General features: G+C 46.2%; 2 protein-coding genes across 10 annotated transcripts; one reads left to right on the top strand and one right to left on the bottom strand.

Moving 5' to 3' along the window:
- Nucleotides 1-5,269: 5,269 nt before the first annotated feature.
- On the bottom strand, nucleotides 5,270-22,639 carry C11H3orf18 (chromosome 11 C3orf18 homolog). 9 transcript variants are annotated; one of them, XR_010606818.1, is made up of 6 exons: nucleotides 22,552-22,639; nucleotides 18,513-18,907; nucleotides 17,118-17,143; nucleotides 15,400-15,529; nucleotides 6,059-9,234; nucleotides 5,270-5,423 (listed from the first exon to the last, which is right to left on the bottom strand). XR_010606818.1 is itself a non-coding variant. In XM_065642677.1 (6 exons), exons 3-6 carry the CDS (start codon nucleotides 18,693-18,695, stop codon nucleotides 13,237-13,239), a joined length of 516 nt encoding a protein of 171 aa, XP_065498749.1. In that variant the 5' UTR covers nucleotides 18,696-18,708; nucleotides 18,794-18,907; nucleotides 22,552-22,639; the 3' UTR covers nucleotides 11,741-13,236. The 9 variants fall into 9 exon arrangements, 8 of the variants coding, with proteins under 8 accessions (XP_065498750.1, XP_065498749.1, XP_065498745.1 ...); XM_065642677.1 differs by lacking the exons at nucleotides 5,270-5,423; nucleotides 6,059-9,234 and adding an exon at nucleotides 11,741-13,413 and having other exon boundaries at nucleotides 18,513-18,708; nucleotides 18,794-18,907; XM_065642679.1 differs by lacking the exons at nucleotides 5,270-5,423; nucleotides 6,059-9,234 and adding exons at nucleotides 13,386-14,307; nucleotides 14,408-14,447.
- Nucleotides 22,640-22,797: 158 nt separating this feature from the next.
- Nucleotides 22,798-54,048, top strand: HEMK1 (HemK methyltransferase family member 1). The gene is made up of 11 exons (XM_065642523.1): nucleotides 22,798-23,013; nucleotides 25,170-25,616; nucleotides 26,108-26,199; nucleotides 28,744-28,837; nucleotides 41,220-41,372; nucleotides 43,354-43,418; nucleotides 46,893-46,942; nucleotides 48,290-48,395; nucleotides 49,383-49,478; nucleotides 51,226-51,339; nucleotides 51,696-54,048. Exons 2-11 carry the CDS (start codon nucleotides 25,326-25,328, stop codon nucleotides 51,730-51,732), a joined length of 1,098 nt encoding a protein of 365 aa, XP_065498595.1. The 5' UTR covers nucleotides 22,798-23,013; nucleotides 25,170-25,325; the 3' UTR covers nucleotides 51,733-54,048.
- The last annotated feature ends 6,900 nt before the right edge of the window (nucleotides 54,049-60,948 follow it).

The following is a 60,948-nucleotide window of genomic DNA, read 5'->3' on the forward strand; positions in this document are numbered from 1 at the left end:
GCTGGAAAAGCAGAAACAACCAGGTATTTAGTGCTCTCGGTGCTATTATTGGTGTAAGACAGGTTAGAATGAGAAGCTGTAAGTTGTTCCAGGGATCATCCTGCTTAAATGATTTCCTCCTTTTGTCCCAGGAGGAGGCTGTGGGACCATTGCCAGTGAAGAAACCACGAGGAAGGCCAAAAGGAAGCAAGAAAGTGACTACTGTATCTGGGCAAATGGTAAGAGTAAATGGCTTATATTCTTTTATGGGGGAGAGAAGCTGGCTGTCATTTCTTGAAGCATTGCTAAAGGGACAAGCAGGGATGTTTCTCTTAGCTTGAAGACAGACCGTGAAAAACGCTTCTAATTCAGCTCAGCTTCAACTGCCACTGTTGAACAAACCAGTTATTGTGGTCCTGGTCCTCACATCCCAGCCTTCCTGTGTTGCCACTGCCTGTTCAGCAGCTTCCTTCTAGTGTTTCTCCTCCACCATTTCCAAAAAATCACAACTAGCATAGTCTGGCAGGCATTTCCTCCTCAACTGTCTTCTATCCTCAGCTTTCACCTTTTCTGCTACTTGTTTCTCAAGAACTTTGTATACAGAGGTCACCTTGGCCAGGTTCAGTGTATTAGTCACAGTCCCCAGCAAATACAAGAGCTGAAAATATTGTGAGTTTTTTTCTCTTTGTTTGCAATAAAGGTAGAAACTTCTGTTGGAAAAAGGCCAAGAGGGAGGCCCCGCAAGTGGGTGAGTACAGTGTTTAGTCCTTTTCCTCTTCTCCAGTCATGGATCCTGGGGAATTTTCAGTTGTGTTTGATCTTCTCAGGCTCTCTGGCTGCAGTGGCATTCTTTCAGCCTAGGTGGCCTGGAAATCCAACACGTTAGGGAAGCTCTGACTGCCTTTCCAGTCACCCCTAAGATTCAGCTCCTGAAGAATTCTAGGAGCCCAGGAGAACTGCTGTACTTCATTCAAGAGATATTAGTCTGCCACAGCACTTCCCAGGCTTGGAATGTCAGACCAGAGATTACATTCTTTCTCAGGCAGGGGGTTTGTCTTCCTAGGAGTCTTGTAATACTGAAATTATTGCTTAGTGTGTCAATTTGTCACAAAAGAAGAAACCTAAAATTAAGCACAAAGAGAAATTTAGTGAATGATGAAACTTTGTATCCTGCCAGCAGGAGGCTCTTCTATGCACTAGACATAGGATTAGTAGAATCAGTATTTAGAAGATAAAACATGTCAGGTGTGAAAAAAACAAAACAAAAACAAACTATGAAAGCTTTTAATCAATAAAAATATTCAGTCCTGTGAGCAATTAATGGCATGCTATCTATCATTAGGAGTGATTAAAAAAAAAAAGTCCACAAGCCATTATTTGATGTGTATTTGTTACCACAAAAAATTCTAGACCAAACTGAAGCTGTACACTTGCTGCAGGAATCCATAGGTTTGTTCTACAGCTGCGGTCCTGCAGGAGCACTTAGGATGGAAAGAGACTGTTTGGTGCAGCAGAAACTGAGGGATAGAGCAGTCTGTGAGGGTTTCACAGGAGGCTTGGAAGGAAATCTTCACCAGGGAGGAGGTACCAGGATGTGGGAGAGGAGGAGACTTGTCTGACATGACAGTGACCTTGGCATACAAGTATTTCTTGGATAGTGATGGATGGACACTGTCTACCAACACAGTGCACAACTGAATCTCCCAGACAAGAGATCTACTCCGTAAATCTGTCCAGTTGCTGTTCCTTCTTTGAAATCCAAATGAGGTGGTCAGAGTCTAGTTCAGCACATAGCTTTTGTTAAAAGCTCATTGCTTTTTTCTAAGCCCATTTATATTATGTTTTTACATACGCTGTGTAAGGAAATCTGGTATGTTACCAGAGCTTAAAGCAACCAGAGACCAAAAATCTTACCCAGTGAGTTCTGCTGCTGTCATCCATGGGCTGATAAATCTCAAAGAGAAGCAGGAGGACCTAGAAGGACATGAATAAAGAACAATGTTCTCCCTTTCAGTAGTGGTAGGGTGCTGTGGCCAGGTTGTTGTGAAAAGCCTGAAGTACATTTGGGGGAAAAGGAAATATCTCAGGACTGTAAAGCAGAAAAAAGAAAAAAATTTTTTGAGGTTGTTTGGTTTTTTGGAAAGAGGAAGAAATAGGATGAGGGAAACAAATACAAAGCAGCAGCAAATTAGGAAAGAAGATGCTCTTTTATGAATTAGATGTAATCGAGCAAGAAAAATTACTTGAACATGTATAGCTCAGAGATATATACTAGAGCTATGTGTGTTGGAGAGATATCAGAAAGGGTTAAGGAGCCACAGCCAGTCCTAGGTCTTGATTCCCTTTCAAGGACAGAGCGGGTCAGGAGGAGCTCAAATTCTGTGGAGAAGACGTTGTTTTCCTGCCTGAAGACTCTATAAATAGAGATACATGGGTTGCTCCCTGAACCAGATGAGGGGCACGGTCCTGTTTAAGCAGAGTGTCCAGGATGAAAGGGACTGTGAGAGGGGAGCATCATTATCTGCTGACAGAGAACAGAGCTCAGCGTTGCTGAGCTGGACTGAAAATGCCAGGGTGATATGGCTGAGTGTGAGATGCAGCATCAGCCTGAAACTAGGGCTGGGGACAGGGAGGGATCTGTACTTCCAGAAAACATACATCTGACTCCCCTGGTAACATGTATCAAAGATTACTGTATACAAACAAAGTGAGAGATAGTATAGGTGTTCCCTGAAGGGTCATGATTGCAGGTTTCTGCCTATTCTGAGGATTTGTCCTGGATGAGAGGGTTTCTCTCTCCTCCATGGAAGGGCTGGGTGCTGACAGCGTGCTCTGCAGATGTGGCTGAGGCTGTTTGAGCTCCGGGGAGTTACAAGTCGTATTGCAACAGAATTTCAGACAGACCCCAGAGGCAAACAGATGGAAGTTTCAAGGAGCTCAGAAGTTGGCTGTTCAAAGTTATTCTCAAGTTACAACCCCGCTGGCAAGCAGTAGCTGGGAGAGGAGTACTTGTGCTAGAAAGAAGCACTGAGATCAGAGCAACGGTTGCAGGAGGGCTGGCAGACCATCTGAGCAGTGCGACAGTCCTTCCTTGGGGGCAGAGAAAGGCAGGGCTTTGCAAGCAGCTTCGAAGCAGGCTGGATATTGCTGAATTTGAGATGGGGTAAGAGAGATGTTCATTAGCAGGTGCAATTAGACCTGGCCATGTGTGCGAGAGGTGTCAGAGATTAAGAAGGGGAAGGAGGCTCAGCCACCACCCTGTTCTGGACAGTGGTACAAACAGACGTGTCCTGTCTGCGCAGCCATGAGCTGCAGTGGGTAAATGCAAATGCAGAGGCCGAAGGACTCCAGAGGAGCTGGCAGGCAGTTTCTGGCACTAGTTTATATGTTCTTAATCTAATCTGAAATAGGCAGGTTTAACCCTCAGGAATGCTACAGTGCCCTTCTGCTCCCTGCCAGGTAAGGGAAGGAGCAGGTAAGAAAATTCTGTGGGAGGAATAGACTTGGTACCAGCCTCTGCTGTTGCTGTGATGCAGTCTGACTGCAACACAGAAGCCTTGGCTGTGAAATGCTGGTTTTGTAGGGTTCAGGAAAGCCAAGAAAAAGTGAAGTATGTACTATATCGAGCTGAGAAACCTATGCAGGAGAAGCCTGAGAGGGGGTTTCAGAGCAAGGGACAGTTCATAGAACACCTGCTGGTAGGGCTGTCTTGTGGTTAAACTGACAGTAACAGAGGAGATGGATTCAGCCTTGTTTTGTAGCTGCTCTGTGTGCCTGGCACAGCTGCAGAGAGAGAACCTCTCCCTACCCCTCGGGAATACCCGTGGAATACCACAGTATTTCTGTGGAAATACTTATTTTTCTGTAATGATAATCTAATTAAAACACTTCCTGATAAGTTCATTTGGCACTTCATTCTTCCTTGAGACCTTTATGCCACACACTAGAAGGGAGACAACAGTTTGGAGCATCCTGGTAACTCCCAGGATCTGCTAATAGTGGTATTGAATGCCTGATATCCCTCAGCTGTGTGTGTTCCTATGCTCCTTTTCATTTTTTTATAATCATAGAATAATTTAGGTTGGAAGGGCCCACTGGAGATTCTTTAGTTCAAACTACTGCTCAAAGCAGCTCTAATTGGATCAAGTTGCTCAGGGATTTGCCCAGTCTATAAACACCTATAGCATGCTAGAAATAATTTATAGCCATCTTTCATCTATAACAGGCTGCAAATGAGGTCGGAAAAGACTCTTCCAGCCATCCTCCTCTGTAACAGATTGTAGGAGATGCAGTTCTAGGATTAGGCTTGGGCTTTTGTGGTTAAATTAATTGAGTTGTATGCCAGAGCTGTATGGTAAGGTGTTCATTACTATAATCAATGAGCTACAGAGTAATTTGGGGGGGGGGGGGGGGGAAGACAAACTTTGCTACATGCCAATTTATTGAAGTTAAAACTTTTTTTGTATACTGTCTCCTTTTTTTTTTTTCCTTCCTTTTTAATGTTTCAAAACTTGTCAGTCTAACTTCTAGTTAGCGAAGCATTATGATGTTTTGGTTAAAAATCTGTTGTAACAGCTGAGGAGCTTTTGGGGTGCAAAACCAAAGCAGAAGACAAAGAACAGCCATTTGGTTTTTAATTTTCAATGGACAGAATGTTTAGTTGTTCAGGACAAGAAAATATCTTGAAATATAGAAAGTGTTCTCAAGGATGAAGAATATTCCCCACAGCTGCATAATGGGGAGATTTTTTTCAAAGTATGGGGCCGTGTCTCTCATAGGACTGGTAATACAGTGGTTTATTATTGATTCTGACAACCATGCAGAGCCGCTTGTGAATGTGTGTGGATGCCATGTGCATTTGCTCTTGAGTATGGTTAGATATAGGAAGTGCTGGCAAGTGGGCATGCTTTCAGGGCTTCGCAGTCTTATTTAAATAACATTGATAAAGGCTTTTTGCTTTGTGTATTCACAATGTTGGCTTTTGATACCTAATTTGGGGGGGGGGCGCGTTGTTTGGTTTTGGTGTTTCTCTTCATAGCCTCAACTAATGGTCCAAGAAGGAGCATCTCAGGAAGAAAATCCTCAGGGAAGCAGTGACTTGAATTTGAACTCGGCACCAGCCACACAAGGTTTGAAATTAGATAATCATAATTACACGAGACTAAACTGTGCAGTCATGCTCCTGGCAAAACATCCCCAAAGCTCTAGCACTGGCTGCAATCGTTCTAGTAAATCCTATAAACAGAGGAGAGTCTGGAAGGCTTCCAGGCACTTTACAACAGGAGGGGTAGCACATTCCTTCCGTCTAATTCGGTTGTGACTAGTTCAGCAGAAGTGGAGGCAGAAAAGACGGATGCAAAGGGAACCTGTACCTTTGTCTTTCCAGAAGTCGTATGTCTGAGGTTCTGGTCACTGTTACAGGTGTGGCTGGTGAAATTGTCTGCCTATGTTACATAGAAAGTGAAAATAATTTATCATGAATGTCTTGCTTGGAGAAGAAAAAAAAAAAGTCGAAGATCCCTTGGCGTTTGGGATCTCCTAGTATTCTGGATTAGCTCCAGCATGCCTCCATGACAGTCTTGCTCTCTCCATCCTGGCTCATGCTCTAAGGCAGTGCTCTCTGTTGGTGCCTGGCACACAAGCAGAGACGTTAGTGCATGAGCAGCGCACAGAGTGACGGCACTAGCAAGTTTCTGTATGGGGCTGCAAAGTTATCTAAGCTTCTCTAAGATGAGATGCCAGATAACTGTTATCACTGTTGTAGGAACATACAGATGCACCACCCAGAGCCCCAGCCTCACTACAACGCTGGGAAAGTGCAAATCCTAGTCCAGCCTATACCATTCAAGGCTGTTTCTCAGATGCCAGGAAAACTTGCGTGCAGCTGAGTCCTACCTTCATTGGTCATCTCAGGAAGCTATTCATTAAATGTTTTCCCTTGAGCGGGAGAGGAAGGGAGCCAGCAACCCAGGAGAAGGCAGATGTTGCCTTGTTTTGCTTCTCCCTCCTCCCACTGCCGTTAGTGCTGTTGAGCGTGGTGTTTGAAGTGAGCTAACTGACACCGGGCAGCCAAACTCACCCTCAGGTTCTTAGAAAGTCCCTGGAAACGCTGCATGATAAAGCACCGGAGTAGTTAACCTCAGTTGCTCGACTCAGTTTCCTCCCAGGCTCCTGCTCCCGTATCGCTTCCTGCCACTGAGCTGGGCGATGGCATCAGCAGAGCCGCAGGCTGGCGGGTGACGAGCTCACCTCCGGCCCCGTCACCGCCTTTTTGTAGGACTCTGAAGTATCACCCAAAACCACAGCCAACGTGGGTAGTTTCTTTTTCCTTTATGTCTGAGTGGGCCCGAGGGCAGCGACATGAGGAATGTTTCCCTCCTGTTGCAGCGACCAGAAGCAGATGCGAGGGGACGAGCGGATGCTGCGGTCAGTGGGAGGCAGCAGCGCAGCACCCCGGACTGCAGCACAAACCGCTCCGTGTCTGCACACTCTGCCAGGGGTGGAGAGAGGAGATTTACCATTGGGGAAGTTGTGCGTTTGTGTATGAAAAACAAGCAATGCCACCACAACAAACAAAAAACAGTCACTTGAAAAGCAGTGGGGATAGGCATGTACAGTATGAAACCTGGCAGTCCTCTGGAAAATTTCGTATCAGTTGTTATTTTCTCAGGAGCTTGAAAGTGGGTGGTATCCTGTCTTAGAAACTTCTGACTGAAAAGGGAAAGGGGAAACTTACTTTTCTGACTTACTGGAAACTAGAGACCCTGCAGCTTTTTAGCAAGATGCAGCTGTAGCAGCTTTTGGACAGCTAGTTACTGGATGAGCCCATTCTATGGGTCTGCGTTTAACTTAGATATTATATGCCTGCAAGCTTTTGTGCTGCTCTGAGATTCGTTAGCAGTAGTCTCCAATCACATAATAATCTTCTGCCGTAGGCATAGCCAGAGCTTTTTGTCATTGTGGGGTTCATAGGTTTGGGTTTTCCTTTCAGGTGAGGATTTTTGTGCTAGAGAGTGCGCATGGGAGGATACATGCGCTTGCTGATCCCGCCGTGCAGCTCTGAGTGGGAAAGAAATCTGCCCTGGGCTTCTTGTCTGCAAAATTAAGAAAGAATTGCTGAAGTAAACAATGACGGACTCCCTGCATTCCAGTCAGTCCATTATGGGGAAAATCAAGAAATAAGAACTGAACTAGGAATATGGAAGAGTTACAAGCCTGCCATGGGGCAGAGTGCTGCTTTGATGCTAGCTGATGTTTTCCCACAGCCTTTGTAGCCAGGGATCCACATCTGATTTTCCCAAGGCGTGGGTGACTGGGTTATCCAGGAGCAGGCAGGGGTTTGTTAATCGTTCAGGCTTTATTGTGCTGCTACCTGCAGATGCTGCCAATCACAACTGAATTGTTAAAGTTTTATGTTTTTTCTGGGCCAAGAAGTATTTGTCTTGTGACAAAATTTCCAAGATGCAGTCCAAAGCCAGAAGCAGTGTTGGGATCTCGTTCCTTCTCGTCCGTCTTTCCTCCCCTGCATTCTTCTCAGTATCGTGAGATGGAGAAGATGTGAACTCCTTTGTCTCCCTTTGTCCCCTCTGCTGCCCCAGCAGTCACCTGAGCTTTCCTGAAACCAAGGAGTTTGCTGCAGATCAGAGCAAGTCTGTGTAGCCAGAAACATTCCCCATTCTGAGATAATTTGCAGACCTTCTGTGCATCTGCTTTTCTGAAGTTTATGACATTGAGTAAAGCACTTCTGGTACTTTGTGTCTCATGAGGATCCAAGGTTGCAGTTGGTAATAGGTAACTGCTCACAGCAGAGGTTGATTGTGTGTGTGTGTGTAGCAGAAGCCAGAAAACATCACACAGGCTGTTACTTCTGGGCTCCCAACAGCCTCAGGCCAAGGCCTGCTGCCAGGGAAGCCATTCGTTCCAGGCTTTAGCCTGGAGCTGGTACACGAGCAATAGGAATGTTGTTCTGAAGACCTTTGGTTGTTTGGAAGTGGATCCTTGCTGCTTTTAACCTTGCACTGACCCTGCAACGGGGCATTTGGGCAGCTGTGCTCCTGGACTTCAAGCTCTAACCCTCTCTCTCATCATCTTTCCTTTTAGGCATCACTGGAAAAGATGGTTCCAGGTTCAGCAAAACTACCGGTCTTAGGAGATGTCTGAGTAACATCCCTGCTGCAGTGCAGTAGTATGCCACCTGTTCGTGTCTTGCTGAAGCCAGAGGACTGGATAGCAAACAGGATTTTTAATGTCATATTTCGAATTATTTTTTGTTGATAATTTTGGCCATGCTTTCTCTCCTGTTGTCTGCTGGCTTACCCCAAACATCCAAACAGGGACTTGGGAAGAAACGTCAAATGCCTTGTTGGGGAGATGCCTTTCACAGTTTGTAGTTTATCTTTTGTGAGTGTATTAATCTTTCTTAAAAATATTTGGATAACATGGTGCCTTGCACTGCCACAAACAGCAATAGTTCAACAGAAAAGTGTTGAGTCAATGCAGATACTGTAAAGGAAACCTATTTACACAGCTAATTGCTGAACTTGTATATCATACCTGCTCTGGTAGATTGATGAAGCAGTCCCAAGTGTCAAGTTTTGATCAGTTGCCCACAGGGATTGCATCTGAAATATGATCTTTGAGTCCTTTCTTTACTATGTCAGAAAGAAAGAGCTTCATGGCATTTCCAGCTGTCCTAATGCTGTTGGTCCAGTGGTCAGTAAACTTGGATACTCTAGAGGAAAGTTAGCAGCCTGATGTCTTGAGGATTAATTCTAAATTTTTTTTATCCCAACATTATTAGCTCAGGGATCATTTCTATAACTAGCTTTTGGCCTGGTCACAGGCACTCCCCTTGAATTCGATAGCAACTCTGAGTGCACAATGTTTACAAGCTTAGTCACAGCCACTGGATTTCAGCACTTCAAAGGAGTGTCTGCAAAGAACCAGTTACACAAAGGTTGCTTCCCTGCAGAGCCTCAGGATTCAATTTTGTATCTTCAGTCCATAATGTGTGCATGTGGGGTCCTCTAGTGTTGCAGCTATGCAAATAAAAGCTTGCTGATACAGTTCAGTTTTGGGAGACAGCAGGGCTGAGATTGTTGCTGGCTGCTCTCAGTTTCACATTGTATGTAGATTCGCGCTTTCAGTGTCAGAGCTGATCTTGCTAAATTCCTCAGAATTTAGGGTATTTCAGATATCCGGTTGCAAACAGTGAAATCCTGATGTTATTTTCCATCTCATCAATTCGCTGCCTGCCTATAAAGGGACAAAGTGGGTATTTCAATTATCTTTGACAAGATGTAAAATTGGCTAGCTTTACAGTGTTAAATATTTAAACAGAACATAAGTGGCTTTAAATTTATGGCAGTGCATAGCAGAAACCTATAAAATGGCAGTATATATTGAGCCTATTTATTATCCTTTCATCAGAGGCTTGTTCCCTTAGCAGGTATTTAACACGAGAAAATGTATGCAGAATTGTAGTTTGTGGGGTTTTTTTCCTTCTAGATAATTTTGTCCAGTCCACACAGTTGAGTAGTGATTGGAGTCCTAGTCCTGTTAATTGTGTGTTGTCTAGTTTGACCTAACAGTAGTTTCTTGTGTATGGATTTTGGCAGTCTCAGCACAAAACTGCATCATGGTAACCTTTGTGCCTCCGCTACCACACAGCAGAGAAACCAAGGATTAAATGGACTAGATCACAGGGACTGACCTTAATCTTACACTGTAGGATGAGTCGTGCTGCCGGGTATGGGAAGAGTCTGACCCCGTTCTCCTGCTGTGTGGATAAATTCAGGTGGGACAGGCATGCAAATCTGTAAATGTTGATGGTCACGTGAAGATCCAGTGGGATTTCCCCTGAATTCAGGTTAGGGAGCTGCTCTCCTTCAGTGGACATGCAAGTTCAGCTGCAGTTTACGTCTGCATTCAGTGACCACTCCAGGGGCAAACAAAGATATTTTACTAACTTCTTTACCTGATTTTTCAGGTGAATTGGCATGTTTCATACCCTGCTTGCAAGGCTGTACTACCTATTTAATTAACCCCTGTTACCTGAGAGCAACAGCTGTTACAATGTGAGACTGGTACTTCAGCTTCTCCTGAATGGCTTAGGGATTGCATCTGTAAGAGGCTCAAGCTTTTCTTCTGACATCAACCAGACCTTTCTCAGCTGCGGGCATGGAATAGGGATGGAAACTGCCTTAGCTAGATAGTGAATCCATTTGCTTTAGGTCAGCAGTATTCCTCTGGGATGTCTATACAAAGTACCCAAAAATCTAATCTTTGCTATCTCTTAATACTCCATTGGGAAGCCACAGTAGAAGACCTGTCTCCATACAAATGTAAGCGCTTGAGAAGAATAAGCGGAATTCCACACTGAGGAGCTACTCTGTGTGCAGTTGAAATCCCAGTCCATAACTTCAGCTCCATTTTTATGCAGAGACTTGGAATGGAAGTCAAAGCATATTAAAGACAGGCAGAATTCCAGATGTGTTCAGAGAGCTAGGATCTCATGCTGGATTACTTGGGTTTTTCTTTTTGAAATTATAAACACTCATTATTTCCCATATAGTTAGTTACCTTTTCTGTGTAGCCAAATCCTACCTCGAAGCAAATGCGTTTCAAGTGTTTTTAAGCTCAGACAGTTTTGGTCTGACTCAGTTGAAAATAAGAGGTCATTACAGTTGGATCAAAATACAGGAGATGAAGGAGGTTTGTTTATCTAGCAAAGTTTGGAAGATTCCTATAAATGGTTTTGGTGAAGGCATAAAGAGTGTGGGCACCTTGCAAATTATAGCCTTGGAGCTCGTTTTTAATAAAGGTATAAAATGTAGCACCTCAGGCTTCTGCTTTGTCTCCTCCATGTGCAACGACCTCAGCGCACATGCAGGTCACCAGAGAGGGTGAGTTTCTCTTCATCTGATTTAGAGTTTTGGGGATTATAAACCAAGATTTGGTCACTGAGGAGCACCCACAGATCTATGTGAAAACAATAAAGAGCATGAGGAATCGCACATGGAGGAAAACAGGCCCCTAAACCCAGAAGTTGGTACCTAATTCCATCCTCTTTTTATCTTGCAGTACCTCATAACTGGCTTGATTGGGACACAAGTATTCTGCTTTGTGTGTACATCCAGAAGTCTCCACAGCTGAGTCTGTTTATGCCACACATTGTTCTGTGTGCCATACAACTGTTTAGCTTTTCATACAATTAATTCTGTCCCTGTGCATAGTCTTTTCAGTTATCTGACAGCTTTCTTAAGTAATCCCAAGTTTTGGGTCTGTGGGCCAGAAGATGAGGCAAAAAGCAAATCTGAAATAACACCAATACCACTATGGAGCTACTGATGCTGCTGCTTGCAATGTTCACCCCAGTGTGGGCAGGCTATCATGTATGGAGCTGCCTCTGGGCTGATGAACCCCTAGTTTGTCCATGAATTCAGCTGGTTCAAGGATAATATGGCAAACAGACATGCTGGAATTCATCTTTCTGCACTCTGGATGCCCAGAATCTGCTTGGCTGGAAGCTCCTGACTTCTTCACCAAGCAGCTCCTGAAGAGGTCTGAGTTCCCGTGCTGTGCAGCACTAAACCTTGACCCTCGCAGAGCTTGTCCTTCCAAAATTTACATGCTTACTTCAGTCTTTTAAAGAGCAGGGAAATTCACTGCATACCAAATACCAACAGGTACTGAGGATACACTCCAGCAGTTTTCAGTGGAAAATGCAAATGATTGAGGTGGAAAAGACAATCACACTAGATTTCATGTAAACAGTTTAATTATATTTCAATGCTTAAAACACAGAAACACTTGAATTAAATTACATCATAATGCTTCTGCTAAATTGTACATATAGAACTGTGAGAGGAGGTGCTATTGAGCTAAAAGAATACTCCAGTACAAGCCCAGTGAATACCCGTAACATTCTTTTAGTCTTATTATCCACATTTCTTTAATCTAAGGGCAGTCATCACAGGACAAAGCCTACCAGTACAGGAAGAATGGTTAAAGAGTGTGTGTTATATAAAATACATCTCAGCATTAACGTGGAACAAGGTGCATGTTTTTGCACCTGAGCTGGCAGCTGCCCATGCAGCACGTGGAGTTTGGGAATAGAGCACAAAGTAGGCTGCTGGTTTGAGGAAACAGCTCAGCTTACACTTGCCTTTTATTGAGTTTAAAACAGCAAATGAAATTCCAGTCCTAAGAGCTCTAAGGGAAATGTGATTTCGGACAGCCAGGCACCCCTGCTGCCGCTTGCATCCCTGCCCTGCTGCAGAGTGTGGGAGTGCGACAGGCAGCAATGTGCCAGCTGCGGAGGGAGAAATCCAACACTTCTGTGGCTGCCCTCAGCACTTGGAGGAGGTGGTAAGTGTGCATGTGTGTGTAGGGGGGGGTGATGTATTTGCTTCTCGGTCATGTAGGCATAATCTCTGGGAAGACCAATGGATAATGTCCAAATCCTGAAGACCTCAGCCAGATTGCATTGAGCTTTTGTACCCACACACCTTCTTTCCAAAGTATCCCTGGAGTGCAAACACCAGCAGCCTGGGAGTGCCTCCTGCCCCACCTCCTGGGTATGGAGGTTGGGCAGTTTTGCACAGGTGATGACACTCCCAGCCCTAATACATTCCCAGAACTCCCTGATTTTAAAAAGAAAGGGGATACTGAAAAAGTAAATTAGCCCTGCAAAACTGCCACAAGGGAAACTGTATCGGTGAAGTAAATAAGGGCTGGTAAGAAACTCTGCACTGCACTTGCCCAGAAAAGAGTCTGCATTTAATAAATATGGGGTGGGGGGCGGGGGGAAATCACAGTGGGGAAGAAAAAAAAATAGGAGAAGAAAACCTAACTGGCAGGTCCAAACTTTCAACAAAACACATGGTACCCGAATTGCCACTCAGTGAAACATCTCCTTGCATAAAGCCAACCTTTAGATCTGCATTCAGATTTTGGCTCGCCCTGATCCCCTTTTAACTGGTGCTGTGGATGGAATACAATCTGACTGACAAATGCACATACTGCAAAAAAAATCAGGAGGTGATCAGTGCATGGCTGGGCACCGATGCTTGCATGCAGGCTCTGCTGCTGGCCCCTGGCCGCTGTGCTGGCCTGCGGCACTCGGGGCTGGTGGCCACCAGAAGGCTCTGCAGAGGACAGCCCCCCCGCTGCACTGCAGCACGCCAGGGTGGCCCGAGACCCCTTCACCCGCTCTCCCTCCTGCAGCCCTGAAGGACACACGGGCAGAGAGATGCTTCAGGGTTCAGTGCTTGTGCCCTTTTGTAACACAAACCAATGGGGCAACCAGCCAGGCTCAGTGGATCGGCCGCGCTTGTGGGAAGTCACTGGTTTGTTGGCTTCATCCTCCCCAGTCTCAGCACGATCCCAGAGCAGGGGCAGGTATTGTTCATGCATTGATGGCATTGGCAACGTCTGTGAACACAAGACAGCTGGGTCTCTGGAGGGCTCCTTGACTTGTCAGCAGAATCTGCATTGAAGCAGTGAAAGATGAGACCCAGCAAGGTTGCCGTTGCTCAGGTGTGTGTACATGGGCACAGACTGCACAGTAGTGTAACCAGGTTTTGCCCCTTATTGAGGGGAGGCTGACTGAGTAATGCTGCATTAACAAGGCCGTGACGGAAAAATGCAACAGGCCAGAGAGCAAGTCAGCACATCCATGCCAGTTTAAAATCCCCCCATCACTGGATTACTGGGCCTCACTATGAATGTATACAAGGCAGTATGAAAAGACTTGAAACCTCAAGAAGGCCTGGAAACATACCATAGACTGAACTTTGTTTGTCGTTTTAGACTCTCCCTCTTATTTCTTTAAACTTATGTACTTTCCAGGCAGAGGTATCTGTGAATTATTAATAGCAAGCTCTGCAGGGATCTGAGATATCCTGCTGGCCAGTCCCTATGAAGGAAGGATGTGCTTTTATTGTGATAAGTTTAACTCTGGCCTTGTCCTTTCCCCTTTTACTACCCAAAGGGCAATCCTCTGTGTGCATTAATAGAGAGATCTGATGTGTTCCTAGTATGTGCTGATCAGAGAACAAGATCCTTTGCTTTTATACAAGAGTATTTCTTGCTGTCCCAAACCAGTGTATGGAATATGTTGACTATCCTTCATATTCCAGCACGTGCATCTCCTGTGTGCTCTTCAGCAGGTAGGGAAGCATATCTCCAGGTAAGTATTTTATAATTACAGTTGTATCAATTATCTCCTCTTTCCCTTTCTGCCCACACCAAGTTTGCTAAAGATTATCCGAAGGTGTAAAGCATGTGGAAACTGAGGATTGCTTGGAAGAACAGCTGTTCCTGAAACTGGAAAACCAAGGGAAGACACAGAGCAGATGGAGAGGAATTCAAGAAAGGGAAGATGTCTGCTCTAAGAAGAGGCTGCATCATTGGCAAAGAGACGTACCTGTTCCAACCATGGCTGCTGGCTCTGTCTTTCAGAAAGGCTTTTTGTGTGTGATGGTGGTGGCAAAGGAAACAGAGAACACTGTGAAACTGCCTGCAAATGATGGTGAGAAGCCCTTTTTCCCTCTATCTCCCACCTCTTCGTACACTGAGGAAGGAGCTGATAGCCTCTTGTCAAAGACCCATCTAGACCATTAAACAAAAACAGCTGGCCAAGCTGTTTCCTAACTCACAGCTGTAGCCAGTCAGTGGTCTCCAAGGACCTGATCATTTCTCAGCATGCTTCATGCCTTTGAACACTCAGAAGTGGTCAAAGCAAAGCCTCTCCCGCTCTCCCAAAATTGAAACTGAGAAGTTGCCTCCCTGTTCCCTTTCTGAGCCACGCCTGCTCTGTGCCCAGCAAGGCAGGCCTGGAGGCGCTGACAAGATCAGATGTGCCATGCCACAACCATGTGCAGGATTTCTGCCTACATTCTTAAGGGCTTGCAGCATGGTTAACTGGTATGATTAGAGGCTTTTTTCCCTCGGTAAGGCCTTGTTCCCCACTTGTATCCTTGGGCAAAGCAGGAATACCTTAAAACTGGGTGGAAATTATTTGCCTTTCAGGGCCAGGGCAAGGGAGCGTCAGTGCCCCATGGCCATTGAAGGCCTCTCTCCCAGAAAATGGTATTCATCCTACTGCTCCCTTGTGGCGCTCTGGGTGGTAAACTCTAGTAAACTCACCCTTAATTACTGAAATTTCCCTTTTTTCTTTACTTGTTGAGTAGAGCCAGGTGCCTCCCCAGGCTCTTCATGCCGGCTGCCTGATTCTTCAATCCATCCTAAGCACTCTAAAATGCTCGAGCCCCCTACCTCCAAGGCTAGCAGAGATAAGGAAAGTCCTCCTGAGGTCTTACATGGTTTCCTTCCCCTACAAAACCTCTTTGACTCTGTACAAGAGCAGTGCAAGTGCCAGTGGTTGTGATAACAGACTGGCTGGCCCCTGCTGCCTACCTTGCTCTGTGATGCCTGGGAAGATGCTGCATCTCGCCCATGTTCCAGCAGCTCCTGCTCTAGTTCATCCTGTTCCTCGGTGGGATCAAAGTTGTACATGGGCATGAGCTGGTGCCGTAGCTTCTCCAACCTGCCCATGGGAGGGAAGGGAAAGGGTTGGTTGAAAAAATAAATAGAAGGAAAGGTGCTCAGGCTGCCTTCCCCACCCCACTGCTAAGGCCTTCTGCAGGCTGTTTCTCCTGCTGCATAGGGATTCAGCCTTTGTTGGTACTTGTTGGAGGGTCGTGTCATGTCCTGCAGGGATGAGGATAAGAACCTACTATCCACAGCTGGCAGGAGTGGAAGATACCCAGAGTGCATGTGCAGGGATTAATTGCCATCACTAATCCGTGTTGGCAGGTATTACGCACAGAGGAATCAGACAGGGATTTAAGTTCCTGCGGACCTTAAAAGATCAAGTTTTATGTGGTGAGACAAAAGAGAGGGTGGAACATACGGGCCAGGCATTTTGCAACTTCTCCCTCGTCCCTCTGCCCACAACAACCAGTCTTGCCATGTCGCACTATGCCTGCCAGCAGAAATCCACTTTTAGCTCCAGCAGCCTAAGAGTAGCACCTTAACTCTGGAGCTGAAGTACATAAGAATAAATAGAAAATAATAATAAATAGCAAAGGGATTGATTCTCATAGGAGGCTGATGCCTGTGGACAGACTGTTCTTATTCTTGTATCATTGTTCCAAGTGACAGAGCTATAAAGTATTACCCTAAGGAGTCTCCCTGAATGCTGGGCAGTTCAGTGATGGAGGATGGATGGGCATGCTCTTGTGAGAACAATGAGTCCTGCTTTAGGCTGTAGCTGAGTTTTGGGGGGTATGAAAGGGAAACACTGGCAGTGTCACCACAAATACCTATTCTGGGAAGTGTTAGGATGACACACTCTCTCTCTGCTTCTGTATGGGTTTGCCAACACAACCATTATCTTCAGCAGTGCCACATTCACAGGCCAATCATTAGCTGCTCCTGTGGCAGTATCATATCTGGGCTTCAGGATCTGGCTTGGAAATTTTACAGTGGGCAGCAGCACTTCTTGTAAGTCCGTGGCCACGCCTGCCACAAGGAATCAGGCAGGGAGGAGGTACCACCTCTAATGGATCTTCAGCAGTGTCTCTGCTGTCAGAGGTGGAAGGATCAAGAAGTCTGTCTCCCTGCATGCTGCTCTCCTCTCTATTTTCAGCCAGGAGCTTAACAAGGAAATTAAGACACTAAGTCTCTGGGTAGAAAGCTGCATCTCTGCACTATGACTGCAGCTTTAGCTTGCGAGGCCAGTGTTATTGGCCTGAGCTGTTGGAAAACACAGGGATCTGCGACTGGCTGAAACATGAGATCCACATCTTTCATGAGAGAGCTCCCAGCTTCTTTATACATTCATAACCCTTTCTTCTGTTTTAGTGCATCTCATAGCCTGAAGAGTTTGCAGGATACCAAGCCTCCTCCTGCTCAACCATGTTTTCCTTTCCAAAGCTGCAGAAGAGCCTTTGAAGCTCTGGTGTTAGGTGGGCCAGTACCCGGAGTACAGTGTCCCTTGCCTCACACACAGCTGATTCCCCATAGGCTTGTCCTCAGGTAAGCCCTCCCTTACACTCTCCCCATCTCCTTCCTAGCTCTGTCTAGATTTTGAAGCACTAAATTCCCTTCAGCAAACAACAGACATTACTTACCTCTTCTTCTTTCTGATATACAGAACCTGAAGGAGAAAGAAAACCATCATTACAACAGTCCCAGTAAGATAGGGAACAGCTGGGAAGACAAATTTTGGGCCCAGGGTGCACGGAAAGGAGGGGTGCGTCAAGTCTGGTGTCACCACACACTAAAGCAGGGGTAAGGGAGCAGTGACAACTGAAAATCAAATTTCATATGCATCAGCGTGAGCTCGGTAGCACTAAGTGCTTGAGTGGCCTGTTATTAGGTGTGTTAGTAGTAGTCAGAATATTGAGAGTATTATTATCAGGTGTAGCTTGGCACACTTCTGGTGGCTGCAGGACATACGTTGCAATTTAAGAGTGGATGAAGAACCTTTCATTTGTGGTTTTCATCTGTAGACTTCCTACAGCACAGAAGTGCTGTTACCCCCTCCCCGGTCTAAAGGGAAGAAACGAAGGAGCATGCTCAGTGATCTGCTCGTGTCAGTAAGAGCAGCTGCGCTGGGAGGAAAGTGAGGCTTTTGGCCTCCAGAGCCTTGTTCTGAGAACTACGGACACTGGATGTTGTTCTCGGGAACTTAAGACTGTTTCCAGGTTAATGTTTCCAGGTTCTTAGGGGCTTTTGGAAAAACACTTCCTTGGGCTGGCAATAAAATTTCACGGTGGTCCCTTTCTGTAGGCTCCTTTGATGGTTCTATTAGTGAAGCTCTTCCCCAAACAAGGAATGGGAGCTTGCTGTTACCTTCTGTTCTCTGTTGGTAGGTAAATGATCTGGTTATAGATCAAAAGAAGAACTGTAGCACTTGCACTGCCCATGTCAGGCCCAGAACTGTGGTTTCTGAAAGCTTCTGCCTACGGCGTTAATGGGAATGTTAGTTATGCAGCAAATCCTCAAGGACCTTGCTGATACTCAGCAAGTAGAGCCTCAGAAATGCAGTCCAGAATGAGTCTAGCTAAAATGGATTCAGGCTGCTTTAATTCAAAAAGGCATGTCCACAGGGGAGATTAATATGTTTTCAACAGTCTGCTTTAAAAGTTAATGTGGACAAACTTTCTTGTAGGTCCCTGTGTTGACAAGGTCTAAATCAATGCAGCTGTTTCAGTTACCAAGTCAGAACAGAATCTGCTTTGTGTTGTTTTAACTGAACTTCCTATATCTGTTAAATACTGATACTATGTATGGCTTTCTCTGGGCCTGCTAAGCATGGCACTCCGACCAGACCTCAGGGAGACTGCAGAAATATTGGAGCACTGGATAAAAGAAAGGGATCTCAGCAACTGTCAGTTCCCAGCAGTTCTGGGTGAGCCTTTAGTAGAATGTAAATAAATTATTAAACCCAAATTAGTCCTAGAGCCCCTACGCCACCCACTAACCCTCAACAGACAGAGAAATATTTAGCAGGGCTCTCTTACCATAGCCACAGCTAACCCAATCACAGTGATGATCCCAAAGGACAGCAGCATCGTGCTCATGCTGGGTCCGGTGCTGGCCACATCTGGGATTTTGGTGCTGTTGAAACTGGTAGTCTCAGGACTTACGGTAGCTGTTTCTGGTACAGTTATATCCAGAGTTGTCCCTAGGTCTGACTTAGCCATGGGGGAGGTGGTGCTGTGATAAAAGTCATGCACAGAGGGTGAGCTGTAACTCATCCTGCCGCTCTTGGTAGCTCCTTTTACCGAGCTATTGTCCTCACCCATCAGCTACAGAAGCAGAGAGCTGCCATTCGTATCGAGGACCCTCATGTGAGACTTATCCTGTAGCATCATCTCTGGTGGTTTTTCTTCATAGGAACCACGCTGGTTTCTGCCTAGGAAAGAATGAGAACAAATGAACAGTGCAGAGCTCTTGGAGACAGGCACAACCTTTTCCAAAGCTTCCCGATTCACTAGTACAATTTTTGAGAGCAGTTCACAGATGCTCACTCAAAATAAGAAAAAGATTTTTCAGAGGTACTGAAGCCTCAAAGTCATGCCCGTTTCACTTCAAGTCAGTGATAGACCCTCCCCTTGCTGCCTCAGCTCTGCCTCCTTGCAGGCACTTGGCAGATCTCTGTGGGGACAACCTCAGAAGCCCTGTCTTCAGTCTGCCCCAGGCTGAGCCAGGTGGTCTTCATCTGCCCTGGGAGAGACAGCATTTTCCTGCTTCTATCTCTTGCATTTAATTTTCAGAAAGTTACATGGATCCCCTTAAGCTTGTCTGTGGGAACACATCCAATAAAATGGCACCCAGCTGTGAGGCATCTATATCTCACGATGCTTTTTGTTGAACCCAAAGTAGCACTTCCCTGTTGTGATAGTCACTGGTGACTGGTCACCGCAGTCTCCATCGCCCCACGTGCTCTGGAAAGGCACCTTCCTTAAAACAGTGGGTTGCATCACTCCCCCATCTGCTACTAAAGACTGAGTATTTCTCAAGTCCCCCATGAAAGCACCCACTCGAGCTTAGTCATGCACTGCTAATTATCAATCTTAATTTTAAAATGAGTCCAATTTTGGATTGGAGTTGTGAAATTTGATAGATCTATTCATGCTGAAAACATGAAAGGCTTTGCTTCATGATTGCTTCATGCTTCTATTGTGCAAATGATCAGGAGTTGCAAAACACCATGGGATGATCCCAAGGGAAGTATTTGCACAGCTTTGTTTAAAAAATAACCATATATAACGTTAGTTCAGCAATTGCTTCCTGAAAATGCATCTATCTCTGGACCAGAGCAGTGCCAACCCCAAGAACTACTGCAGCAGTCCTCTGATAATTTCTCTGCAGTTTAGCAGACATTACATCTCTGGACTGGAATGTAGTCAGGACATAGGGGTTAATGAGCTCTGAATAGAAAAAGATGTGCCTGCAAAGAGAAATGAGCCATTGTTCTGCTCCACTCTGTTCTATTCTAGGCAAGATTATTGCACAGTCATTAAGCAGTGTGATTAACATCTGTCACTAACAACTGAAGCAGAGGAATCACACCAGGCAAACAGCACCAGGCAGTCCTATGGTCGGTCAGCAGCTCGAGCAGACACCTCGACCTGCACAGCACTTGTCCTGCGTCTCCCTGAACAGGTAAATCTCTCACCACACACGCAGGATCTGTCTCACAGCTCCCTGTGAACAGTCCAGTGAGGCAGGAGTTGCTGGGGGATTTTCAAGTGCCTGGGAGGCTGTGGGAGCTGTCAAACTCCTACAAGTTTCTAGAGAACTGTGAAGATATCAGTTGTGGTCTGGTCCCACCTAACACCATGCTGGGACACAGGTTCATTGCAGCTGAAAGGGGCCATGTCCTTCAGTGACCACCAAACCACACACGCCTGGTTTAAACCACATGGCACCTGGATTTCCCCAGCCATTACCGACCACAGTGCAGCTGAGGCATAGTGGACAGTCGGGCACAAAGATGGCAAATTTGAAATCCAAGTGCCACAGCAGCAGCTGTGGCCCAGCAGGGAAAGGGAAGGAATTGGTGAGCAGGTATTGGGCAGACTGAGCAGCTTCTCAGAGAGAATCATTGATCTGTGCTATTCAGGGAAATTCTCCGTGATGGTAATTCACATTTTAAAGAAAGCCACCACCGAGGAAACAAAAAGTGGAAAAAGAACCTAAGTGAAAGGAGCGAAGCAGGCCCAAAGGCTTTGCAAAGTATGGCGTATGGCTCTAGATCCCAAACAGCTCTGTAATTTTGGAAACAAAATGGGTTAGGCCTTCATCTCAATGTGGTGTCAGTTTTGGAAAACAACTGGAACTTAGATGTACAAGCTGATACCAAGCCTTTGGGTAAGACCCCTTTCGTATGGACCACATAGTGCTGCCGTGCATTCCTCCTCTGAATAAAGCTAGGCTAGGTCAAAATTAGCCAGCTGAAAATCTGGTCCAGTGCGAAATGAGGCTCTTGCTCATGCTGTCAGGGTCCTGTCCACGCTGAAGGATTCCCAAGCCCAGAGACCTAGCTCTAACAGTGGGCCTGGCTGCAAGGTTTCTGATGTGGCTTAGACAACCAGTTGCAGGTGCAGATAAGAGTGTTTCTGGTCCAGGTTGCAAGGGGCCAGATGGAGAGGTAGGGGCAAGTATGGCCCAGGGCCTATGGCTAATGGTTGAGTTGGGGGTAGATGATCTTTCCTATCACCTTCCTTTCCCAGTTGTCATTCTGGTGCTGGAAGTTTGATCTGCAGGCTGGGCACACTCCAGGTCTCTGATGGCTGCTCTAGGGCCAAGAACAGCTACTACCTATCGCTGGCAAGTTTCAGCATAGTCCATGCACAAATAGAACAGAAGAGGAACAAGATCCTCAGCTGCTGCAAGCTGGCATTCTTCCATTGCCTGCACCAACAGAGCTTCTCACAGAGCCAGGACCACTCTGCTGGGTCTGCCAATAAGGAGAACATGTTTTTTTCTCTCCTAAACCAGCGTTTCCAAACTGGTCTCTGATAGGCATTGTGGTGGTCAACACCTCTGAGATGCAGAACATCATGTCAGGCACTAGCTTGAGGCTGCTGGGTTTTCCGAGTCTTGGTTTTAATCCCTCTGTGCTGCAGTCTCCTCTCGGGTAAGACAGCAATAGAGGTTTGTGTCACAGGGATGAAGATGGGTCACAGGGTCTCTGGATGAAGAAGGCAAATAATAACTAGTATTTTTTCTGCATTACTTCATCAAGATGAAGCATCTCTAATAATTCAGCAAAGCGGCACTGAGTTGCTGTTGGCTACAGGATGTTGCTTCCCAGTGTGTGAACTTGTGGCCTCCTCTCCCCCTGCTACAGGGCTGAGCAGGCTCCGGGGGGGAAGAAGCCCCGGCCGCCTGTGCCCACTGTCCCGCAGCACCTCGCTTGTCTCCCTCCCGCTGTCGGAGAGGGGCCAGGGATCCATCCCACCCTGGCACAGGCGCGGGGACGCTCCCCAGCAATGTCCCCGCTCCTCCGACTACAGACCGATACAAAACTAAAATCCAAGCAGTCGCCCTGGCCCCCAACCCATTGCGGGCTGTGCCACCCCAGGGGCCCTGTCCCTGCGGGAAGTCACTCGTTCCCCGTCCCGCGGCGAAGTTTCCAAACGGGTAACGGGTTATACGGCCCTTGCCGCTCCGAAGCGCTCCCCAGGCGGGGCGGGACGAGCCCCGGGACTCGCAGCCGCCTCCCCGCCGCAGCGCCGCCTGCGCTCCGCGCCCGCCGCGCCGGCACCCGCGGCGCTGCGCCTGGCCCGGCCGCGGCTGGGCGGGCCTGGCCGGGGCAGGGATGGGGTCGGGCACCGAGCGGGGTCACCGCGCCCGCCCTTCCCCACCCCCGAGAGGCCGCGGCGGCTCCGCCTGCGGCCCGACGGGGCGGCGCGGACGCTCCCGCGGCCCAGCCCGCCGCCGCCGCGCCCCTCCCCGGAGGCAGCCGCGTTCCAGCGCCGCGCCCCCCCCCCCCGCGCCGGGACGGCCGCTGCCCGCCGGCGCCTCCGGCCTGCTGGGGCCGGCACTTACTGAGCGCTCCCCGCTGAGGCGTCCGGTCCCCGGTGGCGCTGGGGCCGCCCGGGGCCCGCGCTCTCGGCCGCGGGGCCGCGCTGCCCGCGGGGGGCGGGCCGGGCCAGGCCGGGCCGAGCCGCTCCGCGCGCACCACAGCACGGCCGGCGGCCCCGCCCCGCTGCTCCGCGCCCCAGGCGATTGGTCGGCGCCCGCAAGGCTCGGCTCGCGGTTGGTCAATGCTCCTGTCGCTCATGCGCGCGGCGGAGTCCGTCAGGTGATGCGGCGACTGTGGCGGCGCGCGGTGGGAGCGCTTCGTCCGTCTGGTCGTTCCTCCACGCCCGTTCCCCAAACCCCTCACCCAGACTGCGGTGCGAGGCGGCTGCGCCTCCAGCCCCTCCAGGGCGGCCTCCCTGAGGTGAGGCGTCGCTGTGCGGGCGCGCTCCCTCGCCCCCGAGGCCGCCGGGGCCCGCGGCCGCCCAGGTAAAGGATCCCCCGTCAGCGCCGCGGTGCAGGCCAGGCCGGGTGCCTGGCGTCGGTCAGGGCGTTCTGTGTGCAGGGGAGGCCTGGTGGCTGGAAGGAAAGCCGGGCTGCGGTCCCGGGGGTGATCCGTGGGGCTCGTTTACTGCCGGAGAGCCGCCCGGTCACGGAAGTGGGGCGTGAGTGGGCAGCTCCCTGGCTGGCAAATGGGGACTTGTGCCCCTTGCCCGGTCCGGCCAGCGGGGCTGTGTGAGGGGCCGGTTCCGCTGGCCGGTAACCCACAAGCAGAAAGGTATTGCCTTGTACGGCGCAAGCCCCAGTGCCTGGCCCAGGCTGTGAGTGACACAGGGAGTGTTGGGCAGGGGCCGAGAGTGGGACAGGCTGGGCCTTTCCATGGCCACCAGTGCAGGTGTTGGACTACAGTGAGTGGGTAACTGGGGGTTGAATGGACCGAACCACAGAACTGCAGGTAAAAAAAAGTCAGTTGTGGGTTGGTGATTTTTTTGTGCAAACAGGTATTTGTACCAAGAAGTAACATACAGGGACTGTTCTTGGCAGGGACCTCACATCAGTAGCTGGTTTTCTTTATTAATAATGACAGTAGTGGCAGTGTTGTTTCAGCCATGGCCAACTAAAGTTTTATCTGCCTCACTAGCAACACTAATGGTTAATGTTTTATTCCTTTAGTGTTCTTCTTGTGGCAGTATCCCTAAAACAGGGCCTTGGAGTGGGGATGTTCTCCAATAAAGTCTGGTTGTCAGACTGCTTATGCATAACACAAAGGCAAGTTTTCATAGAGCCTGCTTATCACTGCTGGCGGTAATAACGAAAGGGATCCTTGGGTGCTTAGAGCACCCACCCCTTTGCCAGGAGGTAGCAGGTAACCCAGTCTTGAGACCTTCACTGCAGGGTTATTCCCTCTGCTGTCTCCTTGGGCTCTGTTTGCTTTGATTTTGCAAAGAGGGGCAATGGAGGCCTGACTCATCCCACAGTTTCCCCGTGCGGCGGGCTCCAGGGCTGTGGCAGGAGTGCAGTGCCAGCATCTGCCCAGGAGGGAGCTGACCCAGCCCCCCCAGGTCCCCCTGCAGCAGCACTGCTACAGAGCAGAGAGCCATGCACCATGGATGCTGCTGGCTGCTTTGGAGAGGTATTTAGCTGTTTGTGTGGTGGTTTTCTGGAGGAGAGGAGGTTGTGGCCTCCCCAAGACAGTGATGAAAAGCAGCCATCAATAGAGGAATGGAAATGGGCACTCAGGGAAACACAGTGGCTCCAGGGACTGTGAGTCAGAAGGGAGTGAGACACTTATTTCTGATGGATCACAGCAGGAAAGCAGGGTTGTTGTTCTGTTTGTCTCCATTAAAATACAGTTCCAAGTGTGATATGCAGCAGCTGTTTTGTAAAGTTTCATCTCCTTCGTCTCCTGCAGTCATTTTGTTTGTTTTTCTTCCCATTCCGTTTGACTCTGCCTGTTCTATCTGTTCTGTTCTAAGAGACTGACTTCCCTTGGGCAGGGTTTGCCTTTTCTGGCCTTTGCATCTTTGGAGTGTTCTTCTTCCCTCTGGTTGTACCTTGTGAACTTTTCCCCTTCCCCTACTCAGCCCTGGCTCTGCAGCCCTTTGTCTGCTCTCTGGTGGTGGTGACAAGTGTGGAAGACCTTTGACTCATAGAGTCGAGGTTCTTCTGTGAGCAAACCTGCTAACCTAGGACTAGTGGTTTATGAACAGAGAGGAATAAAAGAAAGAATCTAGGAGACACTGGAGGTCTTCCTGCAGGGAAGCAGGGTGACCCACTCATGGGGTAGAGAGCTAAGGGCTAGAGCTGAAGGTTGGTGTGTCTGTGGCTTTCTGGGAGCAAGGACAGGCAGGAGTGTTGTGCCTGTGTGTAGGCACACTCACTCCTGCCCCGGGCACAGACTGGCCTCCTAGTAGCTCTGGCCTGTGGACATAGGCAGCTCTGCAAATAAATGGATTGCAGTGGCAGAGCTGGTTAGCTGTCACCTCAGTCTAGTTTTTTTGGGAGAATCCTTTGTTACTCTTAGGATGTGAGTAATTGGTTTTGTACCTGTGGGCTGGGATTAGGGCAAGCACGAGTCTCTCAGAGTGGAACCTGTGACTTGCTAGCCCAAGGGATTCAGGCTGTGCTCTTGTCTCCTTTTCTAGATCAGAAGAGCTGCAAACCAGTGTCATTTTCATGCTGCCCTGAGGAGAATCCACTGACTGTGGTCAGCTCGTGCTTAGCCACAGTGGCTTGTGGCAACACCAAGCATCCTGTGAATCTCAGCAGTGACAAGATCAGCTGATGGCAACGAGGAACACATGTTGAAGCCAGGAACTGGTTTTGCAACAATGAAGTGCTTCACCCACCCACTGCTTAGGAGGTTGTTGGGTCTCTCACCTCAATCCATGCCAGGGGGACTGAGTCAAAGTAAAGGTCCTATCCTCAGTCCCAAGTGGTCATCTCTGAGGCAGAGCTGCAGTGCAAGACCTGGGCTGGTGACTGCCACTGATGCGGTCAACTACTGGCAGAAGGTGTTTGAGACAAATGGGATCCCTGAAGCACGAGAATCCAGTGAATATATTGTGTCATTTGTCTTGGGAGCAAAAACAGTTAAGTAATAAGAACAGAATAAGGTTTGTGTGTGCCTCTCACTTTGTCATTTTGGTTGACTCCCTTACCTTTCTTTTTATCTTGTTTATAGGAGGTAGGACAACTTTTCCCTATCTTAGATGGCAGAGAGGATGAGGCGTAGTTTATTAATGCCAGTAGAGTACCTGGGGTCTCTTACATGCCTGCTTTTGCAGGGTCTGAACTGTAACCCATGATATGTACATCCACACTGTTCCCTGACTTGCCTGGTGGAATGATTCTTAACTTTACCTATTCTTTGGAGCCCCAGAAAGTTACAGAACAGTTGTACAGGTTTGTTTTGAAATAAATATGCAGATAGCTTCTCCTGGTCATTTGCACTTGCCAACACTCCCAGCCAGGCATATATGTTTATCAGCATGCTGGGGCTCCTTGGAGGATGCCCTCGGGAGGATGCAGAGGACAACCAGATGGCACCAGTGAGCAGGTTTTAAAGTTACCTTGTCTTCAGTTTCAGAGCTTGAACTCCAAAAGCCTCCACACTCCTCTTACGGCATTGCAGCAGGAGCAAATCCAGCAACTGAGCAACAAACGACTAGAAAGGTAGGAGCATCCTCTTACAGTTGTTCCTTTGGAGGGTTTCCCTTCAGGCTTAATTCAGCCAGAAGAATGGTAGCAGGGAGAAGGCAGAAGACCATTAGCAACTGACATGTCAAGTAATCATTCTGTGTTGGTCTCAAATGGTGACTCAAGTAATGGGTATTTGCTGTTGATGTCAGTCAGCAAATCACCTGTCTGTCCTGTCTAGGAGCAGAGAGGATGTAAGGGATGTTGCAGAAAAGCAGGAAACTGGCAATACTGACTCTGAGTTGGGTACATTTTCATTAAGCCCTTCTGTGCTTACAAAATTCAGCCTTGGCCCCTTCTGTCTGGTTCAGCACTCTCTTCAGCTGCTGGTCCTGTACTGGTCTGTGGTGCTGCTGTGTTTTGCTTTCTGGGCTTTGCCTGCAGAGGGTTTTGCCTCATGTTTAGAGGTAGCTGTGTTCTCTATTTGGCCTCCATTTACTTGCTCCGTGTGAGAGGTTTTCTTAGTGCAAAAATGAAATGGATTTAGTATGAAAGAGGTACCTGGAGTCAGGCTATGCCTGGGGAATAGTGTGTGGGAAGAGGAAATATTTGGGAATGTGGATCATTTAGAAGGGTGGGGGATGCCTGGGAGCATGTTTGGAGGTAGCATCCTCCTGCTTGTTTACACAAGTGTGGTTATGATGTGGATCCTCATTTTGCTGTGCAGATTAATCTTGCCATGACTTATGCAGACTAGGATGTGAGGGTTTTTCAGGGAGTCACTGTGTTAGCCGTGGTTACTGTTTGTAGAGTCTGACTGTCTTCCCTTCAGTTGTCCTGCTGCTCTTGAGTCTTGTATTTGCAGCAAAAATGCAAAATTCCCAGGGCCATCTGACTTGCAAGTTGCTCTGTCTTAATTGTTGTTAAGGTTGCAACAAATCTCTGCTGTTCTACATGAAGAAATTGAGGTATGGTGCCTCGCGGCAGCTGAAAACATGGCCCCAAAATTCATAGAATCATGGAATCGTGGAGGTTGACAGGGACCTCTGGTAATCTAGTCTAACCCCCTTGCTCAAAGCAGGATCAACCAGAACATGTTGCACAGAGCCACGTCCAATTTGCTTTTTAATATATCCGAAGATATTATACAACCTCTCTGGACAGCCTGTTCCAGTGTCTGACCACCCTTACAGTGTTTAAAAAAAAAAAGAAAAAAGAAAGAAAAAAAAAAAAAAAAGGAAGGGGGGTGGTTCTGAGGTTTAAATGGAATTTTTGGTGTTTCAGTCCATGCCCTTCACCTGTCTTTTCACTGGATATGACTAAAAAGAGTCATGCTCTGTCTCCTTTACACCATCTCATCAGATGTATATGGTTATTGATGAGATTTCCCTCCTCTGCCACCCCCAGCCTCAGCCTTCCTTTCTCAGGGCTAAACTGTCTCAGCTCTGTCTCTCCTATGTCAGATGCTCCAACCCTTTAATCATGTTAATGGCCATTTATTTTACTTACTCCAGTATGTCCATGCCTCTCCTGTACTGGAAGCCTGGCACTCCAGATGTTTCCTACCAGTGTTGAAGAGAGGGGAAGGATCCCCTCCCTCAATCCCCTGGCAGCCCAGGGAGCCATTGGCCACCTTTGCTGCAAGGACACATTGATGGCTCATGGTCCATTTGTCCACACAGTCCCCAGGGCCTTTTCTGCAAGGCAGCTGTTCAACTGGGTGGCCCCCAGGCTGTACTGGTGCATGGGGTTAATCCTCCTCAGTTTATAGGACTTCCTATTATCCTTGCCAAATTTCATGATGTTCCTGTCAGCCCAGTTCTCCAGCCTCCTGAGGTCCCTCTGAAAGGCAGCAAACCCATCTGGTCTGTTAGTCACACTCCTCCCAATTTTCTGTCATCATTAGACATGCCAAGGGTGCTCTCTGTCCCTTCACCCAGATCACTCATGAAGACGTTGTGCTATATTGGTCCCAGGGGTGCTCCACTAGTGATCGGCCTTCAGGGACTTCCTGCCACAGCCCTCCAAGCCTGCCAATTCAGTCAGTTTTTGGTCCATGTCAATTATCTAGTTCATATTTCATCCGTTTGTATGTGAGGATGTTACGGGAGACAGAATGAAAACCCTTAGGAAAGTCTAGATAAACAGTATTGATTACTCTCTCCTCATGCGTTGACCTAGTTATTGTGTCATGGGTGACTATCAGGTTGATCAGGAGTGATTTCCCCTTTGTAAATCCATGCTGACTACTCCCAGTCACCTTCCTGTACTTCATATGTTTGGAAGCCATCTCCAGGACTATCGATTCCGTCACTTTTCCTGGTATTGAGGTGAGGCTGACTGGCTTGTAGTTCCATGGGTCCAGTGCTTGATAGCAAACTCTTTTGTGGAATGGAGCTCCTACAGCTCCCCTAGAGTGCACAGGCACATTGCATATGCAGTTAAGAGCTGTAGGGGTGTTTAGATGCCCACCCCCAGAGGGGTTATGTGGTTAGCAATGAGGTAAGCATCTTATTGAGAGCTCTTGTCTGTTACGAAGTGTAGACCTGAAGTGTTCACACTTACTTTTGCCTGCCACAGAATGCCGGTGCAGTATGTGCTTGGTGAGTGGGACTTTCAGGACCTGACTCTGAAGATGAGACCTCCAGTGTTCATTCCTCGGCCTGAAACAGAGGTATGAATGTGGGGAACGTGGTGGGGAGGGCTTGAATCTGTGCGTATCAAGCTAGCGTATCACTTGATTACACAGAGATCCATCTCCATTGATGGAAGGGCTTGGCTTTCTTTCCTTGTTTCTGCTGTAGTAATAACTCCTAGAAGTTCAAAACCTGTACTGTGATATCCCAGCCTGGTGGCTTTGTACTGTGATACACGGACAAGAATCTCAAAGTTGTCCCAAGGTTGTTAACAAAATCCTGCAGTAGTAGAAAGCTACTACTGGAAAATGGTAATGGACTTCAGAGAGCTTGATTGTTTGTGTGCAGAGTAAAAGAGCACAGGCTGGTAGGAAATGGCACCTACCACCTGTCTGATGGCTCCACAGTAGTTTCTGGATAAACAATGGAACCTGAATGGTTGTTTCCTGAACAGCAGCAAAACACACACTGCAAACTGAATGGTAAGTTCTGATCTGGGCTGGAATTAAACATGAATGTTAGTCGTAAGAATGTAAAGGACAGCCGTACGTGATCAAGTTAAAACTCCATTTTCACGCGTGTTCCTTATTATAGGGAAAAGTCTAAGAACTCCGTGGGGACACTTTCCCTGATAGTAGCCTGGCTTTCAGCTCATGGACATCCTAGCAAGGAAGACTTTCTGTTTAATAGTCCTCAGGAGGTTTAGGTTTTGAGAGGTTGGTTGGTTGGTTTGTTTTCTTTTGGAGATGCTTTCCACCTAGGAGTCCCAGAAGCTTAAAGCTGTTTTAGTCTAATAATAATTTCTTCAGCTGTTTGCCTGCTGCTTTTTGACTGTTGTAACATGCTGGTGGCTGTCTGCTGAAGTCTCTATAAGCAGGGGCCCATGCTGTAAAAAGTGGAAAGGATCGTTCAGACAGAATATCCCTTACTGACAATGTCAGAAGAGATACCAAGGACTGAATAGGCCTTGGAAGATCACCTCTGCTTTTTCTGGGAAAGGGATAGCATTGGGAATGTATGAAGAAAGCAGCAGCTCACTAAAGAGAGGATGCAGTCTACAGAATCCTTTGTCTGATACCTTTTATTACATAAAAGGTTAGAAGGCAAAAAGACAGCCTGTGCTTCCATTGTGGCCTTTGAAGAAGAGGGTGCTACCGAAGTACATGAAAGGATTCCAGACAATGTAGTGGGAAACAGCACAACTACCACTTAAACATCCTCTCATCTCAGCTTGTAGAAGAATATTCAGAACCACAGTCTTGATTTGGTGTGGGGCATCAGCAGCATCTCACTGAGAGGCCTCCTGGGCCCTGAATCATAGTGGTGACACTTGTCTTCCAGAGAAGGTGTGAGCTCTCTGTTGTGTCTGAGCTTGATCACTCTGTGGTGATTGAATTTGGAGTTAGGGCTCTAAGAAATAGTTTTGCCAGCTGCAGCCCAGCAATGTTTAGCTTTGTTACCATCAACAGTATTTCTGCTCTGCTTGATTCAAGAGAATATTTCCAACCTCTGACTGCCCATTAACTCATGGATGCAATGTGAGCGTTAAAACCAGGGAGACGTTACATGTTCTGCAAGACTTCCTCTGGTGCTGTGCTCCAGTTCTCTCCATGCAGTGCCAGGCTTCAAACAAGGGTCTGCTCTGTGCAGTGGAAGATAGGCTGGCTAATGCCTGAGAATGTTGTTAATTGTGCCTACAGGCATGATTTTGGTAAAAGCATCTTTCCTAGCCCAAACCAAAATGCAGTGCTGTGTAACTCACTGTATTTGAAACCACTTAGACTGCCCTGGTGCAAAAAAGTAGCATAAATACTGCAAACCTTGTCTCTGTGGGAAAACTTTATTTGACGTCTCACAATACTTACAATGAAGGCACATTTTTGGCACATTTATTATGAAAGGCCAGGAATTTATTATGATAGCTCAGGAATGGAGCTGTGTTGGCAACTGAGGGTTTTCTTGTCATCTGGTGCTGTGGAGGTTACTTGGACAGGAAGAACATGGGGACAAGATCCAGCTGTTCAGCAGCACCTGGCAGGACACTGCTTTAAGCATGTGCTGCTTCCAGGAACCGTGTACTGTGCGTAACCTGTTGCACAAAGTGAGTTCATGTCCAGATCCTTTCCTTCTGCTAGGAAGGAAAGGTTGGTTGTCTCTGACTGAGAGCTTTGTGTAGTGTGTTGTGCAGCTGGAGTTTGCCTGTATTTTGCTTCATCAAAATAATTTTTGCAGACTTCAACGGGCTTTAAAACTACAGCAGAAATATCTCCTCTCAAAAATGTTGAAGTTAGTTGCATCTGTTGCTCTCTTTCTGTTTAGGATTTGTCTGCAGCGTTCTTAAAACCAGTAGTGCTGAAACTTTTCACCAAATAATAAATGTAAATAGTCCTTGTTCTTTAGGAAGGAGTTCATTATCAACATTGATACTCCAGGTTCAAGTTGCTTATCTGGGACTGCACACATGCACCATATGGCATGTCTTGTCCTTCGCTGGGTAAATGTAACTCCCGAAATTGACTTGTTAGTGCAGATACACAAGCAGCTCCAAAATTTGCTTCCTAGTTATATTTATGTAGCTTCTGCAAATGCTCCTGCTTGTTGAGGAGCTGTCTCTATCACGCGCTTTTTGTTCTGTGATTACAACAGAAGGGCTCTGAATTTTGCACCCAGACGCATTGGTAATGGCATGAAAGCAAAACACAGCAAGACATAAACCACCAGCATTGTTTCAGTCTTGGAGACAAAGAGTCGCATGCAAAGAGAGAAGCTCAGTTGTCTGCTTCAATTTTGCCCTGTGTAAAACTTGCCCCTTTGTAGTCTATTTTGCTCTCTCTGGTAGCTGAGACTCCCATTTGCTCCCTCTGGGAGTATTTCTTTCAGCACATGTGGCTTTGTTCTTCTGTTTTATGGGAATTGGGGTGGGGAAGGGACAGGCAGCCAAAATGAGGAAACTAGCAAGTCCTGTTTAAGCTCAGAGAGTGGGATAACAAAGCTGATTGCATTCAGTCATAATTTCTTTGCATGCAGGGCTGACAGATACCTCTGTGAGCACAGACGTTGCATTGGAGGAGAGTTGTGTTGAGCAGGCTTCAGTCTCACCTTTTTCCAGTTACCTAGCCCTCTGTGAGTGAAGCTTTGGACTTGCTGCCACACACATCGAGTGTGTCCACAAGGGCTTGCGGGATGCAGCATCCTGCCCACTTTCCTCGTGTGGCCATCAGAGCCAGGCTGCTGCACTGGGGAGGTGCTTGGGTCAAAGTTTAGGGGTGTGCTCTGTCTCATGAATCATCTTTGTTATGCAATTTTTGTTGTAATGTCAAGGAATCCCTTTCTCAACACTGCTCAGTCACTGTATTAATGGAGAAGAAAGTCCTTTTCCCAAAGTATGACCTTCTAAAACTCAGGCTGTGTTACCACCACAGCAGCCTTGTGGATCAGAAAAAGAAATAGTAAGAAGAGAAGGAGAACTCAGCCAACTGTGGATACATAATTCCTTTGTTCGTACAAGCAAATATAGGCTAAATGAAGCCTCACCATGATTTCATTAAAGACAGGCTTAGTTCTGTCCAGGACTTCTTGAAAGTGGCTTGGGTATGAGGCTCTCCTGTCTTTTACCCCTAGAGGGCACTCCAGGCCTAGGCTCTCAGAGTTCCTGGTCGTTCTATTTCCTTTCAATTATTATTGGATTTCTGGCGTTTTCTGATCCCTTCCTCTCTGAGATGCTGTGTTTTAAAGCAAATGATGGCTTATTTGTTCAGTGGAAACTAGAATAGTCTCCTTTTATCCCTTGCAACTACTGTGTGGGTAGAGTCAGGTTCTCAGGCACAGAGTTTTCGCTTTTGCTGGAGGAAAGCTGCTGGAAGGAGAGCTCCAGTTCTACTTGGAGGATTTTCACAGTCCTATCACCCCCTCTGACCCTCAGGCCACCCAGGAGTCCCCTGGTGACACCTGCTTGACCCATCGTGGTCTCAGATTCATCATAATTTTTTTTCTGTCTTGCCTTGGTTGTGGTGGCTATGCCATGAGAACAATGCATTGTCCTGTAAAGGGCAGGGGGAGAAACATGCTGTAGGGTGAAGAATGTTTAGCCTAGGAGACATCTTAGGGAAAGAAATTCCAACTCTGTACCGCGATGAACATTTTTTCTTCATAGTCATGCAAGAAAGGTCATGGCTGCAGTCTCCTGTGAGAGCAGGAGATCATACACAAATGAGGAGAAAGACTTAGTGGGCCAGACTGGATTGGTCTGTCTAGTTCAATATACTGTGTCTGATCAGGGCTCATAGCAGATAGTGGGAACAAAATTACAAGCAAAAATATAGGTATGGAAGGGTCCCTCATTCTTCTGACAGTCAGCAGTTAAGGGCTGTTCTTAGCCAAGCTGGATTTGGAGCCATCCTGCTTCATAATCACTAATGGATCTGTCCTCTGTTAATTTGTTTAATCCTCTTTTGAGTTTGTCTGTATCTAGCCTCCATGGCATCATCTGACAGGGAATCTTTCTAATTTTGTATTGTAAGTGGTAAAAGTATTTTCTTTGCTTCCAGTGCTGCCTGCTTATTTAACAAGAAAGCCATTCATGTTCTCTGTAGGATTCATAGTTATTACTCCTATCACTGTCTAATATGTCATTTTTCCACTTATGATTTCTAAGCTTTTAACTTCTGTCTCATGATAGATTTTTTTTTCCCCATGATAACAGGCTCAATACACCAAAACCATTGCTGTTCACTTGCATTTGTCAACTGAATGGCAGTCATTGTGTTGGGCTGTTTTCCAAAGGCACTTTAGGCAAAAGTTTACTCAGAGAAACCTTTCATGAAATTTAACCTTACTTATAGCTAAACATAATCATTAATCTTTCAAGAAGGTCAAGCACACAGAGAAGGGAGGATTTTTGCTTCCCCACATGTACATGCAAATATACAGATTGCAAGGTGGGGCCTTTCAGCAGTGCTCGATGTCAAAGCAGTGTACACATTTTTTGTTTAATCAGTGCTAAAAGGAAGCTTTTGATGCAGAATCACCTTTTATTTCCCTAATTTCATTGCCATAGATGGTTACTTTTTGGAAAGTTCAAAAGGTCACACTGTCTGCTGGAGTTACAGCCATGGATCAGAAGTCAGGAGGCTGGGGTGAGGTTTTTTTGTGGTTTTGCCTCTGACCAGTTGTCAATTCAAAGGAAGGCTGCTTCTCCTTTCTGCATGACTGGCTTCCCTGTCTGGGAAATGAAAAGGATGATAGTGGCCTGTGTTGTATGTAGCTTAATGTCCTTTCTTGAAATATATAGAGATTCCTATAAGGTATATTGAACATAAAGGGGAGACCTTCTTGCTCTCTATAACTACCTGAAAGGAGGTTGTAGCATGAAGGGTGCTGGTCTCTTCTCCCAAGTAGCAAGGGATAGGACAAGAGGAAATGGCCTCAAATTGTGCCGGGGAGGTTTAGATTGGATATTAGGAAAAAATTCTTCGAGAAAGGGTTGTCAGGCATTGGAACAGGCTGCCCAGGGCAGTGGTGGAGTCACCATCCCTGGAAGGGTTTAAAAGGCATTTAGACAAGGTTCTTAGGGACATGGTTTAGTGCTAGAGTTAGGTTATGGTTGGACTCGATGATCCTGAGGATCCCTTCCAACCAAAATGATCCTATGATTCTGTAAATGCAGTAGGGCATTATTTAGCACATCAAAAATTAATTGCTCTCTGTCAAAATGTAGCTGTAAACAAATGTGCTAAAGTTGGAGCATTGCTGTTGTGACCTCACATCAGATTTTGTATTTTTGTATTTTATTTTTATAATTTTAGGTAATATCAGTACATTGGAGGAAAACAATATTTTCTGAAAGTGGGGTGTGGCACATAGGCTAGGGAATGGGAATTATGAAGGGAACCTGAATTGCTCTTTGAGCTAAGCACAAGTGTTTAATAGGATCATATATGCAGAAACAAATAATGCAGCCTGTGCCTTGTGGCTGAGGGGCTTCCCCTGCCATAAGAGCTTGGAGAAAGATCTGGGGCTCTTACAGACATTGGCTGAGCACAAGCACCCATTTCCAGTGGGCTGCCCAGCAGGCTAATGTGATCCTTGTGTGTTTCAACAGGGGATTGCTAAGTACAAGTAGCAAAGAATAGCTGCAAAAATATTATGTCCAGTTATGTTACTGACTGGTTGAGAAAGAAATGGAAACTCAGGTTTGGAGAAGAACCAGTAGGTGGATTAACAGCTGGAAAAATCAGCCTCGTTGTAAAAGACTGTTTAGCTCATCAAAGACAAGCTTAGGTGTTAATTACCTGGCACAGAGAGCAGAAATTAGATAATGTGGGTCTCCTTGGTTTCATAGACAAGTGTATAACAAGCACTGTAAATGCAGGCCAGAAGACAAGGTGCACATCTTTAACAGAGAGTGTAATTAACTACTGAAAGAGCTTAACCGGAGTCTGTTGCTGGCTACTTTAAAATCAGAACAGGATGTTTTCCCAGGACAGATTTCTTCTTGTTCAAAAGGAAATGGAGGAAGAAACAGGATTGTTCCTGGCTAACTGGCCAAGATGAACTATGACAGTAGTTTCTCCTGGCTCCTATGCAAGAAGAAAAAGGCTGTGCTAGTGCAGAGCATTACTTCAAAGTTGGTGCTTTCCAAACAGACTCAAAAATGTAAATATAAAGCTAAAATCTGTGCTGAAGGCAGAAAGCAACAGCTGTTATTTTAAGTCATGCACAAACCTGTTCCTCAGGTTAACTTACATAGACCTTCCTAAGATGTTCTCACAGATCTGTGTTGTTAATGCCTTTATTATGTTTGGCCCTAAAAGAACCCTGTGAAGTCTTTAGCTTTTTAATCTCCCTTTTCCGATTGAAAGAGGGTCTCTATTTTTGTGAGTTTCAGCTGTGTAGCTTAGTTCATCAGCAGTTAGTGCAGGATTTGGGACTAGAACTGGAGAAAAACAAACTATAGAATGGCTGTAATAGGAGGGATGGGACCTGAGGGGATTCCCACATGAACAGAGGAAAAAAGTCCATTTCCTACCCCTGGATTCTTTCAGACATCCAAGTAACTGGAATTTCAGAGCTAGGGATTAGTGAGCTGGACCAGTGCATCTCTCCAGATGCTGTATCTGTCAGTGATCAGTACCAGTATCTGCAGAGAAAGAAAATGCCTTTCTTCTGGAGAGATGTGCCCTAGATAGAGGTTTGTGCTGGAGACCTGAGGTATGTATCCACTCTTCTCATCCCTCTGGGGGATGGCTATGTTTAGACACGACAGCTATGGTGATTTCTCTTGGACAGTGCTACATACAGGTTGCAAAGGTTGCTGCCCTTTGGTGAAGTCATTTCTAGGTGCTGTCACAGCCTTTCCTCCAACAGATGAAACTGCTTGGCATATACCAACACATCATGAGCTGCTGTTGTGTGACAGAGAAGCCAAATCCCTTCCCTATTAGATGTGCCTTTACCTGTTTGTCTGTCATTGCTTCTGCCTAAAGCCCCCTTTTCTTTCAGGATCAGTGGCTCCTTCTGGAGTTATTCTGGTATTTTGCTTTCTATATGTATATGGGGGAGTTTCATGGGCTTTGTGCAACATTTTCCTACTGCGATGCCAGGCGGAAGAGCCAGAACACGTGTGTCACAGCCTGCCTGCCCTCTGAGCACTGGGCTGGCTTGGTGGCCTTGTTTTGGGAAGTGGGCACGTGGCAGTGATCTTCTAGGGCCATTGCCATGGAGTCAGGTTTCCAGCTTGGCTTCCTGGTGTTCTGTCACGTGCTGTTTGGCAGCCAACTGGACAAACAGGAGTGGGGGTGATTTGGTTAATATCAGATCAGGCTCTATGGAAAGTCCTGGATTCTGAGAACAGAAGTTTCTGGAAAGCACACAAATAAGTAAAACATTCCCAGGAAGTGTGCGAGAGCAGCGAGGTTACCCAGGTTTTCATGTGTCTTTTGTTTTCCTTGTCCTGATTGCTAGCCTGGGAGGTGAGAGCCTCTTGCCACCCTGGCTCAAACCCCTGGAATCTCGTCTTCCCTGCCTTCCCCAGAGCATGTGGGCCATGAAAAAAGGGTGCTTTTAGGGAACGCAGTGTGAATTTGTGACCTCTGCCCTTGCCGTTCTCATTCCTCCCCTCCTCTTGTTTTCCATAGCCTTGTACTTTTAAGCGCAGAAACATCGCTGCTGTTGGACTGTAGCACGCGATTGCTTCGCCTTTGGACTTGCACACAGCTCTGTAGCCACCGTTGTGCAGCGAGAATCTCTGCTGTTTCCTCCCGAGTGTTTTGGTGTTGAAAGCTGCCTGACCCTGCACTGTCTGCTGGTTGGAGCTGTGCAGCTGTGGAGCTTGTGGTTTGGGTGCTGGCAGACGCTGTCCTCGCGCTTTCTTTGTGCAGCTGCAGTTCCAAGAAATACAGTGAACTAGAGACCCGGCCGCAGAGAGGGGGAGGTAATACTCAGAACCTGTCAGAACATGAGTGTGTGCTTGGGGGGGACAGTTGGGGAACAGGAGTTGTAGGTGGAAGGGTGAGGTGAAGGCTCATGGGAAGCTGGAGGTGTCTGCAAAGTTTTGCGTTTATTTTGCTCAACAGAGAAAGCGAGGGGGAAAATAAACCAAATAAATGACAGCATGAATTTAGGGCAAATCTGGCAGTGAAGCAAGACTTCCTGGAATCGCAAGGTGAGAGCAGGCTGTGGGTGGCTTGGCTGAGAGACAAAAGCTTGAGAACCTCAGAGTGCTGGAGATCAAGTAGCATGGGAAGCAAATATTTGTGTCCCCTGTATGTGGAACTGCCGGTAACAGATCTCTTCCAGTTCTTGCAAGCAATTCCTTTGCTAGTCAGGACCAGGGGATCTCCCTGTACAGTTTTTAATTAACTTCTGGTAAACACAGAGTGTCTAGATGTTCCCACTTTCTCCCTGCTCTGTTTTGTGCTAAACAACACAATTTAGGTCCCTGAAAACCCCTCACTTGATGCCTGCATCACCTCTAGCCCAGTGCACTGTAAAAACCCTTCCACATACTTCGCTTTGCACCTGGCTTGCCACCCTCACGAATCCCCAGGTTTCAGAGGTGGCTGATATCACATCCAGTTATTGCAGAATTACAAAATGTCTTATTCCAGTGCATTGTTTTGTCTCTACTTTTTGCTTTTAAAACATACATAATTGCAAGTTTAATTCAACATCGAATAATCTGTACTAGTATTTTTTCCTAATCTGCCAGTTAGAATATAGCTTCTGTTTTGCTTGCCAGTCAAGTTTATTTAATAAAATAATTTATTTTCATAATTATTGAACTTTTTGATTGTAGTGAGATACTAATGTCTGGAAAAGGATGTAGTTTCTTTGGGTTGTCACATTATTTTTAATATCTTTAAATTTTCAACTATGATAAACATATATTATAAGAGAACTAGCCTTTGCCTCAGAAGTATATGAAATAACCAAGACAATAAGGCAAGGGAGGCAGGAAGTAGGATACAAAACCTAAGTAATACCAACATTCCATTTTTAATTTACATGTGGTAAAAACTGAAGTCACTCGTATTTAAACAGGAGCTTTGGCAAGCACTCTAAAATACTTCCACTGTAGAATGTGTAAGGGAGAAGTTCTATTAAAAACTCCAAGCTTGAAGTTACTAATGATCAACCTTAGGGAAGTTAATAAATGCTGAAAATTGTTCTACTGTGTGGAAGTTACATTGGATGTTGGTAGTCAGTAACTTGTGCTATTCTGTGATCAGCCATGGAGACAGATGGTACTTCTGAGCTAATGTACAGATTTCCTGGAAATATTTGTAAGTGACCAGAAATGGCTGGTATTTCAAAGAGTGATTTAATGGCCAAGCAGAATTTTTTGTGTGGCTCTTCTTCTGTGGTCTTGGAATCATCAGCACCTGCTTCCCCAAACCAGCTGCGGTTACAGTCTCTGGCTGTCTCCATTGCAAAAGTGTTTTCAAGCTGATTCATCTGGCACTGTTAGCTGAAAGGCAAAAGCCATTTTCCCACAACAGTGAGTAGCTAAGGTGCTTATTTTTCCCTTTTGCTATCTGAGCACACAGTCTCCCACAGTTCTGTGGAAGCGCGTAAGAATGTTTTACGCCATAATTGTATAGGAAAGGAATCCTGGAGCAACAACAAGGAATATGTGATTTTGGAGGCTGTTAGCAAAACCCCCTTATAAGTGCAGTGTTAATACTGACGTGGTAGCCAGGGCAGGGCATTGCAGTGTGGCTCCTCAACTCCTGCTGAGCCTGGCTTAGGTATCAGTCACCAAAGTGAGCTTTGCAGTGAGACGCACCTCTGTGAGAGGCCGCTTGGAATAGTGCCCGCCAGCCTGCGAGCTGCTGCTCCATCCCTTCTGGGTTTTTGGGTACGAGCACAGCAGAGCTCGTTGCTGAGGAGCACAAAAACTGCAGAAGATGGGAGAGAAAACAATGAAAACATTTGAAGGTGCTTGTTGCTGAAAAGTCCCTGAAGGCCTCAAAATACTGTGACTGTGCAAAGGAGCCTAAAAAAAGTTGAGGAGCCAGTGGCTCCCAAATGGCTATTGCTGGCAGAGCCAGGCTACTGGAAAAGCAGCAAAGCCTAGCACAGCTGAGTTGGAAATGGCAAAGGCCTGGAAAAGCTGATCTGAAGAAGTTATGTTACTAGGAGAAGGAGGGAGCATTTGCATGTTCAAATAAACCAAATCTTTCGCTTATGCTTTCAGGTTCTTTCAGCAGGAGGAATCAACAGGTGAAGGGTTCTACTAAAATGGAGCAGTTTGAAGCTGCCTGGCTGTGCTAGGCCAGGACAGTGTTGAAATATGCCTGTTTCTCCATCCCAGACTGTGAAGCAGTGCAAGCTTCACTTCTGTTCTTGAAGCACTGGGTGTGTGTTTGCATGCAGGGCCACAGGACATTAATATGTTTAAAAGCAGTTTGTGTCTTGTGGCAAACCTCAGAAAATACTGTCTGACAAAACAGCCTGTGTCTCAGGTGCTTTGCTGATGAGGATGTTCCGTTGAAGCCCATCTACCCTAATGTTTCATTTTTATGCCTGTTTATATCCTCCCTCCCTACTTACTGTGGATGCAAATTGGCCTAGTGTGAAGGATGACCAACAGCAACAAATATCTTAGATAAAACTACAGCTTTGCACAAGGCATCTATTACACCGTACCCCAGTTAGTGATGTATCCAAGGAAGGGCTTATGCCTTTACGTACAGGCATACCTAGTTTAGGCTCCTGAAAAAGGCCACTGCTTTACTAAAGAGAAGCTGACCTGCCCGCCAGGACGTGTTGCTTTTAAATATTCCTGCTTATGCCAAGAACATGCAAGATTCCTTGTAAAAGTGGAAGGTGGGTAATTTTCCTGGTAATGTCTTCCATTTTTACCTGTTGGCAAAATCAAGCCAATTATTCTTCATAAATTATGCTAAGCTTTCTGGATTTACAGGAGAGATCTGAGAGCAGACCTCTCAAGTGAAATAACCTAGCCGTCGTGGGAGCGTCTCAGGCAGTAAGACCCCGTTCTGTACTGTTGTACCATGAAAGCACAAGGATTGCGGGGGGTTGTGAGCACCTGCTGAAGCTGCTGATGCACTCAAGGTCTTTATAAGGTTTCTGTCTTATAGTTTTCTCCAGTGAACAGCAAGGGAAGTTCGTGCTGCAGTCTGAGGGAGGCACGTGTGTGCTTTCTCTTGTAGTTAGTCACTCATTTTCACAAACCTTATAACAGCGTATTTTTGAGACCTTTCCTGCTGTGGTAGATTTTATATGAAATTGCAAGGGGATTTTAAAAAGAGGAGGTAGATGCGAGAGAGGAGGTGGTGATAGCAGAGATGCATACAGATCCAGGAGCATAGATGAAAATCTTTTCCATGTGACTTTATACCAACAAAATGTAGTAGAAGTCCACAATGTGAAGTCCATACAGGGAGCTGCTCGTTTGGGTCATTTAGTAATTTGTTGCCTTTGCTTTTCATCTGCAGCTTGGATTATTGGTCTAGACACTGTTAGGAGCTGTACCTCTGCCTCTAGATTACATACCACACTGAGAAAGTGTAGAAATCTTACATTTTGAAGCTTACAAATTCTGAAAGCTGGATTTTTTGAGTAAATACAGTGGTGTTGCAGAAGATAATGTGCTCCAGCTGTTTGGTTATTGTTTTTCCCCACAATGCTAGAAGATTTCAGATGAGCCATGGGAAATTGTATCCTGAGGATTTGGTTACTAATTAAAGAACCTTGTGGGGAAAAGGTAGCTAAAGTGACTTCTGGCATGTCCGTTCCATTGCTGCCATCCATGTGTTAAAAATTAGCAACGAAAATACATTTTAATTGGGCTACAGAGTCAAGAAATTAAAACTCCTGTTCTCAGACCACAAAGGTGCGAGTCAAAACAGCTCCCTTCGAAAATTGATTTTTTTTTTTTCCCCCCACCCCCGCCAGGATCTTGTCTCTTTAGTTGTGGAGGAGGAATCTTGGAAATGTGAGAAGAATTCAGACCTCTGCTTCCCAGTTCCTGTCCCTCATCCTGTGATCCTGGAGATTGGCTGTGGCTCTGGAGCAATTGCTCTGAATCTGTTGTGCAAACTACCACAGGTGAGCTTTTTAAAGTGCTCATGGTACAAGAGATGTCTGTGTTTCAGGACAACTCCATTCGACTAGTCTTCACTGAGGCTTCGCAGACAAACTTCTTCGCTTTGGTGGGACTTCAGCAGCTAAGGTCTCTGACAGTCAGGTTCTGTAAGTTCAAGCTGGGTAGAAGAGGAATATTTAGGAAATGCTCTCCCCAGCTGTCTGCAGTACTGGAGACACAGAATGGAAGAAGCAAATGTGCCCATTCTTTGGCTATCACAGCTCACTATCAGTCACCTAAGCTTGAAGCACTCGTGGGTGTTGGCTTAAGCCAACATCCTGGGCTGAGGACAAGAGGGACTGAGGCATGGGCACATACTCTGTTAGCTGAATTTATGAGGCAGTCATCTCTAAAAATCACCTTGCTGTGAATTGAAAGATCTTGTCAGTACTTGAGATCAGTATGACAAGCATATGTCACTCTGCCACACCACTTTTTGGAAGTCTTTTGTTCCCTAATAACAACCCACACCTTTTGAACAGAGTGAAAAGAGCAGGAAGGGGACTGAGATCTATGTGACCCAAGCCCTTCTTGCCCTGATTATTGTGGCATGTAACATATGCCACAATACTGAGATACTGTTGGTAAACAGAAAGAAAAATGCATCCAGGTTCTGATTGCGTGTGGTTAAGGGGGAAAAAAATCCCCTTTCCTCAGAACTGCAGACCAGCCGGTTCCTTCTCATGAACGAGAATTACTGTGGCCAGCCCCTCCTCTTGTAGAAGACTTGGTGTGTAAGAATTAGAGGTGGATGCCTGAATTCCTCCTTGCAGTGGCCTAATGAGGTTAATACTTGAGTTTCATGACTTCAGAGTATACCTACTCTCATTTCCTGAGCTGTACTTCATGCTCTTTTCCTTGCCTGTTAAGTTGAAGAGCTGTGTCAGTCTGTCCTTGTAAGTGATAAGTCCTTTCCCAGCTGAGTCACACAAACTTCTATGCCCAGAGAAATGAGGAGCCTTGACTGATTAGAGTTAGTGGTAACCACACTGACAGCTAAGTGGAGTTTACGCTCTGTGTGATCGTTTTAGGGTTTGAGGCAGAATTTGGCACTAGGGTATTGAGGAAATAACAGCAACTTTTCACTCATGGATTCAGCTGTGTCCTTCACCTTAAGGGTCAGCTTTATGTGTGTGGGTGCTGGTGTAAGGCTGTGAAATTAATCCCCTTAGGAATGATGGCTGACACACCATCATCTCCAAATGCAAAGTAGTTTCTTTGGGCAGGCTTTCTCTATGTAAATACTTACTAACATCTGTGTTTAAAAAACATTAAGCAAAGCAAAAACAAGTCAAGCCTTTGCCTGCGCTGTTCCCAAGGTGGAATGGAAGGTCAAACGAATTTTTAACTGTGTAGTACTCTTTCTTAATGTTATGCTGGAGGATTCTCAAATACTTGGCACACAGTCAAGTATGTGCAGTCAATACATGCAGTGAATGTGCTATAAGGCCTGCAGTGGAGTAACTGGTCAAAAGATGTCTGCACAACAGATGGAAAATGCCAGAACCTCTGTCCAAGTAGTTGTGTTGATGCTGGGAGTGATTCTATCTCCATTAGAGAGGAGAAGCTTAGGACATTGTCTTCCTTTAACCTGTGTCTACCCCAGACTAGCCAGAGCATTAAGTTTCACACGACCAGGAGCTGTGAACATATCAGGTGATGCGAGTCAGTGTGACTCCATTGTTGTCAGCTGAGTCAGTTCAGTCAGAAGCCTGTCTATTTTGGTAGGCTGCTGGCAGTGTTGCAGAGTGCCTTCTGTCACATTAGTGGCCTTACTAGAAGTGATTCATGATCCCATCAATGCCCTGAGATGCATTCTTTTAGGAGCCAAGAGTGAACAGTGAATTGCCAGCCCTCATCTTGCATGTCACTTTTGGCAGCACATGTCTGCTCAGGAACCTTGATGTTGTAATACTTATTTGTTGTTGGTTTTTTCTGTCTCAGAGCCAGGTGATAGCTGTGGATAAAGAGAAGACTGCTGTGGATCTCACCAGGGAGAATGCACATAGGTACAAGCCCACATATTACCCATTCTTTGTAAATTGTTGTCTGAGGAAGACTGAGAGTCCTCGATATTTGGGCATATGGTTCATGTTTATTGCCACTGGAAACCAAGGATTGTTTTCCTAGGTTGAGCTCCTGAAGTGTGTAAGAATTCAGAAAAAAATGCTTATATTTACCAGACTATATTTTTCCTTTGACTTGTGAGTGCAAAGGACAGCTTTGCAAAGACAGCAGCCTAAATAAAGTAATAGTACCTAAATGCTGTCTTTCAAGGGTTTTCAAAGTGTTTTGCGGTAACTGCTCTTATCTGTCTCTGCGAACTTTGGAAACTCAAGGTAGCAGGTAACAAGGATGTTTATGTCACTTGGAAGGTTAAGAACAAGTACAGCCTGAATCTTTCTCTCTCTGGCTTCCTATGTCCTTATTGCTATGCTTGTTTCTGTCATTGCTCTGCTAGATATAACCTTGCACACTTGAATAGCACCTTCATTCTGTGCTAGTGTGGTGTCCCTCAGCATCCTCCTTGCAGCCTTGGCTTTGGTGGGAATGGTGCTGCTGCGTTCCATGCTGTTTGCACAACACTTGCACTGTGGCTGGATGTTCAGAGCTGCCAAATCATAGAATAGTTTGGGCTGGAAAGGACCTTTAAAGATCATTTAGTCCAACTCCCTTGCACTTACTCAAGCATCTAGTGCCTGCAGTCAGAACAGCTCTGTACCAGGTTGACTTGGTCCTTCCTAATGGCTCCGCTTTCTCAGTTAGTTCTTCTCAACCCAGGTTATTCTGGTTTGTCACTAACAGAGTGAGCACCAGAGCTAGAATCTCAGTATGCTTTTGAGTTCAGGATCTCAGTCTCTGTAGACATTATAAGAGGTGCAGAGCTCTAGAATGTATTCATATCCTCAGAAACCACTGGGCCCTAGGCATTTATCAGAGCAGTTACAGCAAGGATTCCTATTGCTACCTCTTATGAAGTCTAGTACAGCAGTGAGCTATAAATGGTGCTCATTAACTGACTTTTCTGTCCACAGGGCCCACATACCCTTTTTTTCCCAAACTGCGGCCAGCGTTGGGGTTAGAGACACGCTACTTCTGTTGCTGGATGCACTGAGCTGCATCTCTTCACTTGCACCCCAATCCCTGCTCTTGTGTGAGTCTGAAGTGATGTGTAGAACAAGCCATTCCCAAACCTGTCACCTCACTAATACCCTTTGCCTCCTAGTCCAGTTACAGGGAGTGAAGAGCAGAGATTTCTGTCTGATGTTTGACTGTCAAACCAAGCTCTGTTGCAATTTTTCATAGATATAAAGGATGGCCAGATCTCTGCCTCCTTGGTAGATTATTGCTCTAGCATCTGGGAGAAATTATCTTGCTTATTAACATTACATGCTGGCTTGAAGTGGCTGAGCAAGTATAAATGCTGTGCCAGAGAACTTCATAATTCTCCATGCATATTTTCATTGTGTCCTTGTGATCTTGTCCGTGGCATGGTGCCCTGCAGTTCTTGTGAGAGAAGCCAGTAGGCTAAGCTGTGTTACTGCCAGCCTGAAGCTAGCTTGGTTCCTGCCTTCTTTTCAGAGCTCCTTTATCACAGCTGTGTTCTCCAGGTGCCTAGGTGAGTCTTGCTCTCAGTAAATCAATCCCAGTGCCAGATGGGCACATGCAGAGTGCTGCAGGAATCCTCCTCTTTCTCAGTGCCTGTGTGTGCTGACAGGGCAGTACCATAGGCCCTCAGCAAAGGCAAGCAGGACTTGGGTATAAGACCTTTGGCACAGCGTACCCTGTGGACCCTCTTGGGTAGTCCTGAGGTGTTTGTTACACTGAAGAGCTGGAGGAAAACTCTGCCACTGTGGTGGGTCTCTCATGGGAGGAGAGAACATGCTGGGAAGAGCTGGGCAGTTTTGTTTTCTCCAGACATTGACTGCACTGAGGACAGGAGTTTGGGGACAGTGCAGACACTGCCACAATGTGCTGTTACTGGTCTGGGAATGGCATCTCCTGTGGGAGCCTTGGAGTCTGTCTTCACCAGCAGATCTTGACCAGCCTTATCTTTCTGACTTCGCACAGTGTTTCCTATGACGCTGCTTAGATGTCTTCACAAGCACATTGCAAGCCTGGTGAGAAGGGAGGTATTTTGGTGGGTGGACCATGTATCTGAGGAATTAGAGGTTCTGTTCCTTCCTTGCTTTCTCACGCTGTCTGTTTCTGTGACCTCTCCTGTAATATCAGGCTGCCACCAAGCACAAAGGCTGCTTTCAGACTGGTTCTCTTTCCTGTCCCAGGAGCATCAAGGGAGCTTGGCTCAGGATTCCTAAGATTTAAGGGAATCACTGTCTCAACTATTTGCCCTTGGCAGGGAGCATGTTCTATAGCAAGCTGGGAACAAGGGATGGATCATGCCAGGTTGTGACAGCCTGGAGCACCATAAACACCATGCAGGGGCAGTCTGGCAGTCTCAAGGCTGTTCTACCTTGGATTAGTGCAGTGAGTCAGATGAGAATCTGGGCCAAGATTTCTCTCTAAGAAATACCAACATATTTATAGACCTGTTTATTAAAATTGGAAACGAGCATGCTTCCTTGCTCACTTGCCACAAGTAACGGGGAGGTGTTTGTGTCTTCTAATACCTTCAGTGGTTCTGTTGCTGTGAGCACCCCAGGGATGTCTGGCTGCTGATGGATGACACTGACCATAGCGTGTGTTTCCCAATTAATGTCCGCAGAGATGTCGGGGCAAGAAAGAGTTAGAAACTGGCATCCGAGAGATCCTACTGTGTATTTTAAAAATGTTATAGTGTGCAGTCTGTGCATGGCTGTCCCTGGAAGAGTCTTTTTCCCTAGCTCTGTGTCTGGCACAGGGGTTCTGCTGCACTGTGTGCGCCTGCCTCCCAGTAGCATGCGGTAACATCGCATTACCTTAACACTGGCATGTGAGGTGAGGTCCAAAGATGCCCAGAAAATACACTTGGATGCTGGAACACTGTTAAGATCTAGATTACTAAAGAGGCTGGAGGAAGAATGTAGCAAATATGAGCATGTTGTCTCCACTTAAAATAGCAGGTTTACGTTTGAAGGGGTTGATTTTGTTTCGTGGGTTTGGTTTGGTTTGGGTTTTTTTCCCTGGGATGGTGAGCTCACCTGGGGGAGGCCTTGGAGATGTAGTTAATATGCAGCAGGATGGGGGAATACTGCTGTATGTATGGCAAGGGTGATACATATAGGTTTGCGTGGACAGGAGCTGCACCCTGGAATCACTGTGGGTGCATGGTGTGCTCTTTGCTTTGTATGTTGTTCATGGGGGAAAGAGCAGATCCTGAACGTCCCTTGTGGCTTGACAGGAACCTGGTTGCTGTTGGTGGGGTACAATATATGTGTATCAGATAAGAGGTGTGATATTTAATCATCTGTTTATAGTATGTGTTGCTCATTAATCTACACAAAGGTGCCTCCTAATTTTTCTTCTTTCTGTTTTCTCTACAGGCTGCAACTCCAAGACAGGATCCACATCCTCCACCATGATGTTTCACACAGTAACTCTTTTCACTGTTATAATATCATTTGTCTTTCTTCCTTTTCACTTTGCTGGGGGGAGGTGAGCAGGAGAGACAGCCAGGGGATCCCTTTGGGATGCAGGTGTCAGAGGGTGTTGAAGTCAATAGAGAAAATGATCAGTAAGAAGTGAGCCAGTGACGCTTTACCCGTCAGAGATTTCCAGGCCAGATGATCAGCCGAGAGAAGTCCCTGACTGCATCAGAAGTTGAATTGCTCTTGATTTTTAGATGTCTAAAAGTTGTATGTGAGCTGGTAGTCCAGGTGCTCTCTGGTGTTCCTGGGGAGAGGCAAATACATAGACAGGGTAATTCATTACATGCTGACTTGGATGCTTTAGATAAACATGTATGTGCCTGTCTCTCCATTGATGTTAAAGCGAGCCCAGATATTTAGCTTAGATTAAATGCCCAGCCTTATTCACCTGAAATTAGGTGAGCTGAACCAGGGAAGGATACCTGTTGTCATGCCCAGACCCAGTTGAAACCAGTTTGGTAAGGTTCAGCTGTTTTTTAGCCAGGAAGTCCAGCATGGTAGGTTCATTATTGCACCTTTCTGACCCTGTATTGTTTTTGACACTGTACTTTTGGGTATGCCTGCACAGTCGTCTCTCTGAAAAGCCAAGTTTGTGCTGTCCATACTCCAAAGAGTAGTAAGCCAGCCAGCTCCAGTCCAAGAGCCGTGTAGCCGTGTTGGCATTGCACCTGCATGGGCAAGCCCTGTGCCAAGAGGATGGCCCAAGGACAGGGCCACACTCACATAGTGACATGATGGCTGATGCTGGGCTGGTGCATGTCAGTCCAGACAGTAGCATGAACGTAGCGAGCTGAACCTTGTCTGCGGAAGATCAAACCATTAGATGGTTGATACTGCTGAGAGGGTCTGGCCCATTTGCTCATTAGAGGTCCTTCTGCAGCTCTGATAAGAGGGAGGATGTGCATCCTGCCAGCTAGTCTAAGCTCCCACTTAGGTCTTCGTGTGCTCTTTCGAGTTATGGTTGCTGCTTTAGATCCAGATGGACGCAGAGTTCCAGAACATCAAGGTCCTGTGCTTTGGAATATGTTCTGCTAAGTGGGACTGTTGATACGAAAAAAATGATACTTTGCCTGTGCTTAGCTTTGTATCACTCTTGCATCCCAGAGGTGGGAGGGTGAGCAGGCCAGGCTACCACAAAAAGAAATGGGATAAAATTTTGTTAGAAAAAGGCAGAGCCAAACACACATGGGCATGTGTCTGGAGATATGGTTTCCTGGATAGCATTTTAACACTGAGCTTATAGGGAAGGTTGCTATGGTTGAGAGCTGGTTGTGTTTTGTTTTCTTTTCTAGGTTCTGCCAAGCAGCTGCTACTCTGGGGCCCCTTAGACTTCATAGTCAGTAACCCTCCATATGTCTTCCATGAAGACATGGCTTCCTTGGATGCAGAAATCCTCTGGTAATCAGACAAATAGATTTTTCATCTTCTGTTTCCTGAAGCAAGGTTTTCTGTGTGCTTCCTTATATGACACACCATTGCACACAAACGGTGCAAATATAGCATACATGTGCATAGCGTAGACGTGTTTATATGGTATATAATAACATAGTGTTACTTTGATACTGCTTACAGGTCAGAAACAATATCAAAGTATTTAAATATTTATAAAAATGGAAAAAAACACAAACTTTGAAATTAACAAGTTTCTAATGCAAAACTGTTTCAGAACATTTGTCCTGTTAGACTTCTTTTATATATATATATATAAGTGTGTGAGTTTATGGAAGAAAGTACAAGTAACCTGAGCAGCTTTTTGTGATGGAAAAGAAACTTGAGTGGAAATGCTACAACTCATTCTCATCCCAGCACTTGTATTAAGCAAACAAGCCCACACAAACACAAATAATCTCTTTTGGTATGTGGAACTACTTTGTGCTGGTTCCTCCTCAGAATTGGTTGTCGTGTGTGTCAGGACAAAGTCCTGCACCCACCTCTGTGCAAGGCATGCACCGGAGCTGATTCTGGAAGCTGAGCCTTCTCCATCCTAATTCTCTCTGCTGGATTTAGAAGGCAGTGTGGCCTGGTTGAAATAAAGCAAGTGATCCCTTGCTGTACATCCCACTCTCTCCCTGTCCAGCTTGCACAGAGGGAGCAGATCCACGTGTTAGAACTGTGTGACCCTGGCTGCGGTTGGCTTATAAATTTCAGGAAGAATTCAGGGGATGTTTTCTGTTTGTGCTCAACATGGAGTTTCTCAGCCTAGTGGTAGCTGTTTTTTTACTGCCCATATTTGACATTAAAGCTCTGAGTGCTGCCACCTGCTACGAGAGTGCTGGAGTTTGGGTGGGTTGGGTGCATCTTTCTCCATGGAGTATGGGGCATTGCATCATCAAGGACATGGGTCAGGCCACATGAATTGCTGTTAATCTTATTCCCGCACTCCAGCTATGAGAACCTTGATGCACTGGATGGGGGAGATGATGGGATGAGAGTCATCAAAACAATTCTGGCTTTGGCTCCTTCTCTTCTGAAGGATTCTGGGTAAGCACTGTTCTCTGTTTGAATCTCATGTCTTTTCTCCATTCACTTCTATAACATGTTTTCTTTTCGTGCAGGAATGTACAATGGGAAAATGGTTGCAAAAATGTCCCCCACCCCATCTAATAATAGCGGTTTAAAAAATGTCATGTGTATAAGCAAAATTAGCTTGAAATTGGTTCATAAAGGGATATGAGCCTTCCTTGACCAATGGTGCTGTTTCATAGTCATTAGTGGAGAATCTTTAAAGGTCAAAGCAACAAAAGAACATGAAAGAGAGCAGCAGAGAAAGACAGAGGGGAAAAAAAAAAAAGGAAGCTTTTAAAGCAGAATAACTGAAGGAGAAGAAATATATTGCTCTGTGAGAATGGATGTAGATCTCTACTTCTCTCCCACCCTTTAATTAGGGGAAACTTGTTTATTGTGCCAGGATACAATGCAGAATATCCCAAGAGAAAGATGATCAGCCAGGGGTAGTTTCTGAATGTTAAATTTCTCCATGGTTAATACTCAAGACTGATTGTTTCTATTCTCTGTCATGTGGGATCCATTTTGTGCTTAAAGATCAACATGCTGATACCCAAAAGTCTCTTGTGCCAGGGCATTCACATATCCTGTTGAAAATTCCTGGCATTTTACCAGCATAAGAAAGGTCATTGAAAATCTGCTCTTTTAAAATAAGAAACAGGAATATTCCTCATGCTTCACATGACCACAAGAGCAGAAGATGCTCCTCAGAACTTCCCAGCAACAGAGATTGGTCCCATGAGGTTGTTTGTTAGGATTGGTTTTTTTCCTTCCCTTTTTGCTTCTTTTATAAGGTGGAGCCCCCCTTGAGGAGAGGAAGTTTTTTAAGGTCAGGAATGACATCCACACCCTTGTAGTTAGTTTGGTGAATTTATAGGGATCCTTCAGTGTGGGATGTTTTAGGAATTCTCAGGAGAGCGTATGGTTGGGGCTTGGCCTCTGTGCTTTGCCTGTTAAACTTGTATCGTGCTGCATTGTCACAGGCTGTAACCAGTCCCATCGTCTCCATGTAACCAGCCTGTAAGCTGGGCTGGTTCTGCCTCGTTGCAGCAGTGGAGGCTCAGAAATGGGCCAGTGTCACACAGCCTGGCTGCAGCAGATGGAAATAGCCGTGCAGTGTCCAGGCCTAGTCCTGGTCCGTTGAGGTTGTCCGATTAGTTCCCTTACCTCTGCACTTTGCTTTCTACACTCCTCTGTGTGGGTCCGAATGCTGGTGGTATTTTCATAACTGATTTATGGAGGTATTTACTATGGGAAAATGTGTGTACTAACTTGTACTTTATGACTGTTGCTACTGGGACTTAATGCCACCCTGCTTATGTAAAGAGGAATTTCATGCCAGTCCAGTTCATGCATTTGCATCATAAAACTTTGTTCTGGCTTTATATCTTTGGGGGCCTCAGAAAGACAGAGCTGGTGATATCTCTGCGTGGGGTTCAAAAGTGATCCTTAGATCTTGATACAGAGTTTAACTGCTCACACAGAGGAGTACTGTGAGAATTCCCCCCAATATCAACTCTTTCTCCCCCTGAAGGAGGCAGTGGGATCTGCATGAACAGTGATGATCTGGTTTAGGACTATTGGATTGCAGTGTGTTTGCTCATCTTCTCATTTCCCGCGCTGATAGGAGTCATCCAGAAAGAAAGACCTTAATTTTTGTAAGCTTAGCAACCTAAATGTGTGTGCATCTCCCCACTTCTTACTCCCAAACGTGTCCTTTCAGGAGTGTGTTTCTGGAAGTTGATCACAGACACCCAGATATGGTGGAGAACTGGCTACAGGCACACCCCAACTTACTACTTGTCCTTCGGGCCATTCACAAGGACTTCTGTGGCAAGTAAGTCTTTTTTACCTTCAGAGTTTTGATTCAGATGTAGGTCTGTGTCCTTAGTAGATTATGTCCCTGCACTCTAGTGTGCTGAATGAACTCAGCCAGAAAAAGTCCACAACTGAAGCCAATCTTTAATAAAATAGGGGCTTCCTTCAAGTATGTCAACCTTCATATATCCTGAAATAGCCTGGCAAGTGTTTCCGAGTCAGAAATTCTGATGCAGATGAGCATTTCTGATGGGGTGACTAGCTCTGGTGAGATTATCACCACTGGAAAATTGCTGCTTTTATATAGTAGGCTGGAGGTAGTGGCATGTTCTCCCTAGCAAGACTTTAAAGCTCTGGTCATTCTTTTTCCCACAGGCCTAGGTTTCTGCACATCCAAAAACAAAGCAGATGACAACAGTACCAGAAATCTCTTCTTGCAGTATGCTTTTTGCCAGCGAGCCCTGCTGAACAGCTTGTTGAAAACTCTGTGTGGCAGGAGAAGTCTCTACTTCAGTCACTAGTGCATTGGACTCTCCATGCAGTGGTAGAGCCCCCAGTTCCTGATACAGACTTACTCCAGAGAGACAGAAGTTTGGCAAAGCATGTAGAAGTGTTTCACTTTCTTCAGAGAACTACATGCAAGTTTCTAGTTTGTTCTGCTAAAGTGACTCAGATCTCAGGACCCAATATGGAAGAGTAAGAGTTCACAGCTCCAGATATCTCATTGCCGTGATGGCAAATTTCAAAGAAATACATTAAAAATACAGCTTCTCAACACATCAGATCACCCATTTGACCTAGAAGGAATTTAGCTTTTTTTTTTTTTAACCTTGAGATGAATTCGTAGAGAATGTGACCAGATTGGGTGATAGATACAAACTCTGTCTTATATTGACACATGGATTTGCAGGTATAATGGGACATGACTAACCTGCACATTTCAAATTCAGTCCTGCTCCAGGATCCTGATGCTCCAGAACAGATCTCCAACAGCAATGCAGCGTTTGTTTCCCAGTCCTGCTGAGTGAGATGTCATTGAAGGATCAGGGCACGTGTTGCACCATCTGAACCTACAGCAACCGATACTTCGTGGGTGCTGCCAGAAACAATCAAAACATTGTAATAAAGATAGTGCTTCAGATCAGTGTCCTCACAAGAATTGTTGTGCAGTTAACTTCTCAAACATGCTAGCAGGCCTGAGTAAACATCTGGCATCCTCACATTGCTTTTGATAGCAATAGAAGTGCCTAACTTCCATGTAAGGCATTTAAATGCAGGACTTTACAAAGCAGGCCAGAATCGCTACTCCAGTTTTGCAGATGGAAAAGTTGAAAAGCAGGAGGTGAAATGAATTGTACAAGATTTGACAGCAGGCTAAGTTTGGAATAGGACCCAGACTCTTAACAGCCGTGGGAGTAGCTGAGGTCTGTTTCTTTGGGAAGGATGACTCAGAGTAGGGCTGCTTCTGAGAGAAGTCCCCAAAATGGACAGTCACCATCACGATATTATACATAATGGAAGGATTAAATTCACACTGCTTCTTGTTGTTGCTGTTGTTTCCAGTGTTGCAAGTTCCCTTCCTGACCATAGCTAGCCAGGGAAGGAAGGAAAGCAAAGCAAAGGATCTGGTCTACAAGTCTGAATGGAAGCACTTGCTGGGCTGGTGGAGGTGTCCAGGCAGCAACAGATGCTCTGTCCAGGCCGAACTGGGAGTACACAGCCAGAACGTGAGCTAGAAGCTGCATCAGTAAACTGCATCTGTTTGGAAGGCTGCAGCAGATTCTGAGGGCTTTAGATAAGTACTGATACATCCTAGTGCCTTTCTCCTCTACCTCTCCCACACTCACACTCCTCACTCTTTAATTTGCTCTTTAACTCCTGAACATTGGCCCTGCTTTTCCACAGATACCTGAGCTGCTCTGATGTACCAGTGCTCAGATCTCTAGATGGATCCTCTCCCCACCTTCTGGGCATTTACAGCTCTGCTCACAGACTGGCTTTTCACCCTGTCGTACCACACAGCCCTGCATTTATCCTCCCCACTGCTCTACGCACCCCAGTACTTTGCCGTGTCCTATACACCCTTTACCTGAAGTTACGAGCCTCCTCTGGGCTGCAGTACCTGCCCTGGGTAAACATAGTAGAGGAAATCTAGGGAAGAAGAGAATTAAAAAAAGTTTGGTTGAAGTGCACTTGATCCCAGGTCTGGAAATACAGTTCCAGCAGAGCTGATCTCTGGCAGTTTCGCCTGTTAGAGCCCTGAGTACAAATTGTAGTCAAATAGATGGTGGTTTGTTTGTGGGTTTTTTTTTTAAATAATAGTTTAGAGTATTTTTTAAAGTTCAGTTTGTCAGACTTGTTTGTTTAACTTTTAAACAGATTTCATAGATTTTCTCTGGGTGTTGGCAGTGTTTATGAAACAGAGCAACACACACAGCTTGATTCTGCAGGATACTTTAAAAGCTGGGTAGTTTGCTGCCTTATGAGGGTGTTAAATAACATCACATTGCATTCTTCAATGGGTAGGCTGATTCCCTGCAGCAGGCTGGAGTGAGCCGTCCCTCGGAGAGCACTGGTGGCTGGGCTGCAGAAAGCACTGTGCCTTTTCTTAGAAGCATCAACCGATCAATCACTTGTCAGAGCAGGACACTTTCTCTGTTAGACGAACTTTTGGTCTAATCCAGTAGGACAAGTGTTGAATTCCTCTATTTATAGCCAAAGTGATAATAAAAATGCTTGCATTTCTCTGGGTTTGTGCTGCATAATGGTTATATGTCTCACAAAAATCACGTGGTACTGTTGACCTTCTCATAAAGGCAAGAATGGAGAAAAATTGTTCTTCCTCCCAAGAGGCTGGATTTATTTGTCAGACTGACATCTGAGGAAATGTGCTGGTGCAGTACAACGTGTTCTTCAGTGCTTTAAGCACGTTGGCCGAGGCTCTTTTTGGTACAGATGCACTGCAAAGCTTTTTGGAGACAATGGTTTTAAGAAATGAGAGGCGCTCCCAGCGCCCTTGCTGCAGCACTGGGCCGTGTCTGTGTTGTGTTCACTGCCTGCGGGCAGGAGGCTCAGCTGCTCCAGCAATGCTCTGTGCACGTGAGCTCTCTGCAGCGGCATCGCTGCTCCCCGAAGCCACAGAAGGCTGATGCTTCAGTCGGCATTTTATGTAATCCAGTATCTGACATACATGTGATTTTTCTGGTAACTTACTGGGTCTTTGGAACCGTATCAAAACGGTGATTGGTTTCCTGAAGTGATGCTTTCAGAGAGGGGCTTTGTTTTTGTCCAGGACTCTGAAGAGTGTGCTTGTGTGTGCTGTGTTTTGGAGAGTTACCAGTTGTGAGGTCTCTACTAGCGTAACACCGGCCTTCCCTGAGGAGGAGCCGCTAACAGCTCAGGCTTTGGCACAGCCCTGCAGATGGTGCTGCGGGCCCAGCTTAGCTGTGTCTGTGCTGGAGACCAGTCCTGGCTCAGGCTTCCAGCTGTGTGGGGACCATGGCAAGGTGCAGTGCCCCAGCGAGAGAGCTGAGGTCAACAGAGGGCTTCAGTGTCGATGTGGCTGTGAAGGGGCTTTGACCTCTGTCCCTGCGCCAGTAAAACAGCTTCTGCGTGGGGATCGTGCAGGAGAGCTGGAAGGGGACCTCACAGCTGTGATACAGGACTGGGTTTGCACCTCATACTGTTAATGGAACCCTGAAGCCTGTATTAACCCATGATTTTGGACAGTCTCTAGTATGCTAGAGGACAGAGAGTATGATTCTTGTTCTGGTGTAATCTCCACGTAAGCACCCTGAAATGTGAGTACCACCTGTGTTTTCAGTCTCCCACCCAAGATGTGGGGTGAAAGGGACTTTATCCAGGACCTTAGAGAATCAAAGAAATGTGTTTGTCTTCGCAGTGCTCTCAGCCGAGCCTGTGCTTTTGTAGAGATGAGACTCCTTTCCAGGTGAGGAACAGAGAGTGACTCCACTCGGGTGACACAGATATCTCTGGGGACCCAGGTGGGTGTGGGTGGGTGTGGATTCCTGGCCAGCATTCAGTTTCTTGATGCAGGGCCATAGATCAAAATGGGCTGGAAGGGAGTTTGACAGTCATCTAGCCCGACTGCCCTGTCCAAGTAAGAATCAACTTGGCTTACATCATTCCTGACAAATGTTTGCCCAACCTGATTTAAAAGGCCTCCAAGGCCTTTTGCATGCAATCTGTTCTGGTGCTTTGTTGTTCTTCCTGCTAGAAAGTTGTGCATTGTACCTAGTCTTCCTTGCTGCCATTAAAGCTGAGTACTTCTCCTGTTCTGAGGTGGAGAACAGCTAACTCTCTCTTTAGAGCCGCTTTCATGTGGTAGTCTGTTCCTGTGTTTCCTCACAGTCTTCATTTCTGAGGGGAAGAACACTAACACGGTGTTGTTCCTGTAGGCCGTTTGCACATCCTTCCCTCCCTGCCTGCGAGATGTAAAGGGGGCCGGGGTGCTGCAGGGTAGTGTGCTGCACATGTGCCAGGTGATACTCATGCCTATGGTGGCTGGAAAAACAGCTGCTACAGCTCTTCTTGTTACAGGGGAGGAGTCATTTCCCAAGCAGTGAAGACCAAACTAAAACTTGCAATAACATTTTGTTTGTCTGGGCAAGTTTTCAAAAACTGCATTTAAGCTTTAATAAACTATATTTCTACTCTGGGTTGCATACAGAGGGCCAAACATGCAGTGAGAGAAGGCTTCTCTCTCACAGTCAAGATGATGAGATACCAAGAGACTTTATCCAGTTTCCAGCCTATTTCCTCTTCCATAGATGTTTTGATATGCTTTAAGTGTCAGAAGTTTTAGATGTTCCTTCCTGTGGAGTGTCATGTCACAGTACTTCTCTGTTTCTTCTGCCTGGCAGCTACTTGCAGATCTCAGTGTAGTCCATCCAGTCCCCAGTGAACGCAGGAGGCTATTTACATTCTCCCATCATGGCCAAAGCCTGCTCTGCATTCAGCTCTTGCAATTGGGACAGGTAGCAGAAGTTACTCTAGCCTTCTGAAATGTGCCCCAGTTGCAGAATCAGACCTGTACCCAGCTTTCTCCTGCCTTGCAGTCAGCCACCTCTTTGGTTGTGCCACATGGGCTTAGGCTGACATGCCCCGGTTTCAAAGTATGCATCTGACACAATCTCAAGACTTACCCTCCAGCCTGGGGTAGTCCAGAAAGAGCAAAGAATGAGCCAACTTTTATGAAATTGCTTGCTTCTTGGTGACAGGCCAGAACACCCTTCTGCAGCATTTGCTTTGCTGATTTCCAGTGCTGCCAGTGCAAAACCAAAGGATGTGGGGGTAAGCCAAAGTATCCGCGCTAGTTTTTCTGCAGCAAGCGCATCTCTTGGCCACGATGAGAACATGACTCACGGACAAAGCAGCTTGCTGCAGAGTGCTGACGGAGTGCATCCTGTTCACAAAAGAAACTGGTGCTTTTACAGTGCCTGAGCATCAAATATGTTGCTGTTGCACACAGGTGGAGAGAAGTGCTGCCAGATGTTGTGACCTTCATGTTTAGTCTCCTTTATGTGGTTGATGTCAGAACTGTTGCTTTGTTTAAGTGGCAGCTTATAGCTGCTTCATCTTTTCCCATCACCAGCAAAGTTGAGTGATGACTCTGCTGTGTCTTGTGTGCTCATCCTAGCATTTTAGGCAGAGTGGGCATCAATGTGCCATTTCGGTTGCAGCTACCCTGTCAGTGTTATGATGATAACCACGGCTACGTGAGCAAGGTTACCACAGGATCAAAGGCCTTAGAACAACCACGTGTGAACAAACTGCTGCCTGGGGAGGAAGGGGCCTTGTCTCCATTAAATATTTGCTCTGGGTTCAGCTTGCTTCGAAGGGCTACGTAAGGGCTTCCATCTTTTATCTTGTGACAGCCGGGGTGTCCTGAGATCATCCTATCCGTGATGGAGAGCATCAGGAGACATCAGGGATTCTTAGCTCCCAGACTGGAATTTGCAGCATGGCAAAGAAGAGTTTGGCATCTAAATATCTGAGGCCAAGAGGCACGGCAAGAAACAGAGACACAGCAAAGGAAGAACTACGGTAGAGTCACAGGAAGAGCTCAAATGCTCTTCATGGCTGTTTTGGCAACCTAGCTCTAGCTGTACTTGTATCTCCCTTTACTGGTTCTTTGAATTGTGTTGCCATCCCAGCTGTCACTTGGCAGGCCAATAGTGCCTCCAGAGTAGGAAGCAGTTATTTTTATTCCTTCCTGCTTGCATGAATAAAGAATGGGAGGGTGTGACCAGAGAAATGTTCAGTTTTGAGAGCCTCAGTCTCAAGATATGACATGAGGGTAGTTTTCACAGTTTGTGTTGTTGATACAGCCATTACTAATCACTGCAGGACCTGGATGTATACAAATGACATATGTGGTGGAGGAGGAAGGGAGTGGTGAAGAAACCATTACATGAAATTCATCTAGGGAAGAAGAGTTCTTGAGAAAGGGTGTGTTAAAATGAAGCTGGGTATTTAGGAGGGATGGCCTGTGCTGCCACATTCCTGCTTTGCTACTCTGAAATGATAAGTACAAGTGTGGGGCTGAGTCTCCATAAGGTACAAGTTGTATATAGGGGGCAAACTGTACTTCAGAGAGTGAACTGAGTCCCTTCTCCAGGGTCGATGGCTTTCTGGTGGACCACAGGTGATGGGCAAGCACCAGTGGACAGAGCACAGGACTCCGGGGAGCCTGGTTGATGGAGAGCAGAGTGTTCCTCAGAGTGTGTCGCAAAGATGCCACTTGCCTGAGTTTCTGTACACACCACTTGCACAGTCAGGTACAAGTGTATGGGAGGCAGAACTCTGCTTCTAGTGAGATGTCTTCAGCAGTTCTTACATGGGAGATTTTGATTTCCAGTTCATGCTAGCTGCTGCCCGTAGTTTTAGCTCCTCACCTGCTGCTGCTTCTTTTCTTGATGTTTAGCTTGTCTCCTGTGTTTTGTGTATATACTATGGCATGCACACAGTGGGGTGTTCCCATCACTGTGATAGCACAGTCCCTGCTGCAGTGAAGCCCTGGCAGCCTGAGCTGCTGCAAGAGCTGCAGTACCCAGCAATGCTGGTAGAACAGTGGCTTCTGCCATCAAAATCCTCATGTTTATCTGAAATATTCATCCAAGGCTGTCTAGAATGCGAACACAGTTGCTTGGGTTGTTGAAAAAGGCTTGAATTATTACAAAATTCCTGGTCTGGCATTTGGGTTATGATTAATTACTTAGGTTTGCGTAGTGCTTTGATGTTCCAGCTGTAAATCCAGAGTAAGCTGTTACAACTCAGTTGACCTCAGAGGAGTCATCCAACTCGCTCCACTTGGGTTGAAGTTGACTCACCTGGTGACATGTGGTATTTGTGTTCTGTGAAACAAGCGTCCAGTCATTGATTTAAGCCTTTCCAGGGACTGGAGGCTGTTAAACTGATACATCTTTTCTCATTTTCCACGTTGCTCTGCCACTTACCTGGGTGTGACTTTCTCACCATCCCTTTTGACTTTGAGCTTGCTGCTTCTCTGGAGTCCTTCTCTGAACCTTTGCAGTTTGTGGTGTGCTTATATTGCTGCAGTGCTTAAAAGCTTTTCTTACAGGTTGCTCCATCTCTCTCTAAGCTTTCAGTACTCTCTTCCCCTGCCAGTATCTTGTTGTGTAACTCTCCCCCTGCCAATATTGTTGGCTTGCATGGATAGATTTCTTTACGCTAGATAAATTGGATTAAGCTTGTGACAGAAAATTCCTAATCTAAAAGGCAGTTTGGTCTTGCATTGTCCTTCGTGTGATTTTCCTGCTGATGGGGTTCGCTGGAGTGGGAGTCATGGTGCTGGCATGTGCTCTTTTTGCTTGAGAAGAGCAGATTAAGATCATACTTTGCTCAAACAAGGCTTCTTCATTTAATGTGTATGGGCAGCGGGCACTCAGGCTGAAAGTAGATTTTGTACTCTTAACTTCAAGGTCAGTGAGCTTTTTGTCTCGTTTGTGTCAGCAGACAGCAGCTCTTTGTTCAGCATCACGACTTTTTCCACCTCAGCAACATGCGCACACACACGATGAGATCCAAACTGTGCAATAAACTCCACGGTAGGTTCCGTAAGCCCAGCAAATGCATCATCTGTTCTGCTTCAGGGCTTCATCATGTGCCCTATTGACCAGCAATAAAGCCAAGAGTATGGAGTTAGTTAGCTATTAATTTATTTGGCATTTCCATCCACCATTGCCTATGTGGGAAAGAAAAGGGGCATAAATACTTTGAGACTGAAAATTTTGTGTTTGGAGAGGTGGCCTTTGCTGCTTGTGAAAGCTGGACAATTTAATGAAATTAGTCAAGTATTAAATTAAGTATTTAATGTGATCATTAAGTAACTTTGTTACTTAGTAGGGCCAGGATTAAGGCCAAGGTGAGTCACGAGCATGAAAATTAAAAGATGAATGCATCTGGATGAGTGTCCTGTAGACTATTGTCGGTGTCCTGATCACAAAATAACTGCGTGAAGCCCCATCTTTGCAGCGGTTAGTGCTCGCTGCCCCCTTCCCCTGCTAAGGCAGAGTCTGGAAAAGCAAGAGGTGGCTGGGAGGCACCATGCGCTGCTGACGGTGCCTTTCCCGGAGCACCCTCTAGAAAGTGTGGGTGCCTGCCGGGGGAGCCTGAAGCATGGGTTAGCAGGTAGCAGCGTACCTCCTGTACAGGAGCAGACACATCTCCCTCTCGAGGTCTGACCTGCTGCTTTTCTGCAGACTGAGCAGGAGAAGGAAGACAACCCCCTTTTTCCTTGCTCTTCCAATCTGGCAGGGCCTTACTCCTCCAAAGCGCTGCTCAGCGCTGGAGCGCTCTCACACCCAGCTGTGCCTGACCTCCTCTAACCTCACTGTTTGTGCTATAGATCCCTGCAGAATTCCCTCCGTCCTGATGCTCTTGGACTTCGGCCCTAGCAAAAAATCCTGCTCAGGCTTCTCAGAATTAATGCGCATTAGCCTAACTCAGAACTGCCGTTTCCTGGGAAGTTCTGATACTATAAGGCTTGTTTGTTTTTTTTTTCCCCCCCCTCTTTAATCAGAATTAAGTAATTTATTTTTCAAATTTCCTGTGAGGACACCATGTCCCAGATTTTGGGTTTTAGAAGTGTTTTCCTCTGGAATTGCTGATTTTTTTTTTTTTTTTTTTTAGTTACATCCACTTTAAGTTGTTGTACTCTTTATGCTGACTGCTGATTTGCTGAGTAAAGACCAGTAGTAGGCCACAATATGTATATTGTATAACAAAACACAGTAGTTAGTTACCTCTTTTAAATCGATAAGAACAGCTGCCGCTTAATATGACTGAAACATCTTATTCTCTAGAACAAGAAGTCCCTTGTTTGCAATGTAATGACAGTCTGGCACTGCCGTTATAACACCCAGAGACATCTTCATCTAGAAAAGCAGGTAACATTTCATTCTGTAGTAAGTAGCGATTCATCGTAATGATCTAAAAAATAATAGAATACTTCACTACTTCTGTCATGTTAGGGCAAGGTAATAACAATGCATGTAGGATGAAAAACTATGAGATAAAATGTGTACAATTTGGAAGTTCTGAAGTAGAGCTTCTGAACTGCCAGAAACAAAGCTGTTCCAAGTAG

The sequence above is a fragment of the Caloenas nicobarica genome, chromosome 11 (assembly GCF_036013445.1).
Source record: "Caloenas nicobarica isolate bCalNic1 chromosome 11, bCalNic1.hap1, whole genome shotgun sequence".
Taxonomy (NCBI): Eukaryota; Metazoa; Chordata; class Aves; order Columbiformes; family Columbidae; genus Caloenas; species Caloenas nicobarica.

What these genes read in the sequence shown, in the direction of transcription:
- HEMK1 (XM_065642523.1), top strand. Translation starts at nt 25,326, where the DNA reads ATGTTGAAGCCAGGAACTGGTTTTGCAACAATGAAGTGCTTCACCCAC. An exon ending in TTGTCTTGGGAGCAAAAACA is followed by an intron (nt 25,617 to 26,107) that starts GTTAAGTAATAA and finishes CCTTGTCTTCAG; the next exon opens with TTTCAGAGCTTGAACTCCAA. An exon ending in CACAAGGACTTCTGTGGCAA is followed by an intron (nt 51,340 to 51,695) that starts GTAAGTCTTTTT and finishes TTTTTCCCACAG; the next exon opens with GCCTAGGTTTCTGCACATCC.
- C11H3orf18 (XM_065642673.1), bottom strand. Translation starts at nt 18,797, where the DNA reads ATGGGTGAGGACAATAGCTCGGTAAAAGGAGCTACCAAGAGCGGCAGG. An exon ending in TATATCAGAAAGAAGAAGAG is followed by an intron (nt 15,530 to 17,117) that starts GTAAGTAATGTC and finishes TCCCATGGGCAG; the next exon opens with GTTGGAGAAGCTACGGCACC. An exon ending in CCCAGGCATCACAGAGCAAG is followed by an intron (nt 13,414 to 15,399) that starts GTAGGCAGCAGG and finishes TTGTGTTCACAG; the next exon opens with ACGTTGCCAATGCCATCAAT.